Raw genomic sequence first — 69,072 nt, 5'->3', positions numbered from 1 at the left:
TGGACCAGGGTCTGGGATCCCAGAGGTGAAGACCATCTTGTCCGGTGTTATCCTGGAAGATTATCTAGACATCAAGAACTTTGGGGCCAAGGTGGTGGGCCTCTCCTGCACCCTGGCAACAGGCAGTACCATCTTCCTGGGAAAACTGGTACAGGCATGGAGGGCCCTCCTGCCATCCTGTCATCCTGCCCTGCCTTCTCTATTCCATACCACAGCCATCCTAGCCTTGGGGAAAACAAGGCTTAGAGGAACATAGCCAGGTCCCCAAATGTGACAGAAAAATCTCTTGGGGCGGTGGAGGGCTAGGGCAAGGATAGGCTGCTAAGCCCTTCCTGGGTGAGGCTGGTACTTCTCTTTCCTAAGACCCTAAGAAGAAAGAGGAGGAGGAGGAGGAGGAAGTGGTGGAGGAGGAAGAGAAGCAAGGGGAGGGAAAAAAAAAGAAGAGAGGGGAAGGGTCCAGCTTCCCCTAGAAACACCTCATTGCCTCACCCCTGCAGGGCCCCTTCGTGCACCTCAGTGTGATCATTGCTGCTTACCTGGGCCGTATGCGTACCAAGGCCATCGGAGAATCTGAGGTGAGGGGTACAAGGGTCTTGGGCCTTCTTGAGGGAACAGGTGTAAAGAGCAAATCTCAGGACGCTGTTCTTCCCAGAACAAGACTAAGGAAATGGAAATGCTGGCCGCAGGAGCAGCAGTGGGCGTGGCCACAGTCTTCGCAGCCCCCATCAGCGGTGATCACGGCCCCCCCAGTCCCACCTCTTACATTCCCAGCCCACCCCCTCCCCCACCCACACCCCCATCCCTCCATACCCCCACCCCCACCCCAGGCACTCCCGTGTCTTACATCCAGGAGTAGGGATCCTCTTGAGCCTTGTGTCCCCCAGGTGTCCTGTTCAGCATTGAGGTCATGTCCTCTCACTTCTCCGTCTGGGATTACTGGAGGGGCTTCTTCGCTGCCACCTGTGGGGCCTTCATGTTCCGTCTCCTAGCCGTCTTCAACAGTGAGCAGGGTGAGCACCATATTGGGACCTAGTCTCCACTCTCCCTCTTCTGCCACCCCTCCCTCCTTTTCCTCTGTGTTTCCACTTCCTCTTCCTTCCTCTAATCCTCCTTCCTTCTCCTTTTCCTTCTACGGTGATTCCCAACTCTCCTAGTGCTGTGACCCTTTAATACAGCTCCTCATGTTGTCGTGACCCCTGACCATAAAATTATTTCGTTGTTACTTCATAATTGTAATTTTGTTACTGTTACAAATTGCAAAGTAGGATCTGGAGAGATGGCTCAGAGGTTAAGAGTACTGACTGTGGGGGCTGGAGAGATGGCTCAGCGGTTAAAGAGCACTGTCTGCTCTTCCAGAGGTCCTGAGTTCAATTCCCAGCAACCACATGGTGGCTCACAACCATCTATAATGTGATCTGATGCCCTCTTCTGGCGTGCAAGTGTATAAGCAGGCAGAAGACTGTATAAATAATAAAGAAATCTTAAAAAAAAAAAAAAAAAAAAAAAGAGTCCTGACTGCTCTCCCAGAGGACCCGGGTTCAACTCCCAGCACCCATATGGCAGATTATTTTTATTTATTTATTTATTTATTTTTGGTTTTTCGAGACAGGGTTTCTCTGTGTAGCCCTGGCCATCCTGGACTCACTTTGTAGACCAGGCTGGCCTCATATGGCAGATTATAACTGTAACCCCAAGATTGAACACCCTCACTCATACCTGCAGGCAAAACATCAATGCATGAAAGTAAATATCTGATATTCAGGATATCTGAAAAGCGACACACACACACACACACACACACACACACACACACACACACACACACATACACACAAAGAGGTCACAGCTCTCTGGTTGAGAACTGCTGTTCTAAGATAAGACATTATTCCTGTGTTGTGCAGCAATAATGTGGCTGGAGGCTCCAAGGGCAGGGGGTGTTGAGACTAGCCACATTGTGGTACCCAGAATATCAGGGAAATTTGGGGGTTTGGTCTGATGCTACTCCTACCCTTGCCTGCGTGATTCTGAGTCCGGCTGAGGAAGGCTGGCACTGGATCCCCACTTTCTCCCTTCCCCAGAGACTATCACCGCCATCTATAAGACCAGCTTCCCGGTGGACATACCCTTTGACTTACCAGAGATCTTCTTTTTTGTCGCCCTGGGGTGAGTGGGGTCTCGAACCCTGAATGCCGCCTTCAGGCTAGCTAGGGTGGTGCTGGCCTCATTGCCCCTCTGCTTCCAGGGCCATCTGTGGCATCCTGAGCTGCGGCTACATCTATTGCCAGCGAACTTTCCTGTTTTTCGTCAAGGCCAATGGGTTCACCTCCAAACTGCTGGCCACCAGGTGAGCTGGGCCCCCTTGGGGACTGCCCCACTTTCAATCTTCTATAAAGTCCCACCCCTTTCACTGAACCCTTCTTTCCACTAACGCTCCAAAGCCGCCTCTATCACCTTACTTGTGGTCCCCTGTCAAGTCTTACAGCCCTTGCCCCGCTTATGTGAAAATAATTCCTCACTGAGTCTCTCTGGTTGCTGGATCCACATCCCCTCCCCTGCCCCCCACTTCCGCCCAGCCCTGCCTCCTCTCCTCTCTCAACCTCCTGTATACCTACCTGCCTTATGCCCTAGGCTAGCAAGGCCAATCCCCATCTTGTCCTGGCTAGTCCTTCCTCTCAGTCCCTTTCTGTCCCAGACTGTCCTGTAGTCCCTCCCTTGTCACATCAGTCTCCTGGCCTCACTCCATCTCTTTGCCGGTACACATTTGGCGGGGGGGGGGGGGTGTATCTGGCAGTTTCTCTGCTGTTGTCCCTCCTTCTCATTAGTCCTTTCCTCAGTGTGAATCCCAAGGTTGTGGGGAAAGAGAGAGGGCAAAGCCGGGCGTGGTGGCACACGCCTTTAATCCCAGCACTCGGGAGGCAGAGGCAAGTGGATCACTGTGAGTTCGAGGCCAGCCTGGTGTAAAAAGCAAGTCCAGGACAGCCAAGACTACACAGAGAAACCCTATCTCGAAAACAAACAAACAAAACAAAACAAAACAAAACAAACAAACAAAAAAAAGAAGAAGAGGGGCAAACGAGAACTTCCCTTCCCCCACAGCAAGCCCTTGTACTCAGCTCTGGCCGCCCTGGTCCTCGCGTCTATCACCTATCCCCCTGGTGTGGGCCGCTTCATGGCTTCCCGGGTAAGAGGCACTGAACTGGGTGGTGGCAGTGGAGAACACCCATTTGTCATCCCTTTTGTGTGTATTTTTTTTCATTCACCTAGTCCCCTTAAAACCTACTAAGGAAAATACTCATGGGTCATATTTTAGGAGTCTGGGTTGTAGCTGAGCAATGGCAGAGCCATCCTGAGGGTTCCTATTGGGGAAGGGATAGAGTGGCCGAGGCTCGGATGGGCATCGGGACAGATGCGGGCATGCTGACCACCGCCTCTACCCCAGCTCTCTATGTCAGAGCATTTGGAGACACTGTTTGACAACAATTCCTGGGCACTGATGACCAAGAACTCGTCCCCACCCTGGCTGGCGGAGCCTGATCCCCAGAACCTGTGGTGGGAATGGTGCCACCCACAGTGGACTGTCTTTGGGACACTAGTCTTCTTCCTGGTCATGAAGGTAGGTCCCCTGTATGGACAGAGCCATGGCATGTCCTGGGCGGGCTGGGGCTACTTCCTAAGCTGAAGCCAGGAGCTCATCTCCTACGTCCAGGTCCCTGATCTGACCCTGGCCCACTGTGTGCCTCAGAAGCCCTCCAGGATTCAATTCTTCTTCCTCCTCCTCCCTTCTCCTCTTCCTTCTCCTTTATTTGAGGGGTGCAGTTTCACTATGTAGCCCAGGCTCGTTAGGAGCGCGTGCTCCTCCTGCCTCAGTTTCCCAGGTTCTGGGGGCTGGTCACGATCCCTGGCACCTAGTTCCCTTATTCTTTACAAAAATAGGTGTGTGTGTGTGTGTGTGTGTGTGCGCGCGCGCGCGCACGCACATGCACAGTGAGCCACAGACCGATGTGGAGATCAGAAGACAACTTGCAGAAAGTTGGCTTCTTTCTTCCACCGTGTGGATTCTAGGGACCAGACTGAAGTGGCCAGGCTCAGTAGCATGAGCAGTTCCACACACACGCTGGCTCCCACCTCAGCTCGGCCAGTTGTTCTTTCTTTTCTTTCTTTCTTTCTTTCTTTTTTTCTCAAGACAGGGTTTCTCTGTGTAACCTTGCCTATCCTAGACTCACTTTGTAGACCAGGCTGGCCTCAAACTCACAGCGATCTGCCTGCCTCTGCCTATGAGTGCTGGGATTATAGGCGTGCGCCACCACCGCCCAGCTCAGTTGTTCTTTCTTAAAGAGCAGGCTGAGAGCGTAGGGATAGGGAGGAACAAACCTGGCATGTGCTTGCACACAGTAAGTGCCTTATTAAGGCTTGCTTCTTTCTCCTGGTTGGTGTCATGACTAGAGCCAGATGCTGCCACAGGCTCCAGCCTGGGAACCCTTTTCTCTAGGAAACTCCCATCCCTCCCTTGTTCATGCTCTCCTGTATCATTTCTAACACCTCCCATGTGGGTACCACCCTCCTACAGTTCTGGATGCTGATCCTGGCAACCACCATCCCCATTCCTGCTGGGTACTTCATGCCCATATTCATCTATGGTAAGACTGGGGTCCTGCATGCCTGAGAGGGTTCAGGGACCTTGGGCCAGGGCTTCCCTATACCACCTCCCTCGCAAGGTGGTACTAGGCATGGGACAGGGTTTGAGGGCCTTGGGGGCATCAGGCCAGCATGGTTGTTTCCTTCACCCTGAGTCTGTGGCAGGAGCTGCCATTGGGCGCCTCTTGGGGGAAGCTCTTTCTGTCGCCTTCCCAGAGGGTATCGTGGCTGGAGGAGAGGTCAATGCCATCATGCCGGGAGCCTATGCTCTGGCAGGTAAGTGGACCTGGATCCAGCAGGTAGGCAGACCTCAGGGGGTGGGTGGCAACAAAGAAGTGTCCGGAGTGGTCACTGAACCATCCAGTGGGCCCCCACTCTTCAGTAGGCCGGTCCTACTGAGGCCCCTCCTCCAACCCTCCAAGCCTTCCAGCTTTCTTTCTCTTGTCTTTTCCCCATCCTCCACCTGCCCTGTGGCCCTCTTCTCTTGCCGTGACCAGGCACTCCCAAAAGTTGTGGCATGTGCTCTTTGTGCCCTGCTGAACCTAACCTGGGTCACACTGTGTCCACCTTGCTCCCTGGGTGAGCCTGGTCCCTGGCCCGCCCTGGCCCGAGTCACCCACAGTGATTCTCTCCCTGCAGGTGCTGCTGCCTTCTCGGGCGCAGTGACCCACACCGTCTCCACGGCGCTGCTGGCCTTTGAGATGACGGGCCAGATCGTTCATGCGCTGCCTGTGCTAATGGCCGTGCTGGCAGCCAATGCCATCACTCAGAGCCTCCAGCCCTCTTTCTACGATGGCACCATCATTGTCAAGAAACTGCCATACCTGCCGTGGATTCGTGGCCGCAAGATTGGGTGAGCCTCGGGCTTGGGGTGACGAGGTGATAAAGGCCAGGGTGGTCTGGGGGTGGAGGGACTCTTGGAAGAAAAAAAAAACCCAGCATAGTTGACTTTGAACTGTAGGATTGTAGGGCTGATACAGCTGTCCCATGCTGCTCAACATCCTCAGAGCCGCATGTGCTCGGTAAAGAAGCTAGGTCTCTCTCAGGCAAGGCTGAGAGGAAGTGAACAGCAGATGAGAGAGGGCCTACTCTTCCCCTCCTCTGCTTTGATGGCCTATGAATGGGCTCTGAGGCCCTTTTTTTGACCAGATCATACCTAGCATCTTCCATCCCCAAAGGGGCACATCTCAAAGGCTCCAAGAGCCACTGAGTCCAAGGTCCAACTCCAAACAAGCCTTGGTTTCCCAGTCACTAAGACAGGTGTGCTTCTCGGAGCTTCTCCTTTTTGGAACCTATAGGTGCCCCCAAACCCATCTTTGAGAATCATAGGTCTTCTCCCCGCGAAGCACCTTGTGTTGACCCTGCCTTGTCTCAGGGGCCAGTATCTCTCCATTCCAGGGCCTGACCAATGCCACCCTCTGCCCACAGTTCCTACCCTGTGACGGTGGATCACTTCATGAACTGTACCCTCCCCACGCTGGCTAAGGACATGCCCCTTAAGGAAGTGATCAAGGTCGTGATCTCCACAGAAGTGACCCAATACCCCCTGGTGGAGACTACAGGTATGCAGGAGTGAGGGGAAGGTGGCTGGCTGGCTGGGAGCAGGGTTTGGGCTTTCCTCCAAGGCCCTGAGAGTCAGGCCCTCAGTTCAGGACCTAGCAACCACTTCTGCTGGAGAAAGTGGGGCAATATGCTTAAATGAAAGATGAGAGGTGCTTGGAAGACTGCCCAGGACTGAACCCCACCTTATGTGCTGACACTAATGACAGGGTCTTCCAGAGGCTTCCTCCTTACATCCTTTAGGGTCCCCCACCCCCAGTTCCAGTCACCAGTCACCAAGATGAGCTCATCCTTTTTTTTTTTTCGAGACAGGGTTTCTCTGTGTAGCCTTGACTGTCCTGGACTCACTCTGTAGACCAGGCTGGCCTTGAACTCACAGCGATCCACCTGCCTCTGCCTCCCAAGTGCTGGGACTAAAGGCGTGCGCCACCACGCCCGGCTTGAACTCATCCTTTTTTATTTTTTTAAGATGTATTTATTACATATACAGTGTTCTGCCTGCATGTGTGCTTGCACACCAGAAGAGGGCACCAGATCTCATTATAGAGGGTTGTGAACCACCATGTGGTTGCTGGGAATTGAACTCAGGACCTCTGGAAGAACAGACAGTGCTCTTATCCACTGAGCCATCTCTCCAGATCCCGAGCTCATCCTTTTAAAGACAGATGAACGGTGTTAAGTCTTCGGTCGGGGGAGGATCTAACCTGCGCATCCTCTCCAGTTCACAGAGCACACCCAGTACCTAAGTGGGGAAAATAACCCAGGTGGGGGAGGAGCTAACTGAACCTCACTGGGGCACCTATCCACCCATGTGTGTCCTCTGTGCAAATGAGGCAGGATGCACACTCAGCCAGGTGTAGTTCTGTTAGAATCTGGTACCCATTTGCCCTTGGGCAGGCCACTTGAGCAGTGGGCAACATGCATGACCAAGGTCACCTACATGCCCACATCAAGTAGAACAAAGCCACCAGTAAGGGAAAGAAGTGTGGACGTGCCTCTTGGGCCTCAGGACCTACAGTGTCCTTGTGTGGAAGAGCAGGAAGGTAATCATAAGCTCCCGCCTGAATGTCAGCAGCTTTGCCCTTCACTATTGCGACAACTGTAACACTAGGGGAGAGATCATAGCCAAGACAATTTTTACTTATTTCACACGAGGATGGCCCTGCCAAGAGGCTTCACCTCCTAGAACTGAGAACTGGTTCGGGCTACAGAACTCCAAGACAGGCCCTGGCTGTGGATCTCTACAGCCCAGCCAAGAGATAGCTGGTTTATTAAAAGAGGGAGGGGCACTTCTATTGTGTTATCTTGTTGCCAAGTGTGTTTGTGGTGCTAGAAACTGAATCCAGACCCAGCGCTAAGCAAGCCCTCTGCCAAGGAGCCACAGCCACTCTAGTCCCAGGGTTTTTATTTACTGAAGAGAGAAGAGAAAATATCAAGCCGGATCCTCAGCGAAGGATGCCTACCAACTCTTGTGACACCATAAACTCCCTCCACGTATCCAGGCTATTCAGCCTGGCTTAGCCCCAGCGCTCAGTAGGATCTCAGATTGTAGTGAACCTCTAGGCTCACTCTTCACTGACTTGACTCAGATTTTAAACAGCTGGAGGAGGGGGAGGGAGAAAGCCCAGACGAGACACCTAGATGGCAAGAGGCTAACGCCCCCAGCTTCCACTTCCTAAAATGGTGGTGGGAATATCTGCTGGCCCATTGGCAGCCTTGTCAATATGGAAGCTGAATGGTTTAGGGCAACAATTAGCCAACCAGATCCTCAGTTTCCTCTTTTGTGAACTGGATGATAAGGATTCTAACACACGCTTATTTAAGTTTCCTCAGACATGAGTGCACCCAGTGTGTGCTTGGCACTTAGTAAGTGCTCAGTGAATGTGACTTCTATGTTTATAATGTTTTATATTTGGTTGCTTGGCGTTTTTGTTTTGTTTTGTTTTTCGAGACTGGGTTTCTCTGTGTAGCCTTGGCTGTTCTGGACTCGCTTTGTAGACCAGGCTGGCCTCAAACTCACAGAGACCCGCCTACCTCTGCCTCCCGAGTGCTGAGATTAAAGGCGTGCACCATCATGCCCAGCTTGTTTTATGCTTGTGATGCGTCCCTCCCTCCTGTACTTGTTAGAGTCTCAGATCCTGGTGGGCATGGTAAAAAGGACCCACTTGGTGCAAGCCCTTCGGACCAAGTCAACTTCCTGGGCTCCAGGCCAGCAGGTGGGTCCTCCTACCAGGTGTGGGAACAGGGTGAGGTTGGTGAGCTGGGCTGTGAAGGGAGGAGGCAGTTAGCCTCCTAGAGAGAGGAGTTCAGAAGTAGGTGGCTAGCCCAGGTCACCACCATCCTTTCCTGTATCCCCAGCCCTGCCTCCAGGATATCTTGGCTCGTGACTGCCCCACCCAGCCAGTGACACTACAGCTGTCCCCAGAGACCTCCCTGCATGAGGTAAAGAGAGAATTAGAGAGTAGGGGTGGAGGTGGAGGCCTGATGGAGGAGGTTGGAAAATGGTGGATCCCAGGTCCTTTCTATCGGAGGCGTCATCCAGCTCCTCTGTGGACTCTGGCTACCCCTAGTGGTCAGATTGCACATTGCAATCTGCTCACCAGGCATAGAGCCTGGTATGTAAGCAGAGGGGTGTCAGTGTTTCCTCTCAATCCCCCTCCAGGTACACAACCTCTTTGAGCTGCTGAACCTTCAGTTGCTGTTTGTGACATCTCGGGGCAGAGCTGTGGGTTCTGTGTCCTGGGCAGAGGTACTGGGGTCGTGGGGGGGGGGGGTGAACAGAGCGGAAGAGGCGGGACACCAAATTCCATCCAGCCAAAGCTTAAGGTCTACATAGGACTATGACGTTACCCAGTTTCTGGGTGAGAGTGGCCACTGGGCCCGGGACCACAGTCACCAGGCTGACGGTGCCAGGCTGACCAGGCTCTCATCAATGCATGGGACAGGACCGACCCTGCTCTAAGTCTTCCCTAGAGGAGTCAGCCCTTCAGTGGATGTGTCTTCGCTTCTAATCTTCCCTCCTCCCTCTCCTCTGTCTCTCCATCATAGCTGAAGAAAGCAATTTCAACCCTGACCAATCCGCCCACCCCCAAGTGAGTCAGTCTGCCTTGGGCTCAGCAGCCTGGCGTCCAATCGCTCAGAGGCCGCACAGCTCCCATTTCCTGGCTCAGCAGGGTATCTCCATTCGGCCAAGAAGAGCATCCCACATTCACCTCTCCCCATCCTGAAGAAGCGGAGAGTAAATGAGGCATCAATGTGCACTGTCATCAACGGGGACACTTGTGCCTTCGGGGGCTGTCTGCTGCCAACCGGGAGCTTCCGAGAAAAATAAAGCTGATATCTATAGCCACGGGCTACCCCCCCTTCTCTCCTAAGGGTATGCAGAGGACGGAGGACAGCTTAGTGGCCCTTCTACAGCACAGTCATCAAGGAGTCCCCTTTTTTCTATCCTGCAATTATTTTGTCTGTCTAGACGCACGCAGAGTGATCTGTGTCCCCTAAGGACCAAGTTTCATGCCTGAAGATTTGAGCCAGGCTCTCCCTTCCCACCATCAACTCAGGTACAGAAGCGAAGCCAGCCTCACACAGCTCCACCCTAACCACTGGGACCTCCAGCCCTCCCACTGAACGTGGTGGGCCACGTAGCCATGGACCATGGCTGTGGGCTTTGTAATGTGGGTATAGATAGCTCTCAGGTGACTATCTAAACATAATTCCAGGACACCCCAATACCTCAAATCACTCCATGATCTATACCCCAATCATATTCAAAACTCCTGAGTACTGAATGCCCTGTACCCCAAAATGCCACACATAATCTGTAGGCCCGCACCTGCCCAATCACCACACCCAATGGATACGTTGCCTTGCTGTACCCACACCCTGCCCTTTGTCCTCCCCAAGTTTTGTGGCCCCACTTCACTTAGATTCCATGCCCACTTTCATGCGCCCCCCCCCCAAGCATGTCCTATTTCCAGAAGCCATCCATATCCATGGGAAGTTTGTCCTCAGAAAAGCCACCACCCACAAGCTTCATGTCCTTTCTGACCTGGTTCCAACTCCTACCCCTAATCTATGCATCAACAGTTCTGAAAGGGGCCGAGAAAAGAGAACAGGAAAAAAGAAAGAGTTAAAGGAAGGAGGGAGGGAGAGGGGAAGGAAGGAAGGGAAACGGAGCAGTGGTGGCTCTTGTCTTTTACCTCAGCACTTGGGAAATAGAGGCCAGCAGGTCTCTGTGAGCTCCTGGTCAGCCAGAGCTACATAGTGAGTCCCTGCCTCAAAAACAAACAACACACAAAAAGACAGGGACTGGGGCTGGAGAGATAGCTCAAAGGTTAAGAGCACTGACTGTTCCTCCAGAGGTCCTGAGTTCAATTCCCAGTAACCACATCGTGGCTCACAACCATCTATAATGAGATCTGGTGCCCTCTTCTGGTGTCCAGGTGTACATGCAGGCAGAACACTGTGTATACAATAAATAGAGACCAAGGAAGACAGCTGATATATCAGCATCTCCCCACACATGTGCATGCACACTGACACACACACATGCACACACATGAAGACATGAAAAAGAAATAGAAGGCTGCAGACACAGCTCAGTAGTAGAATGCTTATCTAGAACAAGTAAGAACCTGGATTCAGTCTCCAGTACTGCTCCACTAAAAATAGGGGGGAAAAGAGTTGTTGTTTTTTTTTTTTTTTTTAAAACACACTTAAAAGCTGGGCATGGTGGTGCACGCTTTTAATCCCAGCACTCAGGAGGCAGAGGCAGGTGGATTGCTGTGAGTTTGAGGCCAGCCTGGTTTACAAAGTGAGTCCAGGACAGCCAAGGCTACACAGAGAGACCCTGTCTCCAAAATAAAACAAAACAAAAAACCAATCAAACAAAACCCCAAAACACACTTAGACTTATTCGAAGAAAACCAACCAAATTCACAAATCTACAAATAACAAAGAAAAATCTAGTGCCAGGTGTGGTGGTGCACACCTTTAATCCCAGCATTTGGGAGGCAGAGGCAGGCAGATCTCTGTGAGTTTGAGGCCAGGCTGGTCTACAAAGTGAGTCCAGGACAACCAGGGCTGTTACACAAAGAAACCTTGCCTCAAAAAAAAAAAAAAAAGGTATCAAAATAAAAATTTCAAAATGAAGCCAGAGGTGGTGGTGTTCGTCTTTAATCCAAGCACTCTGAAGGCAGCATCAGGCAGATGTCGGAGTTCAAGGCTAGCCTGCTGTAGAGAGCAAAGGTTCAGGGCAGCCATGCTACAGGGAGAATGGAACAATCTCTATGATGGAAATCAGAAAAATCAGTGAAAGACATTGAAGAAAAAACCCCCAATAGAAAGACATCCCAGAGCCGGGCGTGGTGGCGCACGCCTTTAATCCCAGCACTCGGGAGGCAGAGGCAGGCGGATCGCTGTGAGTTCGAGGCCAGCCTGGTCTACAAAGTGAGTCCAGGATGGCCAAGGCTACACAGAGAAACCCTGTCTCGAAAAACCAAAAAAAAAAAAAAAAAAAAAAAAGAAAGACATCCCATATCCATGGAATGAAAGAATTAATTTGTTAAAATATCTATATTACCAAGCTATAGATTCAATTCCATTTTCTATCAAAACACCGATGACATCCTTCACAGATCAGAAAAGGAGGCTCAGGGATGGAGATGGCTCAGGAATCAGGAGCCCTCACTGCTCCTGCAGAGCATCTGCGTTTGGTCCCAGCAGCCAGGTGGGTTGTAACTGCCTGTAACTCTAAAATTTCCCCAGTTTTTCAAGATAGGGTTTCTCTGTGTATCCCTGGCCACCCTGGAACTTGCTCTGTAGACCAGGCTGGCCTCCAATTCAGAGATCTGCCTGCCTCTGCCTCCTGAGTCCTGGGATTAAAGCACCACCATTGCTTAGCAAAAAGTAAAATTTTTTTAAAGAAAGGAAGGGGAAATACTCTAGAGGTTTAATGGATCCCCAAAGTGAAAGGAATCCTGGGCAGAAAACGAAAAGATGAAGAGATCTAATATTTGATCTCAAATGACAGAAACTGAAGGTACATGATTTTAGCATAAAAATAACTGTATGGTTGGGCCAGTGGTGGCGTGTGCCTTTAATCCCAGGACTTAGGAAGCAGAAGCAGGCAGATCTCTGAGTTCAAGGCCAGCCCGGACTACATAGTGCGTTACAGGACAGCCAGGGCTACACATAGAAACCCTGTCTTGAAAAACCAAAACCAAGCCAGGCATGGTGGTGCACGCCTTTAATCTCAGCAGAGGCAGGTGGATCGCTATGAGTTTGAGGCCAGCCTGGCCTACAAGTTGAGTCCAGGACAGCCAAGGCTAACACAGAGAGACCCTGTCTCAAAAAAACCAAACCAAGGGCTGGAGAGATGGCTCAGTGGTTAAGAGCGCCGCCTGCTCTTCCAAAGGTCCTGAGTTCAATTCCCAGCAACCACATGGTGGCTCATAACCATCTGTAATGTGATATGGCGCCCTCTTCTGGCTTGCAGGAGTACATGCAAGCAGAGCACTGTATACATGATAATAAATAAATAAATCTTTAAAAAAAAAAAAAAAAAAAAAAAAAAAAAAAACCAAACCAAACCAAACCAAAAAACCAAACCAAACCAAACCACACACACACACACACACACCCCACCACCACCACCACCACCACCACCAACAACAACCAAAAACCAAACAACAAAAAAACCAAAACCTGTATAGACCAGTGGGCCACAGAGAGAAACCAGAAGAGAATCCATGCATTCATAGCCAGTTGGTCCCCGACAAAGGTAGTGAGACTCTACATTGAAGGACTATACATTGTCCATGCCAATAAATGGTGTCTTCAGTTGCAATTGAGACTCCAGGATTGAAGAGGTCACAGGGAGAAGCTGAGGCCTGGTGGAAGGGTCAGAGACCCTGAAGAGAGAGCCGGAGATCCTTGGGGAAGCCTCCTGTGGAGACCCCACTATGTTGAGACTCTAGGGCAATGGGACATCTGCCAAGGACAGTGGCTTGAGACTTTAAGACAAACTGTGCATTCTGAGGATGACAGAGATGGAGAAGAGGCACTGCCCAAGACCCTGGAATCCAGCAGATCATGAGCCCGAGACAGCTGAGCTAGCCACGCTTCTGGACGGTCCTTCCCTCATGGAATAAAAAGTCCCTTATTTATCATCTTACAGAAACCCATGGTTATTTTATAAAGGCCAAACTTTTAAAGTGTTTATTTTTTTTTTCAAAAACAATGAGACTTTTAAAAGTTATATTATGTTTGTATCCCTTCTCAGCATGGGAGATTGGGGTTAACTAAGAAAGAAAAGTTTGTGGCGTAATAATGATGTATTGTGTGTTAAGTTGACAAAGGGTCAACTGCAGTGGTTGATTTTTTTGTTTTGTTTTGTTTAATAATTTATTAAAATGTTGTTTTATGTGCATTAGTGTGAAGATGTCAGATCCCCTGGAAAACCAGAGTTATAGGCAGTTGTGACCATGTGGGTGCTGAGAATTGAACCCAGGTCCTTTGGAAGAGCAGACAGTGCTTTTATCCACTAAGGCATCTCTCCAGCCCCTGGTTTGGCTTTTTTTGAGACAGAGTTCTCTGTATGACAGCCCTGGCTGTCCTGGAACTCACTTTGTAGACCAGGCTGGCCTCGAACTCACAGAGATCTACCATGCCTGGCTACAATAGTTTTTTGTTTTTTGTGGCTTTTTTTTTTTTTTGGTTTTTCAAGACAGGGTTTCTGTGTGTAGCCTTGACTGTCCTGGACTCTCTTTGTAGACCAGGCTGGCCTCAAGCTTACAGAGATCTGCCTGCCTCTGCTGGGATTAAAGGCGTGTGCCATCAAGCCCGACTAATAGTTTTTTTTATCAACTTGATACAAACTAATTATCTGGGAAGAGGGAAATTCTTTGTTGTTTGTTTGTGTGTGTGTGTGTGTGTGTGTGTGTGTGTGTGTGTGTGTGTGTGTGTTTGTTTGGTTTTTGAAACAGAGTTTCTCTGTGTAGCCTTGCCTGTCCGGGAACTTGACCTGCAGACCAGGCTGGCCTCGCAGATCCAGATCCACCTGCCTCCCAAGTGCAAGGATTAAAGGTGTGTGCCACTATTGCCCGGTTTGGAAGAGGGAAATTCAATTTAGAAAATTTCCCAGTCAGGTAAGCCTGTAGGTAAGTCTGTGTGGCATCTTCTTAATTACTGATTGATGTGAGAGGGCCTAGCCCATAGTAGACAGTGTCACTCCTGGGGCTGGTGGTTCTGAGTATATATAAATACACACACACACACACACACACACACACACACGCGCGCGCGCGCGCGCACACACACGAATGAGCTGAACAAGCCATGAAGAGCAGGCCAGGAAGCAGCATTTCTCCAGGGTTTCTGCATTTGTTCCTGCCTCCAGGTTCCTGCCCTGACTTCCATTCACAAGCAACTACAATTGGGATGTACAAGCTAAGCAAACGCTTTCTTCCCCAGGTTGCTTTTGAGTGGTGTTTTATCGTAGCAATGGAAAATAACTAAGCCGCTGGGCATGCCTGCATGTGTCTGCACTCCCAGCTACTAAGGAGGCTGAGATGAGAGGATTATTTCAGCCCAGCAGTTTGAAAGCACCCTGGGTAACAGAGACAATTAGAAGAGGGAGAGAAGGGGGCTCAAGAGATGGCTCAGTGGTTAAGAATACCACCTGCTCTTTCGGGGTCCTGAGTTCGATTCCCAGCAACCACATGGTGGCTCACAACCATCTATAGTGAGATCTGATGCCCTCTTCTGTTAAGCACTCATATGCAATAAATAAAGTAAATAAATCTTTAAAGAAAAGGAGGAGGAAGAGGAGGAGGAGGAGGGGCGAGGAGAAGAAACCTCACCCACACTAGGCTACAGTCCAGCCAGATCTGTACCTGCTGGGGCTCCTCAGAGGCGGGCATCTGCTCTCTTCCCACTTTTGTCCACTGGCTTCCGAAGCTGCACCTGGCACCTTTGGGACCTCATGGATCCTCCATTTATGCCATCACTTCCCATAGGCTCCACCCACACATCCATCATGTTTGGCAAATGCCCCTGGGCTTGTCCTCAGGAAGATTTCCCCTGTTGGATGCCCATCCTCTTTCACTTCGATGTCAGTGTGATCTAGGGGACATAGCCACACAGCACTGTAGGCTCCACCCACACACTGTGCACTTAGGCTACAAGTGGTTTATTTACTTTTAAATGATATCTACTTATTTGCATGTGTATGTGTGCGTGTGTGCGTGTGTACTGGGACATACATGTAGAAAGTGGAGGACAACCTACAGTACTCAGTTCTTTCCTTGTCTGCTGAGTTATCCTGCTGGCCCAAGTCGTTCATTTTATTAATTTTTTTTTTTTTTCGAGACAGGGTTTCTCTATGCAGCCCTGGCTGTTCTGGACTCACTTTGTAGACCAGGCTGGCCTCGAACTCACAGTGATCCACCTGCCTCTGCCTCCCAAGTGCTGGGATTAAAGGCGTGTGCCACCACGCCTGGCTTATTTTATTAATATTTTTAAATGTATATTTTATGTATGTGTATGTGTCTAATAGGATTTCCTGGGCTTGGATAGACGGGAGGTTGTTTTGTTTTGTTTTTCTTTTTTCTTTTCTTTCTTTCTTTCTTTCTTTCTTTCTTTCTTTTTTTTTGGGGGGGGGGTTTTCGAGACAGGGTTTCTCTGTGTAGCCTTGGCCATCCTGGACTCACTTTGTAGACTAGGCTGGCCTCGAACTCACAGCGATCCACCTGCCTCTGCCTCCCGAGTGCTGGGATTAAAGGTGTGCGCCACCACCACTTGGCTCAGACAGGAGGTTGAAACCTACCTGATATGTGTTGTGTGTGTGTGTGTGTGTGTGTGTGTGTGTGTGTGTGTGTGTGTGCGCGCGCATGCGCGCACGCGTGTCAGGGGGTATGGGGGCGTGGGGGAACGAGCAGAGAGCAGAGAGGGTATCAGATCTGGAGCTGGAGTTACAAGCAGTTGTAGGAATTGCATTTGGGTCATCTGCAAGAGCAACAAACAGTCCTAACCACTGAGCCATTTCTCCAGCTCCCCCTGCTTCCCAAAATTAATTTGAAAAACGCTTTCTATTGGTAGGTACAGGGTCCATGCCTGTAATCTCAGTGCTGAGGAAACAAAAGCAGGAGAATTCGGAGTTTGATACCAGACTGGGGCTACATAGTGAGGCCCTGTCTCAAAAGCTAAGCACTGGTAGCATAGCTAAAGCCAGAGAGCACGTACTTACTGAGGCTGCATGTGGCCTCATATTCTCTTGCTAATGCCCGTGTTCTCTCGCTAACCCCTTAATAAAGATAAACCAACAACAACAGTAACAATAACTTCTCAGCTTACTCTATTCCCCCCTCCCCGCCCCCTTTTTAAGATGACATTTTCCCCCAGACCTGAGGACGGCAAGCGCTCTACCCCTGAGCTAAATTCCCAACCCCTGAAATGGCTTCTTACTCTATTGCTCAAATCCATTGCAACTCTCAGCTTCAAGAAATGCTCCAGCCTCAGCCTCCTGAATAGGTGACATTACAGGTCCATATCAACGTGCTAGATGGCTTCCGTGATCTTAGACAGGAAGCCCCACAGTTCTACGATGTCATTCCTTTTGAACAGAGTAACTGGCCATCTTCCTGGGTTTTGGAAGCCCTGAGTTGTTTTGGGAAGTGCCCAGCTCCCAGTTAGGGACACCCATGGAGACTCCCCTCCCCTGCACCCCCACACCTTCACCTGTTGTTCCCCTCCACTCCGCTTTGCATATCCTTGCAATGACCAGTTTAAGAGAGCAGACCCCCAAGCCAGGAGTGGTGGCGCATGCCTATAATCCCAGCACTAGGGAGGCAGAGGCAGAGGCAGGTGGATCGCTGTGAGTTCGAGGCCAGCCTGGTCTACAAAGCAGGTCCAGGACAGCCAAGGCTACACAGAGAAACCCTGTCTCGAAAAGAGAGAGAGAGAGAGAGAGAGAGAGAGAGAGAGAGAGAGAGAGAGAGCAGACCCCAGGCTCAATTTACAGCCAAAGAACCCTCCTGTGCCTTGTGTGCTCATCAGCTCCTACTCTCACACCTGGATCCTAGGAATCCAGACTCCTGCAACACAGCTGGGAGCCCCTGTGGCCAGCTCTCACAGGTGGGTTACTTACCCCTGTACCCCCTTCCTCACCTCTCAGAAACTGTGCCCTTCGTGCTCTGTCGGCTGGGATAGTTCTGGTTGGTTTGTCTGGAACATTCTTCGTGGTCACGGTAAGCTCGAGCCTGGGAGGGGGAGGGGCAGGATGCTGATTGGTGGAATGCACACCTGTCCAGGTGCACAGGCGCTGCAAACAAAGGGGCTGTGTTAGAGGAGGAGCAGCAGGCAGGACCTTTGCAAGGCAGACCAGAGACTGGGAGGTAAGGCGCTGATGGTGCTGAGGACGGCACCGACTTGAGCTTGGGTGGGGCCTGCCAGAATCAGAACAGACAGGGAGGGTTGCCCACAGGAGCAGTACCAGAAACCCATCAGCCCTCGGAGACATCTTTCTGGTTCTGGGGGCTTCCTGCTTCCTGTGGAACTGAGCTGAGGGGCACAGGCTACTGAGGGATGGCTAAAGGGCATTAGCCATGGGTACTAAGGGACAGGGTCATCCCTGAGCACAATGACTGCTCTGAGCAGCCTAGAGTCCCAGGAGGGCGGCAGCAGGGAGCCCCAGCAGGGAAGAGCTTCTGAAAGGAAGTAGGGTCCTACCCCACCCCATCTGCTTCTGGACGTGGATTGGATTTAGACGTCCTACTCCACACACACAGTGACAGTGCGGTGCGCAGGCACCGCTTAGGTAAGAGAGCCTTTGAGGAGAGAGCACACAGGTACCCATGAACCCCCATCCCCCTACAGCCTACACAGCACAACCCCCACCACCCTAGAGCACAGGGCTCTGCCTTCAGTTCACAAGGTGCAGAGTTGGAAGACCCTAGAAGTGGGACGTAGGGACATAGTGGCTGTCACCGAAAAGCTGTTCTCCTGTTATCACAGACCGGATGGAGGAACTAGTGGGGCTGCGTGAGGGCTCCTCTGGGAAGCCGGTGACTCTGCAAGAGCTGTGGGGTCCGTGTCCACGCATCCGCCGAGGCATCAGAGGTGAGAGCCAGTCCCCCTTCACGCCCCCTTTCCTCTCCGCCTTACTCATGATGTCCCCTTAGGCCATCACTGACCCTAGGCCCAAGATCACTCTTTTCCCTTTTTGTCGGCCTCCTTAGAACCTGACCATCCTTACTGTTTGGGGGCAGAGAAAGCAAAGAACTCAGGATGTGACAGGGTGCAGTTCCAGGTGCTGGGTGTCCACAGCCAGAGACGACCCAGCTTCTAGGCTGGGCTGGCAGCCAGTGGCCAAGGACATGGCTGGGGGCCTGAAGTACAGATGGCCCATAGGCCCTGGGAGACACCAGATCCTTGCTGCCCCTCATGGTTGCTAAGCCTCAGATCCTGAAGAGACATCAGTGAGACGTGTAGTGCCTGAACCCTCATTCTCTTCTGCCACCTTGGCCAACCTTCTGTAAGGCCCCAGTGTGAGCTGAAAGTCAGGGGACACCTACCCGGCACCTGCTGTGTAGCCACATCGCTTTCTACACATCCTTGCTCAGCCGTTTCCATGAAGCATAGCCCCTCCTCCTCACCCCAGACTCTAGCTCTAGCCCCCCTAGCTTGCTGTCACTACTTAGAGCCTCAGCAGCTCCCCCATCCCCACCCCCCCCCACCACGGAATGAGCTGTGACCCCAGTGTCCTGCCCAGGGGCCCTGGAGTGGCTGAAAGAGCGGCTGTTCCGCGTGGGCGAGGACTGGTACTTCCTGATGGCTCTCGGGGTGCTCATGGCTCTGATCAGCTATGCCATGAACTTCGCTATCGGGCGTGTGGTCAGAGGTAAGGCCTCCCTGGCACTCACATCACTCAAGATGATGGGATTCCTGTATACACTCTTGGGATGCTGGACCGCCAGGGGCAGTGGGAAGGGGCGGGGCTGTGGGTAGCCAGGCCTGGAGCTGGTGCTGGCTTAGTATCTCACCAGCTGTGTGACCCTGGCAAGTTTCCTTCCCCTCTCTGAGCACAGCTTGGGGGAGGGCCTGAGTGCCTCTAGGGGGCTTTACTTATGGCTATAGTCCCCATCTTTCTCTCCCTCCATGCTACCTGCTTAGTGGGCATACACTTCCTTTGGGCACTCGGCTGCCAAGGTGAGGCTCCTCAGTCTGGCCAAGTCCTCACTAAGGCCACTTTTGGTCTTTCAGGGACCTGGGGTTGAGTTTGAGGAGGCACCATCACTAGCTACGGGATAGATGGAAAACTGAGGTTCAGTCAAGTCACTTAGTTAAAATGAGTCCCATGCCGGGCGTGGTGGCGCATGCCTTTAATCCCAGCACTCGGAAGGCAGAGGCAGGCGGATCGCTGTGAGGTCGAGGCCAGCCTGGTCTACAAAGCGAGTCCAGGACAGCCAAGGCTACACAGAGAAACCCTGTCTTGAAAACCCAAAAAAAAAATTTTTTTTAAAAATTAAAAATAAATAAATAAAATCAGTCCCACAAGTAGGAGGTCGAAAACTGAGATATAGACTTAGGGGCCTGGTCACCCTCCTGTCACGGGGTGGCTCTGGGCTCTTTCTTGGTCTGTAAGTGTCTACCCCCTGGGCGGTAGAGGCTCTGGGCAGCTCCCTGACTGTTGGCCATCTCCAGCGCACAAGTGGCTGTACAGAGAGGTTGGGGACGGCCACCTGCTCCGGTATCTCTCCTGGGCTGTGTTTCCTGTGGCTCTTCTGTCCTTCTCCTCCGGCTTCTCACAGAGCATCACGCCTTTCTCTGGAGGTGAGTCGTGGTCATCTGCCTTGGCCTGAAGCCCCTGTGGGAACAGTGACCCCATGTTAATGCTGGGAAAGCAGGCTTGGAAGAGCCAAGTCACTTACCCAAGGCCAAACAGGGAAAGGGATAGCGAGGGACTTCCCTAGGCTCCTCTGGGCTGGTCACCTGCTGGAGCACAGCCAATAATGAATGTCAGGGCTGGGCTGAGGGGAGCAGCTGGCTCCCAGGTCTAAGGAGCAGCCTTTAGCCGCAGCCCAGGGGATCCCTTGGGTGTCTCTGGTGATGACCTGATAATCCCTGGGTCCCTACCCTGCTGCTGCTGCTGCTGCTGCTGCCTCAGCCTTCGAGGCCCCACTCAGACCCTCAGCTCTCACTTCTGACCACTGAAGTTATGAACTCCTCCTCTCGGGACGTGTGTGGTCCAGGGAGTGGTGCAGGAGAGTCTTGTGTGCATCGCAGCTCTTTAGTCTGGGCTGGGCTTGGAGGTGCTGGCTTGGATTAGCAGTGCTTGGCAAGCAGAAGCAGGAGAATGGCTGCCAGTTCCAGGCTAGTCTGAGCCTACACAGTGAGACCTTGTTGAGAGAGAGAGAGGGAGAGAGAGAGAGAGAGAGACAGACAGACAGACAGACAGACAGACAGACAGACACAGAGACACAGACAGAGACACAGACAGACAGACAGAGACAGAGACAGACAGAGAGAGAGACAGAGAAAGATAGACAGACACACAGAGAGACAGACACACAGAGGGAGACAGAGAGGAGAGAGAGAGAGACAGACAGACAGAGACAGAGAGAGACAGAGCGAGAGAGACAGAGAAAGACAGACAGACAGACACACAGAGACAGACACATAGAGAGAGACAGAGAGGAGAGAGAGAGACAAACAGATAGACAGAGACAGAGAAAGAGAGACAGACAGAGAGAGAGAAAGAGAGAAAGACAGAGACAGACAGACAGACAGAGAGAAAGAAAGACAGACAGACAGAGAGACAGAGAGAGAGACAGACAGACAGAGAGGGAGAGAAAGACAGAGAGAGACAGAGAGAGAGAAAGAAAGACAGAGAGACAGACAGACAGAGACAGAGAGTTTACCTTGTCTTTCCCTTGCCCCAGGGTCTGGACTTCCAGAGCTGAAGACCATGTTGTCCGGTGTGGTCCTGGAAGATTATCTAGACATCAAGAACTTTGGGGCCAAGGTGGTGGGCCTCTCCTGCACCCTGGCAACAGGCAGTACCATCTTCCTAGGCAAAGTGGTACGAACAAGGCGAGCCCGTTGGCCCACTGGCTGTCCTCCATGCCTCTAGAAGCTGAGTCTTCTGGAAGCACAGCTAAGTCCCCCAAGTGTCACAAGATGCATCTCAGCATAACCCTGGGGTTTGGGGTTGGCCTAGGACAAGGATGTGGGTGAGGATGCTACATTGTTTTGGGCCAGGCTTCTGGCTTCCTTTACTCTAAGCCTTAAGGAGGAAGAGGAAGAGGAGGAGGAGGAGGGGAGATGACTGGGGGAGGAAGGACTCAGACTCACAGGGCATGGTCCCTCTGCCTGCATCGGTCCTTCTGCCTGCATCAGTGCCTCTCCCCGCCAGGGCCCCTTCGTGCACCTCAGCGTGATGATTTCTGCTTACCTGGGCCGCGTGCGCACCAAGACCATCGGGGAATCTGAGGTGAGGGGTACAAGCAAGAGCTGCTTTAGACTATAGGCGGGTGTGAGCTTGTTCTGAACCCAGGGTTCTGCTTTCCCCCAGAACAAAGCCAGGGAAATTGAGATGCTCTCTGCTGCGGCTGCAGTAGGCGTGGCCACAGTCTTTGCAGCCCCCTTCAGTGGTAAGAGCTCTGTCACCTTATCTCATCCACCTTGTCACTCCCACTGGTCCTGTCCTCCCCAGCTTGACCAAGCCCCCCAGCTGACTCACGATCCCAGCAAGGAAACCTTCAATCCAGCCATATGCATAGCCATCCCAGGGTGGGTGGGACGAGTGTCCAGTCACCGTAGACTCCTTTTGAACTCATGTGGGTCTGAGCCTGGTTTCTTGGGCTGGAAAGTGGAAATTTTCAGAGTCCTACCCCATAGGGGAGCGTGGGGACATGCCAGCCTTCTTGGCTTGGACCAAAGACAAAGGCAGTAGGGACCTCCAGCTGTCCAGGCAGCAAGCAGCAGGTCAGGGAGAATGTGGCCCCCATATCCTGCAGCTAAGGAAAAGGGGTCCTCCTGAGCCTTGTGTCCCCCAGGTGTCCTGTTCAGCATCGAGGTCATGTCCTCTCACTTCTCCGTCTGGAATTACTGGAGGGGCTTCTTTGCTGCCACCTGTGGGGCCTTCATGTTCCGTCTCCTAGCCGTCTTCAACAGTGAGCAGGGTGAGCGCCATATTGGGACCTAGTCTCCACTCTCCTTCTTCTATGACACTCCATTGTCTTCTCTTTCTTTTCCCTCTTTCCTTCTTTCCTTCCCAACCCTCTTTCCTTCTTTTCCTCCCCCACCTTGTTTTCTGGAGCATCTATCCATTAAGGTTTAACTCTGGGTCTGAATGCTTATCTGCCCTAGTAGAAAAATCGCGAGTGTGTGTGTGTGTGTATGTGTGTGTGTGTGTGTATACATGTGCACACCCATATGTGTGGGAACCAGTTTGTTTATGGCTTTGGGTGACACCGGAGGAATGTTCGCAGTCTGTATGCACCTTGGTCATGCTCAGTGTCAAGGAGAAGGCTAAACAAAAGCCAGGAAACCCGTGTGTGCCCACAGTCCTTCATCTGGGGTCAGGACTTCCCAGGGAGCCCAGCATTATAGGAATCTTCACTGCTATGTTCCTTGCTACAATTCCCCCCCTTTGTGTCCATTCCTCAATCTTGAGGGCCTGGGGGTGCTGTGTCGTCATCTCTGAACTAGTGTGTGGATTCCACCAAGCACAGCGAGAGCCACACGCTCTGTGCCTGTGAGCAGAGTACAAGCAGCAGTGGAGCTAGGAAGATCCTGAGAAATCTCCTCTGGGTCGAAGGCTGTGTGACACAATCAGACACCACTCGGTTCTCCATGCGGGTCTTTGAGAGGGGACACTCCAAGGGACTCCTTTTGACCTTGATGCTTTTCCTGTCTCTGAACAAACTGTTTCTCCCAAGCGCGATGGATGACTCATGCTAGGCCCAGGGCCCGTTCTTGTTTCCAGAGCCGTACGTAACGTGTGCCCTGTGCCCAGACCCTCACTTTCCTTAAGAGGAAATGACGTGATAGAATAGAAAAATTAATCTACCCATATTTTGGTCAAAACCACAGAAGGGCCACAACTCGGGGAGAAACTGAGATGAGAGTGAGGACGCATGCCTGTGTAGAATCTCTCTGATGGGTCAGCATTCCTGCAGTAGGGAATCTTCCTGTCAGACGCTGAGTTTTCTTGGGGAATCTTAGTTGCTAGGACACCCTTCCTTAAGCATCAAGGTGGACAGAAGGGAGCTACCAGTGTTAGCTTGAGACAAAAGGTTCTATGGGTGGAAAGAGCTGTGACTGACTGGATGGTAGGCCCAGGTGCTCAGACCCATAGAGCCAGAGTCATTTTATCTCAAGGCATCTTGCCGTATGAATTGCTCTGGGAGCCCCTTGGAGTGGGGAGAGGAGTGTGACCTCAGGCCTCTGTTCCCAGAGACTATCACCTCTATCTACAAGACCCGTTTCCGAGTGGATGTACCCTTTGACCTGCCTGAAATCTTCTTTTTTGTGGCTCTGGGGTAAGTAGGGGGTCTCAGGTCCTGACAGCCTAACTGGGCTTGTCCAGGTGTGAACTGGGGCAGTTCCGGCTTCACCCCCCTCACCACCACCTCTAGGGCCATCTGTGGTATCCTGAGCTGCGTTTACCTATTCTGCCAGCGCACTTTTCTCCGCTTCATCAAGACCAACCGGTACACCTCCAAACTGCTGGCTACAAGGTGGGCAAGAGCTGCAGTGAGCACCCGCTGCCAACCTTTTATACAAAGCCCCACCCCTGACTTAGTGTCTTACCCATATGTCCCTTAAGTACTTTCTACGTAACACCTCACTCACACTGTCCCGTTTTCCTCACCGATACCCTACCCCCACCCCCATCAAGCCCCATGTCTCTTGCCCCACTTCTGCCAAGAAGCCCCTCCCAGCAGGCATCGACTCCCCTCTTCTCCCCCCCCCCCCCCCCCCGCCCCGCACTGATCTTGGAGTTTCTCTTTCTCCCTCCTGACCTAGCATCACCAATCTCCACCCTGTCCTCACTGTCCCCCTCTGTCCCAAACCCTGACTCTGCCCTCCTCTCGACACACCCCTTCTCCCGGGCTTCCCACCTTGTTCTCCAGAGGGGTCTGTTGGGTTTCCTGCCCCCCCCCCCCCACCTTCCATAGTTCTTCCTCATTGTGATCCCTGGGGCTGTGAGCTTGCCTCTGCTAGGAAGCTGTGGTGTCTCCCTACACTGTGGGGGGGCAGGGAAGGAAGCAAATTGAACACCCTTTCTCTCACAGCAAGCCGTCGTACGCAGCTCTGGTCGCCTTGATCCTGGCCTCCATCACCTATCCACCCGGTGTGGGCCGCTTCATGGCTTCCCGGGTAAGGGGCACTGAGCTAATGGGGTGGGTGGTAAGCCCCATTTGCTGTCTCCTGTCTGTACGTCACCTCGTTCTTCCCCCCAAGACTCTCTAAGGGAGATTCGTACGGGTCATTTTCGGGATGCTGAGGTTTTATTTCAGCAGTGGCAGGGCCACCCTCAGGGTCCTCCGCCGGGAAGATGTAGAAGAGTTAAGGCTCAGGTGGTTGATGGGACAGATGGGGACATGATGACCTACCACTGCCTCTGCCACAGCTGTCCATGGCCGAGCATTTGCACTCTCTGTTTGACAACAACTCATGGGCACTGATGACCCGGAACTCATCCCCACCCTGGCCTGCTGAGCCTGACCCCCAGAACCTGTGGTTTGAATGGTACCACCCACGCTTCACCATCTTTGGGACTCTGGCCTTCTTCCTGGTCATGAAGGTGGGTCCCTTCTGTACGCAGATCTGGGGTAGGATAGGGGATGCCTCCACGATTGCACATTGGAACTCTGTCCACTTCCAAGCAGGTCCCTGATCTGAGTCTGGCCCCTGCACTCCTAGACAAGTCACATTAGCTTCCCCAACCTTGGATTCCTGTTTTTTTTCTAACTCAGTCTCTTTCTTTATGAAGGAGTAGGGGCTGAGGCGGTGGCTTGGTTAACCAAGTGCTGGCCTCATGATTGTGAGGACTGAGTCCCATTCTCAGTGCCCACAGGGATGGGCAGGATGGAAGTCCTTGGCATGCGTATAAAAAGTTGGGTGTGGTGGCGGCACTCTTATAATGCCAGCCTGGAGAGGTGGGGCCAGGAGGCTCCCCAAGGGGTGCCAATCTTTCTGGCTAGCCTAATTGGTAAACTCCAGGCAAATGAGAGACTCTGTCTCAAAAGAGGGTGGACAGCAGTTCCAAGCATAACACTCAAGCTTGTCCTCTGATCTCTACATCACACATACACACACACACACATTTTTGCACACATTTTTAAAATTTAAGAGATGAGGGGGGGGGGAGCTGGAGAGATGGCTCAGTGGTTAAGAGCACTGGCTGCTCTTCCAGAGATCCTGAATTCAATTCCCAGCACCCACATGGTGGCTCACAACCATCTGTATTATGACCTGATGTCCTCTTCTGGTGTACATGAAGACAGTGTGCTCATATACATAATAAATAAATAAATATTTTTTAAAAAAATTTAAGAGATGGGGTAGTTACTCTTTCTACCCAAAGGACAAGCTAAGAGCAAGAAAATAAATGACCTAGCATGTGCCCAACACACAGCAGGCACTTTAATAGGGCGTGGTTATGTCCCCTGTTTGATGTAGTCTGCAACTCCAGACAGTGCTGTAGGCACAGTACCGTCCTCTTTTTCTGGGAACTTTCCACTTCTGTCCCATCCCTCCCATGTTCACTCCCGCCCCTGTTGTCTATAACTTCTGCCCTGTGGGCCCCTCTCCTGTTTCCGGCACAGTTCTGGATGCTGATCCTGGCCACCACAATCCCCATGCCCGCTGGGTACTTCATGCCCATATTCATCATCGGTGAGTCTGGATTCTGGGAGGCTCAAGGCCATGGGGCGTGACTATGGTTCCCACACTCCATCTGTTTCCCCAGGGTGGTGCTGAGAATGGGGCAGGGTTTGAGGGTCTTGGGAGTCAGGTCAGCTCAGCTGCCCCTTCGCTCTGAATCTATGGCAGGAGCTGCCATTGGGCGCCTCTTGGGAGAGGCCCTATCTGTCGCCTTTCCAGAGGGCATCGTGGCTGGAGGAGAGGTCAACCCCATCATGCCTGGGGGCTATGCTCTAGCTGGTGAGTGGACCAGGGCCTATTGGTGGGAAGACTTTGTGGGCCAGAACAAGACAGAAGGAGCTGATGTTTGTATCCAACATACTTTCAGCTCCTCATCCAGGCCACTGCCCAGGCCCTGTTGTCCTTTGAACCTCCTCTCTGCTTTCCTCTCCTCTCCTCTCCTCTCCTCTCCTCCCCTCCCCTCTCCTCTCCTCTCTGCTTTCCTCTCCTCTCCTCTCCTCTCCTCTCTGCTTTCCTTTCCTCTCCTCTCCTCCCCTCCCCTCTCCTCTCCTCTCTGCTTTCCTCTCCTCTCCTCCCCTCCCCTCTCCTCTCTGCTTTCCTCTCCTCTCCTCCCCTCCCCTCTTCTCTCTCTCTCTCTCTCTCTCTCTCTCTGGTTTCCCTGTGTAGCCCTAGCTGTCTTGGAAGTCACTCTAAACCAGGTTGGCCTTGAACTCAGAGATCTGTCTGTCTCTGTCACCTGAGTGCTAGAATTGAAGGCATGCGCCACCACCCGCCCGTTCCCAGCTCTTTCTTAGCTCTCTGTCTTTTTCCCATTCTCCACCACTTTTGTATCCCTTTTCTCTCGCCATGCCTGGGCGCTCTTCAGCAGTTTCTATGCCTGAGCACTCTTTAGCAGTTTCCAGTATGTGCCCTCCGGACATCTCTGGCCCTAGCCATGGTCACGCTATGCCCACCTTGCCCTCAGGGTGACCCTGATTCCTGGCCTGAGTCACCCACAGTGATTCTCTCCCTGCAGGTGCTGCTGCCTTCTCGGGCGCAGTGACCCACACCATCTCCACGGCGCTGCTGGCCTTTGAGCTGACCGGCCAGATTGTTCATGCGCTGCCTGTGCTAATGGCTGTGCTGGCAGCTAATGTTATTTCCCAAAACTGTCAGCCCTCTTTCTATGATGGCACCATCATGGCCAAGAAACTGCCATACCTGCCGTGGATTCGTGGCCGTAAGATTGGGTGAGCCTGGGGCTGACTAATAGGGTGTCTGGGATGGTTTGGAAGTTAAGGGACTCTCCCTCTCCCACAAATACCACTGAAATTGCCCTCAGACCACACTCTGGGCCACAACCTCCCCAGAGCCTTGTGGGCCAGGAGAGAAAGCCGTAGCTTGGGCAAGTGTCTGTCTTGTTTCAGGTCACATGGAGGTTGAGGGAAGCCTCGCTCCTCCCTCTCTCTCTCTCTCTGCTCTTCTAGCTAGGTTGTTAAGAGCTGGGATACAGATGGCATCTGAGGTCCTTCCTTGACCAGAATGCACCTGGAAGCTTCTGGTCCCAAAGCAGCAGGGCTAGAGGCTGAAGATCCAATTCCAAGCTATGCAACCGGCTGCCCCGCTCCAAACCCATTATCTCACTGTATTATGGGAGCACTTTTTTTTAGTTTTTTGAGACAGGGTCTCTCTGTGTAGCCTTGGCTGTCCTGGACTCGCTCTGTAGGCCAGGCTGGCCTCGAACTCACAATGATCCGCCTGCCTCTGCCTCCCAAGTGCCTCCCAGGATTAAAGGCATGTGCCACCATGCCCGGCCTAGGAGTACTTTTTCTAATGCTCTCAAACCTGTAAGATTCTCTCAGGTGTGAAAAACCCAAGGAACTTCTCTAGAGCAGAATTCTGCTAGGTGATCCAGTCCCAGTGAAGCTGGTGTTGGAGAGCTGAGGATGTGGCCATTATTGAGTGGGTCCCTATGTCCCATCCCATGGCAGAGCCCTGAGTGTTACTCGTGGCAGAGCCCTGAGTGTGACTCATGCGTTCAATCCCCTGATCTTGCACTCAGAGACCAAAAGTATTTGTTGCTTTTCTCCTTGGTGCAATGAGACACCCGATAAAAGCAACTTCAGGAAGGAAGGGTTTGTTTGGCTCGCTGTTTGAGGGTGCACAGTCCATCACGGCCAGGAGGGCACAGTGGCAGGAGTGTGAGGCAGCTGGTCATGTCCACCATCAGGAAGCAGAGAGAGAGAGATGGATGCTGGTGCTTAAGTTCAGGACCACATCTCATGGGATGGCGCCGCCCACACTTAGGTGTTTCTACCTCAATTGACACAGTCTAGAAAGTATTTTGCTGAGGTCTCATGATTCTATAGCTTGCTAAGTTGAAAAGAAATATTAGCTATCAACTATCTTATCCTGTCTGATCTTTCCCTGTCTTATCCTGGGGGGGCTAGCATCTCCACCGCGAGGCCTGATACACGCTCCTTCTGCCCACAGCTCCTACCCTTTGACCGTGGAACACTTCATGAACAGTACCGTCACCACACTGGCCAAGGACATGCCACTGGAGGAGGTGGTCCAGGCTGTGACCTCCACAGATGTGGCCCAGTATCCCTTGGTGGAGACCAGAGGTACCTGGCTGGGGTGGAGGTGCTGCCTGGGAGCATGGGTGGGGATTCTTTTTTTTTTGTTTTGTTTTTGTTTTTGTTTTTCGAGACAGGTTTTCTCTGTGTAGCCTTGGCCATCCTGAACTCACTTTGTAGACCAGGCTGGCCTCGAACTCACAGCGATCCGCCTGCCTCTGCCTCCCGAGTGCTGGGATTAAAGGTGTGTGCCACCACGCCCGGCTATGGGTGGGGATTCTTTCCGAGTGTCGGGGCAGCAAGGGCGGGCAGAGAGTTGGCTCTGCTTTGGAATCCAGACTCTGCTGTGTGACCTGGGGCAAGTCCCTTGGCTTCTCTGTGCTTTGGTTGGATGAAATGGGCATAAAACCAGTATGAGGCTGGAGAGAAGCCCATTGGTGAAGAGCACCGCTGTCCTTACAGGACCCAGCCTTGGTTCCTAGTAGTCTCATGGCAGCTTATAACTGTCCTTAACGCTAGTTCCAGGGATGCTGACACCCTCTTCTGACCTCTGTGGGCACCAGGCACACAGTACGCGCAATGAACATATACAGGCAAAACATTCATACACGTAAGATAGAAATAGTGAATAACTAGCAAAAAGAAACACCCAGCATGCTCTCGGCACACAGTAATTGCTTAGATACTGTGACCTCCATCTTTATAACAAGTGCCCTCCCTCCCTGCACGTCCTAGAGTCTCAGACGCTGGTGGGCATTGTGGAAAGGACTCACTTGGTGCAAGCCCTCCAGACTGAGCCAGCTTCCTGGGCTCCAGGCCAAGAGGTGGGTCCCCCTGCTAGCTGTGGGGATGGAGTGGGGGTGTGAGCTGGGCTCTGAAGGGGGAGAGGAGTTTAGAGAACAAGAGCCTGGGACCTATAGGCTGGCTCAGGCCCCCACTGTCCTTCCCCAATTCCTAGCGCTTTCTCCAGGACATCTTGGCTGGTGGCTGTCCCACACAGCCAGTGACCCTGCAGCTGTCCCCAGAGACCTCCCTGCATCAGGTAAGGGAGACCATGGATGGAAAGGGGAGGACTTGGTGGGGGAACTCAGGCTCTACCTCCTCCCCCTGTGTAGTGTTGCACACACACACACAAACTCATGCATGTGCGTGCATACACACTCACATACATGCACCCATGTACATATGCATACAGTCATGCATATGTATGCATGCTCACTTGCACTTGTGCACTCATGTGCACACACATACACATTCACACATGTGCACACACACACACATACATGCATATGTATGCACGCACACAGTCATCTGCAGATGTGCCCAGCAGCCTTAGCCTGTGCACCCTTTATCACCAAGGTCGCTGAGGCGATGCAGAGGAGATAGGGAAGTGAGAGAGCCTCTGGGTAGAACCACCTGCTTATAAATTGGAAACATCCCACAGAGCTGGAGAGATGGCTTGGCTTTAGGAACACTGGCTGCCCTTCCAGAAGACAAGGGCTCAATTATCAACAACCACAGGACAGCTCACAAGTGCTATAACTCCAGTCTTGGAAGATCCAGCTCCCTCGTCTTGCCCCTAGAGGCACTGCATGCATGTGGAACACAGACATGCACACAGGCAAAATACTCAGGCACATAGAGTTTTTAAAAAATCTGGGTGTGGTGGCAAATACCTTTAATCCCAGCACTGGGGAAGCAGCGGCAGGAATATCACCCTGAGTTCAAGGCCAGCCTGGTCTACATAACAAGTTCCGGGATTGCCAGGCCTACATAGAGAAAGCCTGTCCACAAAGCTAAACAAGCTGGGTGGTGGTGGTGCACGCCTTTAATCCCAGCATTTGAGAGGCAGAAGCAGGTGGATCCCTGTGAGTTGGAGGACAGCCTGGTCTACAAAGCAAGCCCAGGACAGCCAAGGCTACACAGAGAAACCCTGTCTCGAAAAACCAAACCAAACCAAACCAAAACAAAAACTAAACAAATGGGGCTGGAGAGATGGCTCAGAGGTTAAGAGCACTGACTGTTCATCCAGAAGTCCTGAGTTCAACTTCCAGCGACCACATGGTGGCTCACAACCATCTCTGATGAGATCTGATGCCCTCTTCTGTCATGCAGTCAGACATGCAGATGGAGTGCTTATATATACAAATAAATAAATCCTTTTTTAAAAAGCTAAACAAACAAAAAAATTTTTTAAAAGATTTTAAGCATCACACAGGGACCCCAATTTGAAGCCCTCCCCCGACCATTCCCCTATGTGACAGCTGGTAGACTATCTAGCCTCTCAGAACAAGCACTTAGGGTGGGGGAGGGTGACAGACACGGGTATGGTCCCAAGTTTTCTGCCCTTGAAGCTGGGTAACCTGGGCCAAAGGAGTCCTACGCAGAGCCTTGCTTCTCACGTGGAGTCTGGCTCCCCCTAGTGGTCATAGCAGACACTGAACGCTGGAGTTTATTCTCCTACTCACCTGGCACGGAGAAGGGAAGTCGGGGCAGAGGGTGTTACCTGACTCCATGATTTCCTGTCAACTCCCCGTTCAGACACACAGACTCTTTGAGCTACTGACCCTTCAGATGCTGTTCGTGACGTCACGAGGCCGAGCTGTGGGCTCTGTGTCCTGGACGGAGGTACTGGGGTCTTGAGAGCGGGGCAAAACGGAAGAGGTGGGTGCCTTTCAAAGTTACACGGAACTCTGCCCATTTCTTGGATTAGAGTGGCCCCTGAGCCTGGGACATCAATTACCAGCCTGCCACTCTCTGGGTTCAGTGTCCCTTATCTATGTCATGGCGTAGGTGTCAGCTATAAGTGGGGTGTTCGTGAGGATGGAGGCCAGCTGTGTCACCATCCCCCGTAACTCTCCCTCCCCTCCATTCTTTTCTTTTCTTTTCCTCTGCTGTAGTTGAAGAAAGCAATTTCCACCTTGATCAACCCACCAGCCCCGAAATGAGCCAGGCCCGCGGTTGGAACAGGGACCCAACTGAGGGTTCCGGAGGGTGCGCGGAGCCCCGCCCCTCTCCCCTCCCTCCCTATGCCTCCAGCTCAGCTCAGCTCCCCAGTGCAGGAGGCAGCTCTACCCAGCCTGAACCAAATGCTATATTCATTATGGCCCACCCTGAAAGGACAACATCGCATGTTTGGAAGGGGAAAAAAAAATCTCATCCTGGCGGATGTGCCTTCTGGGATTATCTATTCCGAACTAGGAGCTCCTGAGAAAAGAAAAATAAAGTGGATTCTCAGAGCCACTGTTCACCCACCCACTCTTGTTCTCCCTCAAGGGTGTACACTTGGCCCCTTGGGGTCTAGTGTTGGCCTACGTTAAGCCCTTGGGGCAGCTGGTGCTCGCAAGGGTATCGCAGGCTGGGCCTGGGGCCCCTAAGCCTCCACACTTTAGTAGGAAGATGGAAGAAATAGAGTCCCTCCTAGGCTTTCTCACACAACAAGGCCTTGTATGTGCGGTCCTGCCCTCCGGACTCGGTCTCGCTGGCTGTGGTGCAGGTGGTAAAGTGGGGTCCCTGGGCGTGGCTCTTTGCAGCAACAAGACACACAGGGCCTCCTCCGTTGAGGCCCCTCAGGTGTCTGTATGTTAGAGGCAGGAGGCCTCCTTAACCCTCAGACCCTCATCCAGGGCTCAGCAACATGCCTTTTCCCAGGAGACCGGGTCAAGTTCATCCAGGATGGACACACTACTTTAATGTCACCAGAGAACTCTGTGTGGGAGAAGGGGGTGTGAGGGAGGAGCCGTGGGTCTTCTTGGCTGGGGAGCATGGGGGCGGGGGGAGTCGCAGAGGAACCAGGTATGAGAGGAAGGACAGACAAACTGTCCAGAGACTGAAGAGAGTCTAGGAATGGCTTGACCAGAACAAAGTCCCATCTTCCACGTGGCAGATGCGCAGAGAGGGGAGGGGCTAAGCCCAGGTCAAGGTCGCCTCCTCAGATCCTCTCCAAAGGATCCTCCCAATCATTCCATGGTGTCCTCTCGCACGCATGGGCCATACTGTCAGCTCTCCTGGGGCTCACTGCCCTGGCATCTGCTTAGAGTTCTGGTGCAGGCTGTGGGCAGAGGCCCTGGAGGGGCCAAGTACACAAAGTAGGGGGCTCCCACTGTGGAGGGAAGGTCCACAGAGGCACTGAGGGGTCCACAAGAATGACGGGTCGCCATCCCTGCCACCCTCCACTCCGTGTTTGTACCAAGGGGTCAAGAGATGGCCAGCGCTAGCCCGGCGCCTTCGTACGGCTGGGCTCCCAACAGCAGGGTCCGCAGACGCTGGGCTGGCCAGCTTGCCTCAGTTGTAGAACACGTCATCCTCTTCATCTGAGAGAGAGCCACTGTCCACTGACGGCAGGGAGCCGTGCAGGTGGCCTCCGCCATCAGGCCCCCGGGCCCCTGGCAGCCGCTGCCGGTGCTGCTGGGTGGGGCTGGGGGGCTCCTCTGGTGAGGGCCAGCCATCATCAAGGGTGAGGCCAGGGGAGCAGGCGAGGAGGCTGTCGTCCTGTGAAGGGCCACTCAGGAGGCTGTCCTGAAGGTAGACGCTCTCTAGGTCTAGAACAACGAAACGGGGTACAGAGGAGAGATGGAAGTCTGCATCCTGAGCCCTACCTCCCTGGGTGTGGGAGGCCAGGCAAGAGTCAGGAGACTTGCTATGTCACTGTTAAATCTGTGTGACCTCAGACAGGTCTCCAAATTTGTCTGAGTTCAGTTTTCTCCCTATGACAGGGAGCAGAACAGATAATAAGCAGGAAGTGAACACTGGGACAATGGGTGCTCCTTCGGGTCCTCTGTCCCCTACCATCCGGATCATAGGGCAAGTCAAGTGAGATAAACCAATGGACGCTTTGCCAGGACCTAGGTTTGGGAAAGCAGCACCCACAATGCACCTAGTGCCAACTCAAGCCACACCCCACCCAGTCTTTCCATTGTGCTCAGGGAACTCCCTGGGAAAGTGCAGGCTGGGACTGCCAGCCCCAAATTACTGAGGACAGATCTAAGCCATGGGGAAGGGGGAAGAGGAAAGGAAGAAGCCCCCCTGAATGGGCTAGGTGTTAGCCTGAAGGCTGTCCCCCCCCCCCCACACCCTGCTTTGGTGTCCCTGACTGTACCTTGGAGCTGGAAGGCACCCTGGGTACTGTCCTCTGGTTGCAGTTCTTCGTCATCCAGAGAGGACCAGGCACTCAGAGTGGCCTCCGTGATGGCAAACTGCTCAGCAACACCTGGGGGACAGCAAGATCAGGCTCAGTGAGCATATGGGTGGGAAGGGGGCACTCTATGCCTATATGGGCCTCTCTATGCCCAGATGATAAAGAACGCCACCTTGAGGCTGGGCATGGTGGTGCATGCCTTTAATCCCAGCAGAGGCAGAGGCTGAGGCCGGTGGGTCTCTGTGAGTTCAAGGCCAGCCTAATCTACAAAAGTGAGTCCAGGGCTGCACACAGAAACCCTGTCTCCAAAAAAAAAGAAAAAAGAAAGAAAGAAAGAAAGGAAGGAAGAAAAAAAAGAAAAAGAAAAAGAAAGGAAGGAAAGAAATAAAGCCACCTAGTGCCCTGCCCGCCATCCTGTGCTTTCACTGCGTTTGTTTTGCTCAGACCCAGCTTTAGTCCTGTAGGTCCAGCCTATGGCCGCCCTCCCCGTGCCCCCACCCCCACTCACCTGCAGCAAAGCGTGCCTCCCGCAGCTCATCTGGGAGACAGCAGTAATGTTCGTCCTCTGTTGGGGACAGTTCCCAGCCTGACTGCTGGGCACTCCAGCCTTTCCACTCAATGAGGTGGGCCACTCGGCCACGGGCCATGGCCGTGGGCTTTGTGATGTGGTCCTTGATGCTCTGTACCACCCCTGTGAGGTCATGGATGGCTATCAGGTGACCGTCCCAACGTAAGTCCCAGCTTATGGTGCCCAAATACCTCGGGCCATTCGTTAACCATGACTAGTCCCTCACAGTGCCCGCATCCTACCCTGTGCCCTCCCCAGCCTGATGGCCAGTTGGAGAAAGGAATGGTTTGGAAACCTGATCTAGATTCAATAAGACTTTGGGAAGGGGAGAGACAAATAGGCGGGGTCTGTACATAAAGGATGGCCATGTCCTTCAGTTTCTCTCTGGCCCAGCACCTTCCACTCATGAATTAACAGTCCCACAGGCCAGGCATGGTGGCACATGCCTTTAATCTCAGGACTCAGGAGGCAGAGGCAGGTGGATCGCTGTGAGTTCAAGGCCAGCCTGGTCTACAAAGGGAGTCCAGGACAGGCAAGGCTACACTAAAAAACCCTGTCTCAAAAAACCAAAACCAAAACAAAAACAGTCCTGGGGGGTGTTTCTCTGTGCTCCCAGCTCTGCCAAGTGAGATTCTGGAAAGTGGAGCACTCTGGGAGTGCTACCCGGAGAAAGTGGCCTAGAGTTGTGCTCTTAAGGCCTACTGACGTGGGATAGGTGGTAGCGAGGCTGACAGCTGTTTCACAGGTGAAATGAGGTTGAAGACACAGAAGAGCTGGCATAACACCAACACAATCAAGGGTGAGACACAGGGACAAGAGGCTGGGAGCCCCTCAGGGACCAGACTGGGGCTAGAGAGCCAAGGTGAAGGCTCGGTATTGTTCATACAGCAACGGAGAGCGACAGCTAGACGTGGACCAGGGAAGAGGTAGATTTGGCCTGTTCCTTGGGATTTCAATCACATCCCAATTGAAAGATTAAAGTTCGAGGGTGGAGATAGGAGATGAGGGACAATTAAGGGACATAGCAGGGGCCCAGCAGGAGGCAAGGAAGGGCTAGACAGGAGAGCTTATGAGTGGACTGGCTGGGTGTGGAAGGTGAAGAGGAGGTGGCAGGAACAGCACAACATCTCCACTGAGGTGAGTAACAGATCTGGGCATCTCCAGGACCCCTAAACCCATGCAGGCACAAGGCCTAGAGAGTTCCATGGACAGGTGAGGCATCCGTAGGAATGAGAGACCGTGATCATGGGAATGATGGGGTAAGGACGAAGGGGAGACCTGCTCCCCCAGTCGGGCACTGGACTGCAGACTACTTGGGAAGAGGTGGTGTTTCTCAGGCTCTTGAGGGCAGGGGAGGCGGATGGCAGATGTCTCAGGTGGAGGAGGCTGCAGAGAGAGATGGAGGGAAGCAGCCAGGCCCTCTGGGAACATGGAAGGGCCTGGTGTGGTGGAAGCCTGCCGTGAGGGGCAAAACTGTGGCCTGGTAGGCTGGGCTGAGGGCCTAGGGCTACAGCATCCTGGATCCCCTTCCTGTCTTGCAAGCCCTTCTCCTTGGGTGTGCCGCTCCTGGCTCACTCCCACATTTTCTTCAGGGACCTACCACAGCTTTCGGGCGCCACCTCATGCCCTCAAGGTGGCACGTTCCTCCTCACAGACACCTGAGGCCTGAACAGGCAGCACAATCAAGTCCAGACACTTGGTCTTCAGGCTACCATGCTGCAGAGCTTCCGTGGGTTGAGGCAGGGAGAGTTCCCACAAACCGCAACCAAGTCCTCACAGAGCAAAATCCTCAGGCTCCCGCGCTTCCTTCACTCCCCAGAGATTCCCCAAGAGCAATGCCCCAGGGCCACAGTCCCCACCTCAGGCTCCGCTTCCAGGGAACAAGAGCCAAGGTGACGTGGGAGACCACGCAGTCAGACACTCAGAACCTGCACCTTGCCCTCTGAGGCATCCCCAGGGCATAAAAACTCAGCAATTCAACTCCTGAGAGAAGGGACCCAGCCTGGAATCTGGCAGTTAGAAAATAAACCCAGCACGACTGTGTCTCTTTGTCACCGGCAGCACATGCCTGGGGAGGAGCCTGCAATCTCTAAGGGCTTGAGGGGAGGCTGTGGGGACCTACCCACAAGGGATGAGGTGGCCAGGGCTGCCACACTGTAGTTGCTGGGGCAGGCTCTAGAGTCGGATATGTAGCCGTTGGTGGTCTGGAAGCATCTCTGTAGAAAAAGAGAAAGGGGTAGGCAGGAAGGACAGCCAACTAGAGGGCACCCCTCCCCCCCAAGACCATTGTTAGCACCCACTCATCAGGTGGTGGCCAGGGACCCGGCAGAGAGAGGTAGGGGAGATCCTATCTATTCTCACAAGACTTCCTTCCCTGGGTTGGCAGGGCTGTGGGCCTGGGCTGGGCACAGCAGAGGAAGGGACGGTGGTGGCTGGACTCGGGGAAGGCAAGCACACTGACCTGCCATGGATCCCAACAGAAATCCATCTGCTTGTCCTGAAGCAAGAGGAGAAAGGGCATCAGTCGGGGCTGAGGAGGGAGGGGCACGTGGCTAAATCCTGAAGCCTCTGCAGGGTTGACATCTACCTTGTGGTGCTATGAGAGGGCAGGGCCTACCTGCCTTTACAGGACATGCCCTGCTGTCCCCCAGCACTCAGAACAGGAAGATGGATATGATGGCTTTGGGAGGAGGAGAGGGAGTTGGTGCAGGTAATAGGTCTGACCAAGGGCAGCGTGTACCTTCACTATTTCCTGATGCCTGGAGATTAGGGACTTTTTTAATCGTTATGTGTCTATGAACATGAGTGCAGGTGCCCAAAGAGGCCAGAAGAGGGCATCATATCCCCTGGAACTGGAATTATAGGAGGTAGCGAGCCAGCCAATGTGGGAACTGAACTCAGGTTCTCTGCAAGAGCAATGCGCTCTCTTAGTCATTGACCCATCTTTCAAACCTGAGCCCGGGGGCTTAACCCACAAAGATGGCTTCTTTCTCTGCCCATGCTGCCATTTGCAACAGATGCTAGCAAAACATCAATGGTACAATTCGCATTATATAGGCACCATACTCAAATGTGCCTCCAAAAAAAAAAGGCCTAGCTAGCATGGTGGCACACACCTTTAATCCCAGCACTAGAGAATCAAAGGCAAGCAGATTTCTGCGAGTTTAAAGCCAGCCTGTGCTAACTAGTGTGTTCCTGGCCAGCCAGCACTACATTGTGAGAGCCTGTCTCAAAACAAAACAAACAAAAAACACCAAGCAATAATAATGATCAAACAAACAAACAAACAAACAAAAAAACCCACACATTTTGGGGTAGAGAGATGGCTCAGTAGTTAAGAGCATTTGTTGTTTTTCCAGAGGACCTGGGTTCAGTTCCCAGAACCCACAAGGCAGCTCACAACCCTCTGTACCTCCAGCCCCAGGGGAATCCAGTGCCCTCTTCTGACCTCTAAAGGCACTGTACACAAGTCATGAACACATGCACACGAAGGAAATCACTCATACACATAAATTAAAAAGAAGCCGGGCATAGTGACGCACGCCTTTAATCCCAGCACTCGGGAGGCAGAGACAGACAGATCTCTGTGAGTTTGAGGCCAGCCTGGTCTACAAAGTGAGTCTAGGACAGCCAAGGCTACACAGAGAGACCCTGTCTCGAAAAAAAACAAAACACAAAAACAAACAAACAAACAACAACAACAACACCAACAAGAACAACAAAAGCACAATAAATTAAAAAGAAATCTGGGGCTGGAGAGATTTATGGCACAGTTGGTCAAAGAGCACCAGCTGCTATTCCAGAGGGTCAGGTTCAATTCCCAGCTCACATCTGTCTGTCACTCCAGTTCCAGGGGATGTGAGAAACACACACACACACACACACACACACACACACACACACACACACACACGCAGGCACCCACCAATGAACATAAAATAAATATAAATTACATATTTTTAAACAAACAAATAAATATTTTTTTTCGAGACAGGGTTTCTCTGTGTCACCTTGGCTGGCCTGAACTCACTTTGTAGACCAGGCTAGCCTCGAACTCACAGAGATCCACCTGCCTCCACCTCTCCAAATGCTGTGCCCTGCTAAATATATAAATTTTAAAACAAATAAACAAAATCAATTGGTAGATTCAAGCTACACCCCTGGGGCAAGGATGAAAATTATGTGCCAGAACCCCTTGCTACAACAGGACTCCTTGCTATACCTTTCTGATCTATGTGGAAACTTCCCCCCCCCCCCCCCCCCCGCCGCCACCACCCCTGCCCCCCCACTCGTGAGAAGCTCTTGCCAGCAGCTAAGCCATTCAGGGTTAGTAGAGCCCACTGCCTGCAAGGCTGAGTTAATCTGGGTGGGGCCTGTGTTTTCTTAAATAAGTCTGGCCAGTCCCTGGTGCCCAGCCCAATGCAGACCCTCATCCAGCTGCACACGAAGCCCTTGGTGCCCCTACTGCCCAGGGAGAAGGGGCAAGGAAGAGGGGGAGTGAGAGTGGTTTCTGCCTGCCCTAGGGAGATAAGAGTAGCTGGAGCCAGGGCCGGCAGGAGGAGGGTGACAGATGGCCGGTTACCTTGCCAGCGACATGGTCTGGAACAATGGTAGGTAGGTGGCTGGAGGGCAGGTCCCGACTCAGGAGGTCTGTGCCCTGGGGCCTGGGGCAGTCTTTGTGGGCACTTGGGAACAGATCTGGAAATAACGGATGACAGGGGAAATTTAGAAACGCCTCTGGACTTAGCCATAGCAATACAGTAGGAAAAGAAATAGAGGCCTTTGAGCAGAGAAGGAGGAAGGGAGAACATCCCCGCTTCACATGTAGACAAAGTAAAGACTCCGCTCGGTAAACCTGCAGGATACAAAATTAACATAAAAATCAGTAGAATTATAGACAAGCGAGGCTTAGAATGGGTACCCCTTGGCCCAGCTATGAGGGGGAAGAGCACCAGTGAAGCCTAGAAGTTGGAGATGAGCCTCAGCTGCAAAGGATCATATTAATTGTATACGGTTTTTTGTTTTTGTTTTTCGAGACAGCATTTCTCTGTGTAGCCCTGGGTGTCCTGGAACTCCCTCTGTAGACCAGGCTAACCTCAAACTCAGAGATCTGCCTCCCTCTGTCTCCTGAGTAACGGGATTAAAGGGGTGTGCCACCATGCCTGGCCTTAAATGTTTTTTACTCTTTTGTAGTAACACTTAGATTAATTAAAAAAAAACCACACATTATACAACTATACAAAGATAGTTTCTTTTTCCTTTGAGATGAGGTTTCTATGTGTGTGTGTGTGTATGTGTGTGTGTGTGTGTGTGTTAGAGAGAGAGGGGGGAGAGAGAGAAAGAGAGAGAGAGAAATGTAGGCTACTTGGGTAGCAACTTGGGTGTTGCTCTTCAAGCAATGACTATTGTGTGTGTGTGTGTGTGTGTGTGTGTGTGTGTGTGTGTGTGTGTGTTTTAGCAGGGTCTTTCTCTGTACTAAAACTTGCCACATATGCTAAGCCAACTGGCCAGTGACCCTCTGCCTCTGAGCCCCCAGCGCTGGGATCACAAGTGCAGGCTACCATGCCTGGCCTCCTAATGTGGGTTCCGGGGATGGAACGTAGGAAAACTGCCAACTGAATTATCTCCTCTGTCCCCACTTTGTCTATTTTATTGCCTATAGCAGCCCCAGCACCTGCCACAGGGCCCAGCACACAGCAAGGGTCTCATGAGAGGCTCCTCAAAGGAGAGATGTAAGGAGTTGAGACAACAGCACAGCAAGCCAGCGTTAGTTAGAACACTAGACAGATCAAAACAGCTGGGCTGTCTCCAGCCGTGCCGCCAGACACCAACAGGTCAGGAAAGAACAGGGTCCCAACAGAGGCAGGGCCCCAGAGCTAACCCCTCAGCCTGGCTGGAGTGGGGGAAGGGGACTGCAGGCCTGTGATAGGTTAGTCAAGGTGAGAGTTTTCAGCCAAATTGCATTCTGAAAGAGGCCAGAGGATCTGGGACCTGCCCCAGGCTGGGATGCTTGGCCAAGGCAGGGAGGCTGGGGCCAGGCTGTCTGGGACACTATAGGAGAGGAAGGAGGCAAGGTGAAGGCCAGTGTCCTCTCCTGACCCAACATGACCCAGACATAAGGAGGGCAGGGCACAGTGGACCGCATGGGTACTGAGAATGAGGACTAACCCACATGCTCGCACTCTGCAGTGCCCAGCACAGCCGGCTGTGTGTGTGTGCCAGTCCTGAGTGTGTGGCCCTGAGTTAACGTTGCTCTTCTGTGGGCACCAGTACCTCCCATGTCTACAAAGGAAGGACTCCGTGGCGGGGCTGGGGGCACGACCTTTAGTAGTCATACAAGCCATCCATGAAACTTATTTATTTGCTGCATATTTACGTATTCATTTATTTGAGTATTCTCCAGCTGAAGATCAAAACTAGGGCCTTATGCATGCTGGGCAAGCATTCTGTCAATGAACAAGGTCCTCAGCCCTCTTTTCACCAGGTCTATTTGAACAATACACTAAGAATTAAAAATGGAAATTATCAGAGCCGGAAGCAGCCTGAGATTCAGTCTTGTGTCATGAAGCTTCTGTGTGTTACATGCACAGAGGTATGTACTCGTGTGAGGGCAGGGGAGGATTCCCACAGAAGAGAATTTTCTAGAGGTACACACTGGGTCAAAATGCAAAATATATTTGTTCCCACAAGTCTGTCTTAGCTACTTTTCTGTTGTTGTGCTAAAAGAAACCATGACTAAGGCAACTTGTAGAAGAAAGAGTTAATTGGCGCGAGTACAGGTTCAGAGGGTAAGTCCACAACCATCACAGAGGGGAGCATGGCAGCAGGCAGGCAGGAACTGCGCTGAAACAGTCGCTGAGAGCTCACATCCTGATCCAAACACAAAGCAAGAGAGAGCTAACTGGAAATGGCATAGACTTTTGAAACTTTGAAGTCCATCTCCAGAGACACGCCTCCTCCAGCTAGGCCACACCTCCTAATCCTTCCCAAATAGTTCCACTAACTAGGAACCAAGCATTCAAACATATGAGCCAATGGGATCCATTCTCATTTACCTCGACGAACAGAAATAAGAGTTTGAAAGCTTGACCCGTGAGATGTCTCAGCAAGGTAAGGTGCCTGCTGCTAATCTGGGTTCCCTCCCTGTGAGCCATAGAAGGTGACAGGAGAGAACTGACAGCCAAAAGTTGGTCTAGGACCAGCACATATATAATGTCATATGCACACAACCACACATAACAAATAAGTAAATGTAAAACAGAAAAAATAAGCCGGGCGTGGTGGCGCACGCCTTTAATCCCAGCACTCGGGAGGCAGAGGCAGGCGGATCGCTGTGAGTTCGAGGCCAGCCTGGTCTACAAAGTGAGTCCAGGATGGCCAAGGCTACACAGAGAAACCTTGTCTCAAAAAAACAAAACAAAGAAACAAACAAACAAACAAAAAAAAAAAAAAAAAAAAAAAAAAAGAGAGAGAGAAAAAATAAAGGAGCTGGAAAGATGCCCTCAAGGTTAAATGCACTGGTTGCTCTCGCAGAGGACCTGGGTTTGATTTCCAGCACACACGGCTCACCAGCTATAACTCTAGTTTTAGGGGAGCAAATGCCCTTCCTTGGCCTCCATGGGCACTAGATACACACACACAGTGCACAGACAGACCTGCAGGCAAAACATATAAAATACATTTTTCAGATTAATTTGAAAATTTTTGAAGGCCGGGTATGGTGGCGCACGCCTTTAATCCCAGCACTCGGGAGACAGAGGCAGGCGGATCGCTGTGAGTTTGAGGCCAGCCTGGTCTACAAAGAGAGTTCACAACAGCCAAGGCAACACAGAGAAACTTAATCTCAAAAAACAAAACAAAAAACATTTTTTCAAGTTAAAGCTGAGCCACCATTAGGCATGCTGGCTTATGATTTTGATGCCAGCACTCCAGACTGAGGCAGGAGGATGATCAGGAGTTGGAAGCTAATCTGGGGTACATGGTGTGTTCCAAGTCAGCTCAATTACATAGTAACACATGCACATATGCACATGCATACACACACACACATCACCACCACCACACATGTACAAGCATGCACGTACACACACGCACACACACACACACACACACACACACCACACAGACACAGACACGCTGATACACACCCCCCCACACACTATACAGACACATGTATACATACCCCCCCCACACACACACCACACATACACACCACAAACCACACATGTACCACACACAACATAGACACACACACCATATACACACAACACAACACACATCAAGGCTGGGTGGTGGTGACACACGCCTTTAATCCCAGCACTTGGGAGGCAGAGGCAGCAAATGGATCTCTATGTGTTTGAGGCCAGCCTGGTCTACAAAGTGAGTCCAGGATAAGCAAGGTTACACAGAGAAACCCTGTCTGGGAAAAAACAAGAAAACAAAAAACAAAAAAAACCAAAGACACACCATGGGAGCTGGAGAGATGGCTCAGAGGTTAAGAGTACTGACTGCTCTTCCAAAGGTCAGGAGTTCAATTCCCAGCAACTACATGGTGGCTCACAACCATCTCTTCTGGCCTGCAGGCAGAATGCTGTATACATAAAAAATAAGTAAATAAAATAAAATAAAACACACACACCCCATGCACCACACATGCATCACAAAGACACACAGACACACACCACACACACATACACACCACACACACCACATAGACACACGAACACCACACCACACAGACACACAGACACCCACAAGCACACCACACAGACACACACTAACACACCACACACACGCACACCACACACTACACACACACACACACACACACACAAAGTTAGTGTTCTGGAATTCTGTATGTTGTGCAAAACCTGCATCTGTCTTACTACAGGGAGGTGCTGGGTACTACTTGCATGGGTGCTGGATCCTCCAGACTTCCCAGGTACCCCTGAAGCTTCAGCTACAGAGCAAAGAGTGACAGGAATGAGAGGGGGTGAAGGCAGCACAGCAGATGACACCTGATGTTTGCTGAGGTGGTGGTGGGCTGGGGGCTGCCTGGCTTCAGCCCCTCCACTGCCTGCCTGACATTCATCCCATCTGGGACCCAGGTGCCTCTACCAAAGTCTCCTTCTGCCTCTGAAGACTTTAGCCCCATGATGTCATGGGCTGGTTGCCATAGAGACGTCAGGTAATGAACCAGCTCAGGGTGAAATCACAAGCTGCTCAGCCCAGCTGGGACCTGGCCACATCATGGCCTTGGTGACTGGAAAAACGCATTGTCACGTAGGGTAGGGCTGGGGGACAGTCGAGGGGACCTCTAACGCCTGCTTTTTTGGATGCCTCTCCCAAGGGAGTCCTGTGGTGACACTCCCCCCCCCTTTTTTTTACAGAGTACACCCTACTCCTTTGACCTCAAAGTCTGAGGCCCCCTTCTTGAACCTGTTCCCTCCCCCACCTCCTCCAGCCACAGGAGTGACAGCCTTCTAGTTGCTATGGCAACCTGAAGCCCATTTTGGTCCTTCCAGGAAAGGGGTGTCATCTAGAGGTTCCCTCCGCCTCTCTACTTATCAGGATGCTTCCTGCCTTCGTACTAAAACTCCTCAGTCAGACTGTCAACCTAACTACCCAGATGGTTCTCCTTAACATCTAACATAAACTCTTCATGTTTTGGAGCTCCGCTACCAGCCTTTTTTCTGCTTGGTCTCTGAGTGAATCCAAAGCACAGCCTGCCAGGCCCCTCTCACTTCAGAGCTGTCCAGAGCGTATAGCTATATTCACTGGGGCTCTGGGTCCCAGCCCATTAGTCACCATGGTTGTCACCTGCACCCAGCCTGCAGCCACTTGGGAGGAGGCCGCGCAGAGGGAATGGAGAGGGCTCTTTGCCAGCAGCACGGAGAAGTTAAAAAAACAAGTGAGCAGCAAGCTTGGCCCAGAGCCCCTGGTGCTGCCACTCTGGAAGCCAGCTTCCCCAAAGAGCCAGCTACCTGTGGCAAATGGGTGTACCAGGTGGTCCCTCCAGCTGGCCTTGGCTCTGGACAGAAGCAGCTTTGGGCTTAGTTCTCTGGACCACAGTCCTGTGTTCCTCATGTGTGTGCCCCACTTCTCATCCATGTGTACTTAGGGCTACAGTGAGAAAGCTACCGCCATGGCTGAGGCTCCTTCAGAGAAACTGCTCTGTCGTCCCTGTCCCTCAGTTTGTCTTTCTGGACAGTGGGACTCCTGTGTTCTGTTCCTGGACTGGAGTTTGCCTTGGGGACCCTCTGGTCCCTACAGGGGAAAAGCAGTGAATGTGAGCCATTGGCCTCTCTGTCAGGACAGCAGGCCCTAGAGCTTGCCAGAGGTCATCCTCTAGTGCCCTCCCAAACCACCTTGGCCCATGTAATGCTCTGGGTGTCTGAGCTCAGAGGTGCTCCTGGGGATCCCTTTGTATCCCAACCAAGCCTCCACTTACCCTAGCTCCTTCCCTATCCGCCTCCCTCCTGGGGCCCAGCCTACTCCAATCTCACCAGCTCTAGGCAGCCTGCCAGGTTGGCCTAAGCCAACTAGGTGACTCCCTTGAGGGAGAAATCTGGCCTATGAGGACACACCCCCTGTTTATTAAGCATCTGCTCCGGGTCAGGCACCAAGCCAATTCCTCACCTGTGACTTTGTTTTGAGTCCTGCAAAGTAGGTAGCAGCATGCCCACTTGACAGATGGGAAAATAAAGTCCTGGACCATCTAAACGACTTGCCCAAGGCACTGGGTAGTGAGTGGCATGGTCAGGGTTTAAAAAGAGGGGGCAGGATGAAAGTCCAACCACCAAAAAGTGATGATCTTCAGAGTAGGATCACCAGTCATTTTTTTTCCTGTGGTGTGTGTGCGTGTGTGTGTGTGTGTGTGTGTGTGTGTGTGTGTGTGTTCCCCCCACTAGACTTCTTCAAATGTGAAACTGTGTCCCTTCCCTTCAATTTGAACTCCCAGAGGGCAAGCCTTATCTACTCTTTCCTAAGTCTCCCATAGAACCCACTGCAAGGTTGCTCCCAGCAGGAGCGCTGGCAGGGCCCCTCAGGACATAGCCTTTTAGACACAAGCAGATGTTTGACCCTTCAGCAGAAAGTCTCCCGTGGTCAATGTCTGCCCTGTTAACAACCAGTGTACTGGACAGGGGAGGCCTGGAGGCTGACTGGCCAGCTGGAGGAGAAGGCTGTGGTGGGAGAGGAAGACAGAGAAGCTGTGTAGGACCAGGGGGCAACGGTGAGCACAAAGGAACCCAGAGACAGAGCTTTCCTATCTGTCCCACACTGCCAGCTGCTACCAGTGCCAGCAAAACCCAACCATACACGAAGCCTCTGAGTTATCCCAGAAATTTGTTCTGGACAGTTGGCCACGTCCCAAGTGCTTTGGGGGAAAGCAGAGAGTCTCCGAGAACACAGAGGACAGGGGCTCCTTGCTCAGCGCTGGGGCCTACAGACCTGGATATGAGTCGGCCTCTCTGTACTGCCAGGTGGGTGACCTGGGGTGAGGCTCTGCTGCTTTCTGAGCCCACTTCCCTCCCAGGTTCAAGGAGAACTAACTGGGTCAGGAGAGCAAAGACCTGGCTCAGCCTGCCTCGGGATAAGCATCCAATGAGTGGCAGCTTAAAAATAGATGAGCCAGAGGCTCTGGTTGTGCCTCAGTTGACAGCATGCTTGCCTAGCATGTTAAAGCCCTGGGTTCAGTCCCTTAGCATGGTGGTCACATGCCTGTAATCCCAGCACCTGGGAGGTGGAGGCAAAAGTTCAAAAGCAGAAGTTCAAGGTTATTCTCAGCTACATAACAAGTTCAAGGTTAGCATGGGCTCCTGGAGACCCTATTTAAACAAGGAAAAAAAAAAAAAAAGATAAGTAGGACAGACATAGCTCCTCAAACATGAAAGAGTAGATGGGACTTGCCCTCTGGGAGTTCAATGTGAGGGGAAGGGACACAGTTTTACGTTTGAAGAAGTCTAGTGAGGGAAGTGTGCACGTGTGCGCACACACAAACACCCTAGCATTTGGGAGATGGAAGCAGGAGGATGACCTTGAGTTCAATGCCATGGAATAAGACTGTCTCAAAAGTAATAAATAATAGCCAGACGTAGAGGCGCACGCCTTTGATCCCAGCACTTGAGAGGCAGAGGCAGGCCGATCTTTATGAGTTTGAGGCCAACCTGGCCTACAAAGCAAGTTCCAGGACAGTTAGAGCTACACACAGACAAACCCCATATTGAAAAAATAGAAAATAAATAAATATAAATTTAAACATTGGAAAAAATAGAAATAAGCCTGGTGCAGTGGTGCACACCTTTAAATCCCAGCACTTGGGGAAGCAGAGGCAGGTGGATTTCTGTGAGTTCGAGGCCAGCCTGGTCTACAAAGAGAGTCCAAGACAGCCAAAGCTACACAGAGGAATCCTGTCTTGAAAAAACAAACAAACAACCCCCCCTCAAAAAAATATATATATAAGAAATGAAAAATAGAAATAGATAAGGAACACACAATGTAGTGTGTGTGTGTGTGGTCAGTTTTCCACTATCCTCAGGACAAATGCCTCGTATCTACTGTTTCCTCAAAGGCAGGAGGGCAACCCTTTCTCACCAAGAAGGCCTGGACAATTGTCTGCAGGAAGGTTGACGCACTAGCCCCATGAGCGAAACGGCAATTGGGTGTTGATGGTGCCTGTGTTGGTGATGGGGGTGTGCTTACACTGAGACCCTCTCCCGCCCAATGCCGTACTCTCACACCATTACCGGTCCAGCTCCGCTTGGTAAGATCACATCCTTAGGAGCAGGAACTGCAGGCTGGGGACCCTAGAGCCCCCGCTCAGCAACAGAGGCTAACTGATGGCTAGGGTGGATCTCTCAGGCGTGGCCTGGACCTGGAGGAGGGGGACTGGGTAGCCCCAGTTGGTGTCTGGTGTCAGGCCCCAGGCTTCGTGGGGGCGGCAGTGCAAAGTTCACGATCCCTGGCCTCCACTGCAGGCTCTGAAAATGGCCCACGCAAACCCTTGGCGGGTGGGCGCTGTGGTCAACATCTGGCAGCGGCGTGCAGAGGTAGAGACTGAGGACCCAGGGCAGCCTGGGTTCCACAAGGCCAACAGCTGGCTGCGTGCTGCTGAGGCTAACGACCTGGGTACGTGAACCTTGCCATTACTGTTTCCCAGTTTATGGCCCTAGGCAAGGCAGTTCAGTGTTCTCATTTGTAAAAAACAGGGACCATCACAGTATATAACCCATTAGCTTTCATGCCTACAAGTTTTAAAGTAGAACCCAGTGAGCCACAAAACTGTCAGGACAAAGTGACAGAAGAGCATGTAGAGATCACCTGCTGAGTCTCCCCAAGAATGGCTGTCCTCTCTCTGTGTGTCCCCCACATCTCTCAACTCCTGCTACAGTTGGACAATACAGGCTGGCCTGGGAGTGGCACTCCGGAAGCCCAGGATGCAAGAAAAGTATGTCCCAGCCAGTGTGGCCACAAACTGCCCTGGTTCGGAGGGGGACATGGAGGAAGCATGGGAGTTGAAGGACCTGGGCCTCAGGCTCACAGTGTGACCTTGGCAGACATACCTGCTCTCTAGCCTCTATCCTGTACTCTGAGGATCCTCACAGGCCAGTGCATTTGGGCATGGGTTGGCCAAGGGATGGAGAAGGGACCTAGGCACTGAGGAAACATCTGGACACCTCACACCTGGAACTGCCTCCACGGGAGACTTCCCAGAGACTTGCGGGTTTTTTTTTGGGGGGGAGGGGGAGACCCTTCATCTCTCTCCACTTTGAGAACTGCTTTGCTGGCCAGGTGCTATGCAGGGTTCCTCAGGTCTCAGGGGACCAGGTGCTGTCCTGGATTTTCCACGATGTGTCTAACTCAGTGCCTGACACCCAGGAGGTACCGTGTTGTCATCAATCAGCTTCAACTACCTTCACAAAGCCTGACCTTGCTCCTCCCCTCCCCGACCCATGACCCCACCGCTGACACCTTCCAGGGACACTCTGAGTGAGTTCCCGGAATACACCCCCAGGTACTTGAGAGCAGAACAGCCCCCCCACCCACCCATAGAGTACAAAGGATGAGGGAGGGTTTCTTTTCAAAATTCCCCAGACCAAGGTCCCCTCCAGGGCCTGCCCCGCCCCACGCTAAGGCCAGTTTACCCTTCCATGCCCGGGTAAATGGCTGGAGTGATCAGGGAACGGCTGTTCCAAGTCCTTGGGGTCTCTCACTCTCAGCACTCCCCCTCACCGCCCTCCAGTGGGTAATAGTCCCAAGTGGGACAATGGCCCAAACTCTTTGTTGGGGGGGGTTGTTTTGTTTTGACACAAAGTCCAGGTTGGCCTCAAACTCTATGCTCTGCATGCTGGCCTTGAACACTCGATCTTCCACTTGCTGAGTTCTGGGATTACAGGCATGTCCCTACACCTCCCAAGCTGTTTTCTAAAATATGCTCCACCCCCCACCCCCACCCCGGACTCTGCGAAAGATCCTTTGTCCCCCATTTATAAACAGTGCCCCTCCTCTCCCGCCCCCCCCCCCCACCAACCACCCACAGATAAAGGAAAGTCACTCCGTTTCTCTGGAATCACCTTGGAATTACCAAAGTGCCAGGTCAGAGACAAACGCCCAGGGGTTACTGGGAACATCAGCTGTTCTGTATCCTCCCCTGGCCCCTGAGCAGGGGTGGGGGTGGGGATGAAGTTAGGGATGAGGGTAGGGTAGAGCCAGCCTTGATAAACCTGTTCATTCCCATGGACCCCTTCCTGCCAGGGGTGTTCTGGGGCTAAAGACACAGGCACAGGGAGGGGACGGGATCCCCGGCTAGGAAGGCCAGTGTCTTTGAGGAGCAGGAGCGAGGTCTGCTTGTCTTCCTGGAGCTCAGTGGCCCATAAGCGGACCAGAAAGAACCGGAAGCCTCCCTCCCCTCTCAGGCACACTGCAGGAGGCGTGTAGCTGCAGGGAAGGAAGCATGGCACCAGGACCTTGTCTCAAGCCACCTGCCAGGTGCCGAGTGGGGCGTGGGGTGCGGAAACCTCTGCCCGTTCTCGCCCTGCCCGCCCCCTCCCAAGCCCTGTCCCCGTGGGGCACTGTGTCCTCTGGGGCGCGGCTGGTCCATGAAGGGCGGACACCCACCGTGGGCTTCCCCGGCTGCGCGCTGGTGCCCCCCCCCCGCCGCGCGCCTCGCCGCGCCCCTTGCCGCGTCCCCGGCCGCCCGGTCCTCACCTCGCGACACGCAGGATCCCATCACGGGGCGGCGGGGCCGGGCCACTGCGCCTGGGGTGCGGCGGGCGGCCGCGCGCTCATGTCTCCACGGGCCGGGGCCGCGCGGCTCGTCGTCCTCCGCTAGCGCCTGGGTCCTCGTCCCCGCTGCGGCCGCCGCGTCCCGATCGCCTCGCGCCGCGCCCGCAGCTGCCAGGGCCCGGAGACACCGTGGTGGGCGGGGACCCGGGGAGCGCGGAGGGCGGTGCTGGGGTGCGCCCCGCCCCCTCCATGCCAATGCACCTGTTGTCGCAACCCGAAGTAACCGAGACTCGGCCCTGTAAGGAAGACTTCTAGCCTCTGACTTGAGTAGCGCCTGCCGTCTGAGCTCAAGGTCAGGGGAGAGGGCTGGGAAGGGGGAATTCTACAAGGAGGATCCTCATACCACTGTGCGCAACGACAAAGAGTGCGGCTTTATTTTTATTTTATTTTATCGTTTGTTTTTTCGAGACAGGGTTTCTCAGTTACACAGAGCCTTTGGCTGTCCTGGACTCTTTGTAGACCAAGCTGGCCTTGAACTCACAGAGATCGTCCTGCCTCTGCCTCCCGAGTGCTGGGATCAAAGGCATGGAAGGGAGAGAGAGAGGGAGTGAACCACAGCACCAGAGTAGAGAGATCAAACTACACTTGGAGGAATTTTTTCTTTCCTTCCACTTTGTGGGTTCCAGGGATCAAACTCGAGTGGTCAGACTTGAGTGCCTTTTACTTGCTGAGCCATCTCCCCACCCCACCCCACCCCACTCCACCCCCGGCCCCCAAGTCAGGGTTCTTTGACAGCCACCTGCTCTTGGGAGGATGCTGGCCCAGGGTGCGAGTTCTGAGGGTGGACCAAGACACTGCACTAGTTGCCTCCTGGCTGGAGAGAGATCTCCTGCAAGAAGGCAGGCTACCTCCCAAGGCTCCTTCCTCTAGGGCAAGGACATTTAGGCACAAGTCTTTTTGCTCCACTTGAGGACTTATGTCGTGGAGCCGCAGTGGTCCCACTAATAGCTGGCATTTGCACCCCGACCCTGCGTGTTTGGTCCCCCATGGCTCGCTCACATAGACTTGTGTGTACTCAAACACACGCCTTCTGGATCCTGGAGTGAGTGGCCAGATGCTCCTTGGGACAACTTTCCAGGCAAGTTTCATCGTGCTCCATCCTTGGGCATCCCTGTTCCCAGGCAGAGGAGTCACTGGGTCTGTTTACCAGATACATGTCACTGGTGGCATCCTTGAGGGAGTGGATATGGCTTAAAGCAAGGGTCTGGGCTGGGGCTGAAAGCTCTGGCCATGCCTGGGAGGGGCTGCCCAGAGCTGGGCAGTTGAGCTCTTGAGGAAAGGCAGAATAGAGATGGTTCTGTGCTGGCCCTGGTGTGGTCAGACCAAGGTGTGAATGGAGTAAGCCATGTTACTTAAACACACAACCGAATCCAGAAGGAACCTGTGTGGACATCACTGCTCCCAACACAATGCAGGAGAGCAGCATTTGCCAGACAGTGGGCGTCGCCGCTGTCCCTAGACAGCTGATTTACTGTGCACAGGAGCAGGGGTGATGTCTCTTCTATAAGGCCAGCACTTAGGAGGTAGAATCAGGAAGATCAGAAGTTCAAGGTCGTCCTTGGTTACATAGTGAGTTCAAGGTCAGCCAGGGCTACATGGGATCTGCCTCAAAAAAAAAAAAAAAAAAGAAAGAAAGAAAAAAGGAAAAGAAAAGAAAGTAAGTCAGGCGGTGGTGGCACACGCCTTTATCCCAGCACTCGGGAGGCAGAGGCAAGTGGATCTCTGTGCGCTCGAGGCCAGCATGGTCTACAAAAGCAAGTCCAGGAAGCCAGGACTGTTACACAGAGAAACCCTGTCTCAAAAAAACTAAAAAAAAAATTAATAATAATAATAATAATAATAAAGTATTTGGAAGGTTGTGCATGGATTATGAGGAAATACCGTACCATTCTACCGAGGGGCTGGAACCCGTGGTGACTGATTCCTAAAGGATTCCAAAGGTTCGCCGTTACTACAACAGCAACACAAATGACTGCGGCCTCCTACCTTCACAGAGGAAACTGAAGACCGATATTTGTATGAAACACTGAATCTATGCAAATGGAAACGACACTTGAGTGCCTGTCATCCAGTGTATGCAGTGTTCTGTCCTAGCTGCTCAGGGCCTGGTACTCTGCCTTCCATGCCTGGCCTCACTGAGATAGGTGCCTGTGAGGGGACCGTTCTTTATCATAAGTACACCCAGGTGGCTTACTCAGGGGTGCTCCATCCCCTGTGTGGAGAAGGAAGACAGACTTGCACAAGGCCAGGGCTGGCCCGACGCAGAGCAGGCAGATGTGTCTGCCCTCTTTAACCCTCTGGAGAATGAGAGGAATCTGACTCATCGTGATGTAAGAGCAGGAGCTGGTCACAGCCACTGATGCTTCTGTTGGCAGCGTGATGGCCCCAGGAACTAGGGTGGGGGTGATGCAAGAGGGCTCCTGAAGAGAGGAGAGGAAGGGCAGTTCACAGAGTAGGGGGTGCCTGGGATGGGGAAAGGCAGATGATCTAAGCAGAAGCATCATCTAGGGTCCCTATCTCCCTAACTCAAGAGACACAGGTGGGGAAGGATGGCTGCTCCTGCCCCCACCCCCCGTGGGTTTGTACTGTTTACATTCTCGGTGATTCAGGCTTGTCACCGGACAGTGTGGGTACCATCCCGAGACCGGGACATACTGAGGGAGGCAGGTGGCTCTTCCTCTCATGTCCACATTCACCTTCCCAGTCCTTGGAATTCTGCTGAAAGCAGAAGATGCCCAGACAGCTCCAAGATGTGTGGCTGTCCTCCCTGGGAAGGTCTGTGTTTTCCCAACTCACCCCACAGCCCATCTGCCCTGTGACCTTCTACTGCCCGCCTCGGTGCCCTCCTGCCACACCCACTCATGGCAGGGAGGAGAGGAGACCTGGGAGGATCGAGCCAGGATGTGCCCTTCACCCCTCATGCTCTGTTCTCCCAGAATGCTCTTGAGGACCCAGGCAGAGCCCCCTCCCATGGCTGCCCATCAGTGAAGAGACATCCGCAGCCCTAGATCCTGCCCTGCTGGGGTCACTGAGCATAGAGAGGGGACACCACAGGGCTGGGCGGGAGAAAGATCAAGCTGCAGGAGCCACTACAGCGGTGAATCAGAGCAGCGCCCGCCTGGCTGTCCCAGGGTCAGTGGGGACACCATGGAGAGAGCCATGTGTGAGGTGAGCTCAGAGTCAGGGTGGAGAATATTGCTTCCCTAGCAGGTAGAAGCCAGTGAGAAGAGAGGTCTAGCTAGGGTCAAGGGGACATGGGGACGTCTATGGTGACCCTGAAACCAGATTTTGAAGGTTGAGTAAGAACGCTGGCAGCTAGAACAGGTGGAGGGCTCTCTGTACACAGAGGTTTGGAAGCAGGGATGCTTGGGGGCACTTTGGGTACATATGACATCTGGGGAGCAATAGGAGAAGATGGGGCTATAGACCCAGGGTGAGGTTGTAGAAGACATTCTACTGAGCACAACATCTTTTATTACCCACCCCCCCCAGGCTGTGTAACAGCCCTGGCTGTCTTGGACTCACTTTGCAGACCAGGCTAGCCTTGAACTCACAGAGATGTACCTGCCTCTGCCTCCTGAGTTCTAGGATTAACAGCACAACACCTTTCTTAACTCATATGTGCCTGCTTGCAAGAGGCTGTTGGCTTACTGACCACTGATGCCTTCTCAAAGGATAGAATGGGAAGGTCATGGGACTCTCGCCTGGGAGTCTGCCCTCCGGAGTGGCTAAAACATATAGGCTTGAGAAAGTTGATCGAAGGGGGTTCCGTCTGATTGGATATGGGAAAGCCATCATCCATACTCGGTGAAGAAGCTGTTGCATGCAGCTATTTTGAATTTCCCCCCGCCCCAGGCTTCTACAGCAATGCCTCACCCGCACTCTATAGGAGAGTTCAATAAATTCATTGGCTCCCCACTGTGAACTGTGATGGGATCGCACTTGGGTTTGTCATTGAGACCTTGTGAGGAGACTCTTCCAGAGAGGTAAAACTTGACACCAGAGAAGACAGCAAAGGGGCTGGCGGACCAGGGTGGGCATCCTGTGGATGGGAGGAGGAACCTTAGTAGGTGCTCAGTTAATAGGTGGTGACTGAAGATGACGAAGTGAGATTTGCCCTAGGTCCCACATCTGGAAGATCAATCACGGCCAAGACCCAGTCAGCCCATCCTTTACTGGGCTGATGTGTCTGGCAAGAGCCGTGTAGGGCAGATGCCCCTGTGCAACAGAGTCTATACAGTACCAGTGGAGGGATTCAGTGTTTCTCCACAGTGACCAGTGTCCACCTGGGACCGCAGCCCTGGCAGCACAGAGCAGGGAGAGCTTGTGAGAAGGAGAAAAGATTCAGCCTGGTCAACCTGGGCCTTGGGAGGCACATCTTGAGAGCTACTTCATGACAGGAGACCTCTCTCAGGGGCCAGGGGCTGGTGTTGGTAACTCTGGATCCAGAACCAAGGACCAGACGACAAGGTTGAGTTGTACATGTCGCACAGCAAGTGACCACCAGGGGGCAGCCTGACACACAAAGTACTATGGTGGCTGCTCTGACCCAGCAGCCAGGACTCAAGGTTTAGCATACTGAGACCTGAGCTTGGTGTCCGGTTAGGGGGAAGGACCAAAACACTGCCCCAACTCTGGTCACTGGGCCCCGAGATTTACCATGGAGCTGTGTCTGCCCCCAGGACTGCGTCACCCCTCCAGAGCCATGACTACAAGATTACATCCGCCCAGAAGGGGGCCTTGTCCTGATAGAACATGTCAATCTAGAAACACAATCCCCAGTGTCTGAGATCTGCATAGTCCTGAGCCCACGCTACAGGTGTGGGGGCTCCAGTGTGCACACAGTGGGAGGGGGAATGTGGCTACGTGTGCCTATTGGAGACCTACCTGGCTGGGAGTCCCAGAGGGCAGAGGAGGAGCCTGGGAAAGTCACAGTCTGATCTAAGAAAATCACACTCAGCTGTAGACAGGGGCAGGGGACTTTCAGTGACAGCCCTCCTCATACACCCAGGTGCCCAAAGCAGAACAAGAAGTTCCCAATATGGGCAGGGGCCTGTAGAACCCCCAGGGAGCCCCAAGCCTGATGGGAGAGACGCAGCTGACTTCTGAGAGCCTGTCCTGAGCACCGGGGACATTGGCATGAGGTCACCAAGCCTAGAAAGCCCCAGGTGCAGTGACACCTGGTTGTGAGTACGGCCCTCACCATGAAGGATTCCTGCTGAACCACACGGGACTTACGGGGCTGCAGTTCAGGCATCTGGGTTAATAACAGCATGGTGCATTGCATGACACGAGCCCATTTAAGCCTCCAGTAGCCTGAGAGGTAAGTCCACACCTTTGTCACGTGAGGCAGCTCATAGAAACACCCACCAATAAGCCACACTGCTTAGTGTAGCTGTTTCCCTCGGTCATAACTGAGGTGACTCCAAACCCGGAAACTCCTGGGGCCTCTGGGACCAGCAGTGCCCTCTCCAAGCCTGCATCTCGATATCTGCACAAAAGCCACACAGCCACCCCTCCATCAGGCCACACCATACGGTATCTGTCCTTTGAGTCTTGCCCATCCTGCACTCTCATCTTCATCTCCATCCCCCAAACTTCCTGCAAGGTGCACGCCACGCACACAGCGTGGTGCACAGAGGAGAGCACACGGGCAGGAGCCAGCAGTCTTGGAGACTAAAACTGGTGTTAGCAATCTATGGCTGGCCTAGACTCGCTTTGTAGACCAGGCTGGCTTCAAACTCACAGCGATCCAGGCGCCCCTGCCTCCCGAGTGCTGGGATTAAAGGCATACGCCACCACACCCAGCTAAATGAAGTTTTTGGTTTTGGTTTTTCGAGACAGGGTTTCTATGCGTAGCCCTGGCTGTCCTGAACTAGCTTTGTAGACCAGGCTGGCCTTGAATGCACAATGATCTGCCTGCCTCTGCCTCCCCAGTGCTGGGATTACAGGCATGTGTGCCACCACACCCAGCTAAATGGAGTTTTATTTAAACACACTCACCAGCCGGGCATGGTGGCGCATGCCTTTAATCCCAGCACTCAGGAGGCAGAAGCAGGCGGATCGCTGTGAGTTCAAGGCCAGCCTGGTCTACAAAGCGAGTCCAGGACAGCCAAGGCTACATAGAGAAACCCTGTCTCGAAAAACCAAAAATAAATAAATAAAAAAAAATAAACATACTCACCTATTTTGTGTAGCTATTGTGCTTTTTAACAGTGGAGGTGTGGGGGGCTGGAGAGATGGCTCAGCGGTTAAGAGCACCGACTGCTCTTCCAGAGGTCCTGAGTTCAATTCCCAGCAACCACATGGTGGCTCACAACTATCTGTAATGTGATCTGATGTGCATGGTATACATAATAAATAAACAAACAAAAAACAAAACAAAACAGTGGAGGTGTGGCAGACACGCCAAGACCCTCAAAGCTGAAAAGGGCAAAGTTTGCTGGTATCTGGCTGAGGGGATACATAGCAAATCACTAGGACAAATCCGATGACAGCTATGAGAAGTGGCAGGAGAAGCAGAGCAGAGGGGTAGATATTGAGACTGTGGGTGAGACTGACTGAGTTGGGGTTTTTTTTGTTTGTTTGTTTGTTTTCTCATCCCCCTACCCTCCACCAGGTGCCTAACCAGACTAGCCTTGGTAGGAGGTAGCTTGGCCTCTCTGAAAGTCCAGCTGGGTCTGTATGCTCCTGCCTGCTGCTGTTCATACCAGGCTAGTGGCGAGTCCTGTTGGCATCTGCCCTTTGGGAACTGAGTGGGAGCCACATAGACCTGGGGACCCTCTATTCTGGGAGCTCCCAGGAAGTCATGGAGTAATGTCCAAATTGAAGCCCAGATCAGACATCAGAGCCAATGGGTTTTTCTCCCTCTCCTCCTCACGTGCCATTCACGCACTCCTGAACGTTCGCACCCCCCCCCCCCGCCCCTCCCCGCCCGCAGTGGTCCAGGAGCAAGCCATGCACCCTGTTATAGACAAGCTAACAGAGGCCTGTGAAGTTTGATGAACTGGCCAAAGCCCTTGGTCCATGTCTGCAGGCAAAGCGGCTCTGATTGTCGTGGGAAAGCCCCCGATGGTATTTAGGATGATGGGTTCGAGCCCAAGACTTATTAGGGCAAGTCTGTCCCCGCTGGGCCTCCCTCAGTGTGGTCGTCAGGAACCAGGAGGGCTGGGTAAAGGCACCTGGAGGATCCGCCAGCTGCACACGCTATGGCTCGCCTCTTCCCTCTTCAGGCCTCAGTTTGTCTCTGTAAAATGGGGCAATGAATGATGGCCCTCCCACACTCTTGCAGCTGGTCCCAGTCCAGGGAGATCACAGGTGGGAAAGCGCTTTGAGCTCAGTGGAAAAAAGAAATTCTATAAACCAAGGTGGTTATTACGCTGTTCTCCTGGGAGCAAGCATGGGCTCGCACCCAGAGGCCTACGGAAAGTTTAGTCTGGCCGCTAGAGGGCACTATGGGTAAGCTGGGTGGATCTTGAACTGGAAGATCCATTTGTTCTACGGGAGATCAGCCCCAGACATCAAGACCGCAGTGGTGTGGGGACATAGCTGCGAATGTAAGGACCCAAAATGCCTCGGTATAGTGGTGGGCCTGGGCAGGGTAAGGACACGGAGCAAACTAGCCTTAACCCAGTGAGCTGGGGGCTAGGATGGGCCCTAGACAGGCATAAGGACTCTTGCCGGGGAGCCCATGGAAAGTTGAGAAGATGTCCGGGCTGAAGCCTCCATCAGAGGCCTGGAGAGCCTCTGAGAGCATGGGGAAAGTGGCACTTTCATGGGGAAGTGACACTTTCAATTCCAGGATAGGTCTGTGCCACCTGGGGACAAGTTCCTTCCCTCTCTGCCTCTGTTTTTGTTGTTGTTGTTGTTGGTTTTTTGAGACAGGGTTTCTCTGTGTAGCCTTGGCCACCCTGGATTCACTTTGTAGACCAGGCTGGCCTCGAACTCACAGCGATCCTCCTGCCTCTGCCTCCCGAGTGCTGGGATTAAAGGCGTGCACCACCACGCCCAGCTGTCTCTGTCTCTGTCTCTCTCTGTCTCTGTCTCTCTGTGTTTGTCTGTCTGTCTGTCTCTCTCATTCACTCCCGCTCTCACTCTCTCTGGTTTTTTGAGACAGGGTTTCTCTATGTAATAGGCCTGCTTCTGTCTCTCGCATGCTGGATTAAAGGTGTGCACATGGCTCCTTCTCAAGGTGTCTAGTCCTCCCTCTTAAAAAGAGAAGCATGGGGGGGGGGGCGCGGCTGCAGAGATGGCTCAGAGGTTAAGAGCACTGGCTGTTCTTCCAAAGGTCCTGAATGCAATTCCCAGCAACCATATGGTAGCTCACAACCATCTATAATGAGATCTGCTGCCCTCTTCTGCTGTGTAGGTGTACATGCAGGCAGAATACTGTATAAATAATAAATCTTTAAAAAAAAAAAAAAAAGAAGAAGAAGACATGCATCATGACCTCCCTCCTAGAACTGCTATGGATCGAGTGACCAAACCCTGAGTGTTGACTCTTAGAATAGGGCTGGACTGAGCAAACCCCATGGTGCCGTCATGGTCTAAATACTGCTGGGAGGCCCTGTATGCTCTTGCCTCCGCAGCCCTGGAAAGAGCCAGAGACCCAGGGAAAGTGATTTCCTAGCACAGGTGTGGGAGGGAGTAGCAAGGGGATCACAGTGGCCTTGTGGGGGTCCCAGAACATGCGTGAGAGCTGATGACTGTTTGCCCCAGCCTGCAAGGTTCAACTAAAACTTGGGAGGAAGTTCACCTGTTGAAAATGCAAGACACAAAGAAGGAGAGCAAGTCTGATTGGTCAAGCTCTCAAACTTTATCAGTCAGGCAGCAGCTTTTATAAGTCAGAAGGCAGGGAAGCATATTGCTATAGCAACCCAGCTGCAGGCTTTTCTCAAAACACAGGGAATTCCAGGCAGGGTCATAATGTCAGGGCTGCCACACAGGGTATCTGGCTCCATCTTTGTCTAGTCTAACTGCTAACCTATAACAGGGTTGCTCCATCTCTGTCTTTAGTCTAACTGCCAATCCACAACAGGGTCAGCTAGTTTCTGGTGAAAGGCAAGCTCTGGGAAAAACAGAGACTTAAAGGTGCAGGCTCTGACAAGATGGCTGAACATTGCCCATGTGGCCTATTGTCCCCAACAGCTGTTCCCAGGGGGTGAGACAGTGGGCATCAGAAGCGTTCCCTGGGAAGAGCTTTCCTACCACATTCTTGTTGCACTGGGGTGGCAGGGACCCTGCTGAAGACACAGAAGAGGGAGGCAGGGACTGAGGTTCGGAGAACCTCAGGAGCTCATAAGGTTAGGGTTAGGGTTAGGGGAGGAGAGGGACTCGAAGAAAGAGAGGAACCAGGCAGTCCTACCCAGTGGACCCTCCTGCATCCTCCTGAGGACTGCTTCCCCCCCCCCCCAGCCCACCCTCCACCCACCCCCCTCCCAGCCTTACTGTCCTTGTCTGTGAAATGGAGAAGTTACCCCTTGAGTTACAGGGCTTCACAGATTCTATAAGATTGCCCAAGAGTCAGCCGGCCCCTAGTGTCTCTGGTAAATCCCCTTCACTCACAGAGGCCTGGAGCTGCCTCTGTCCTGCAGCCACCAGACCTTTTGTCCAGAAGTTGGGTTTATGAAGAAAACCTCCAAACAAACAGAGCCCAGCTGGCCTCCACCCCACCTCCAGCCTTGCCCTGCCAAGCCCTTCCCACTCTTGCCTTCCCAGCTCTGCCTAGGGAGGGGTTGGGAGGGGAGGCAAAGCCCTGGGAAAGGGTTTTCCTGGCACAGGTGTGGAGCAGGCTGGGGGGGGGGGGCGGATCAAGGAGATCAGGATAGGCCTTTTGGGGGTCCCAGATATGCAAAAGACTGATGGCTTTTCCAAGAAGGTCAGCCAGTGGACATCAGGAATCTTAAACTGGGAAGCAGGTTAAATAAATGTCTCTCTGTCTAATGAAGGGCCTAAGTCCTTCTGGGAGAATGACCTAGGAAGTGACCCATAAAGCCCCTCAGTTAGGCTTAAAGACCCCAGGAAGGACAGAAGCCAGTTTGGGGGGGGGGCTTAGGTAGATGGGAGGCTCTGCTGGGGTTGGAGGCACTTACAGGATCCAAAATGGAAGCGAGGAAACTAGAAGCACAGGAGAGCAAGGCCTAAGAAAATCAGAAGCCCGAGCCAGGTGTGGTGGCGCACACCTTTAATCCCATCGCTCAAGGCAGAGGCAGGCAGATCTCTGTGAGTTTGAGGCCAGCCTGGTCTACAAAGTGAATTCCAGGACAGCCAGGGCTATTACACAGAAAAACCCCATCTGGAGAAAAACAAAACAAAAACAAAATCAAAATCCTGAGCTGGAGAGATGGCTCAGAGGTTAAACACAAAGCTTCTCTTCCAAGGTTATGAGTTCAAGTCCAAGCAGCCATAGAGTAGCTCCCAACCATCCTTCTAATGTGATTTGGTGCCCTTTTCTGTCATGCAGGCATACGTGGAAGAAGAACACTCATTTACATAAATAAATAGATCTTTTTCAAAAATTCAAAATCCTGGGGCATGGAGAAACTGCTCTGCAGTTAGGAGCACTGACTTGCTCTAGCAGAGGACCTAGCACTCACATGGCTGTTCACAACCATCTTCTGGTCCAGAGACTCTGACACCCTCTTGTGGCCTCCTTGGACACCAGGTACAGGCATGGTGCACATGCAAGCAAAACACCTATACACCTAAAATAAATTATTTAGTTTAAATTTTTAATCACAGTTCTTGCTGAATGTGGTAGCATGTATCTGTTATCACAGCACTTCAGAGGCAGGATACTGCAAACTCAAGGTCAGTCTGCTCTACACAGAGAGTTCTAGATCAGCCAGGGTTTCCTAGAAAGACTCTGGTTTAGTAAATAAAAAGTAAATGAATAAACAAATGCTCTGGTGGCAGCTGGTGCTGTGGCTAGGAGACCAAGCACTGCCAAGCGTGTGCATGAACCTGGCTTGCATCACCAGCACTGAAAAAAAAAAAAAAAAAAAAAAAAAACCACAGGACTCTGTATCCACAGAGTGAGAGCACCCCAGGGAGTTAGGATTCTCCCAAGGAACGCTGTGCTCCTGGCTAACCTGAGTCTCAGAGGGGCAAGGGCTGGAATTGTAAGTGGCGTTCTACCTCAGGAGATAGATGAGGAAGAAGAGAGAGGGTCTGCTAGAACCCCAGCCTGAGATGGGTTCCTCTTAGGACCTGGAGTTTCGTAGACATTGCTGCACCTTGCTGGGTTAGGACAGGGCAGGACCTGAGTTGATGCTTGAGAGGGCCTGGAGGGCTTGGGTGACAGGCCAGGCATATCAACAGCATGGCTGAAGAGGAGGGAGCTGCGTCTCTGGGAATAGTTACGTCTCCTTTTCCAGGAAGGCCAGCCTCTCTGCATCTCCCTCGCCCTAGCTTGAGACCCAGTGTCCTGGTGGTGTGTGTCAAAAAGTTTTCACAACACACGTTGTGTGTTTTCTCTACCCCCCCAGGTAGAGAACCCATGACAGACCAAAGTACAGATGCCACCTGGTAAACCTGGTAAAACCACGAACTTCATTGGGATTAGCTACAGGAATATGGGTGAGAGGTTACTTAGGGGAACAGAAATGGCTCAAAGATAGACAGCCATGTCACCAAAGCCCACGCTAGCATGGGTGACAGCTCACCAACTGGGAACCCGGAACACACTACACAGCCTACAGGTAGATCAACAGGTTGGGATGCCTCAGTTGGTCTAAATGACTTCCAGGTAGATCAGCTGGGTTCGGCTGTTTCCAGGTAGTTGCCGGGTCTCAGGGCCTTCCTTGTAGCCCGGCTTCAGGAAATGAGGACTCTTGGCTTTTATTACAGAGAGGGGCCTCGTGAATCTGATTCATTTCAGGGACTTCCTGAAGCTATTTTGAGTTGTTTACCTTCCTGTTTAAAAAGTTTCCGGCAGGAAGCAGGCAGTGATGGTGCACGCCTTTAATCCCAGCACTCCGGAGGCAGAGGCAGGCGGATTGCTGTGAGTTCGAGGCCAGCCTGGTCTACAAAGCGAGTCCAGGACCAGCTATGGCTACACAGAGAAACTTTGTCTCGAAAAACAAAAAACAACAAACAACAAACAAACAATCAAACAAAAGTTTCCTGCAAGGCAGGGCATGGTGGCGCACACCTTTAATGCCAGCACTTGGGAGGCAGAGGGAGGTAGATCACTGTTGAGTTCGAGGCCAGCCTGGTCTACAAAGCAAGTCTAGGACAGCCAAGGCTACACAGAGAAACCCTGTCTTAAAAAACCAACCAACCGGGGCTGGAGAGATGGCTCAGAGGTTAAGAGCACTGACTGCTCTTCCAGAGGTCCTGAGTTCAATTCCCAGCAACCACATGGTGGCTCACAACCATCTATAATGAGATCTGGTGCCCTCTTCTGCCATGCAGGCAGAACACTGTATATATAACAAATAAAAATCTTTTAAAAAACAAAACAAAACCAAACAAACAAACAAAAAAACCCCAAAAAGTTTCCTGCAGGATAAAATGTTTCAATCTCAGAAGAAACTGTTACAAACTTCATCTGGAACCACCTGCCCTGAGTTAGACCCTATGATGCAATCTGGGGTGAGGAGAGGTCCAGGCAGAGCATCTGCTAATCCTGGCAACAATCCCAGTGTCCCCTGCTCCCACCCCTACCAGTAACAGGCTCCATCTGGGGTTGGGCCCTTGAGGGCTATGCTCCGGAAGCTGTGGGAGGTTGTCACCTTCAGGGAAGGGGTGCAAATGGAGAAGAGGAAGATGCAACCCCCCCCCCCAGAGGCCATGGATTCAGAGCCTCAGATACACTCTGGCTGGGGACAGGTGGTGTGATTTTGGGTCCACATTGGCTGCCTCCTCCTTTTGAGGTCTTTTCAGGTGTTTTGTTGTTGTTTTTGTTTCCCCCAGTCCCCACTCCACCAGACAGGGTTTCACTGTGTCGTCCTGCCTGTCCTGGAATTGACTCTGTAGACCAGGCTGGCCTCGAACTCACAGAGATATACCTGCTTCTGCCTCCCAAGTGCTGGGATTAAAGATATGCACAGTCTCCACTACCAGGCTTTGTTTGTTTGTTTGTTTGGTGTTTTTGTCTGCAAGTATGCCTGTACACCAGTATAGCAGGTGTGGGCAGTGCCTTCAGAGACTAGGAGAGCTTGAAATCCCTTGGGACTGAAGTTACTGACCATGGTGAGCCATCTTGTGAGTACTAGGAACCAAACCTGGGTGGACTGAAAAAGCAGTATGAAGGCACTCCAGTCTCCCTGAGCATGGCAAACATGGCCATTTTCTTTCTTTCTTTCTTTTTGTTTTTTTGTTTTTTGTTGTTGTTGTTTGTTTGTTTTTCAAAACAAGGTTTCTCTGTGTAGCCTTGGATGCTGGGATTAATCTTTTTGGTTTTTAGAGGCAAGAGTTTTTCTGTGTAGACTTGGCTGTCCCGGACTCCTTTTGTAGACCAGGCTGGCCTCGAACTCACAGCTATCTGCCTGCCTTTGTCTTCCTGAATGGTGAAATTAAACATGTGCACCACACCCAATTTAGATGAAAAATTTTACAAAGATTCATTTATTTATTTATTTTATGTGAGTGCTCTGTTTCCATGGACACCAGAAGAGGGAATTAAATTGCATTACAGATAGTTGTCAGCCACCATGTGGTTGCTGAGAATTGAACTCAAGACCTCTGGAGGAGCAGTCAGTGCTCTTGACCACTGAGCCATCTCCTCAGCCCTAGATTACATTTCTAAAGCTAGCCACTTCCCTTATTTGGCCACTTCCTCCTCCTGAGGCTGACTACCAAGGTCCAGCTATTAAAATCCCCCTTTGGCTCACCTAATTAACATACCGAATTAAAATTAAACTTCTCATCCCAACACAGGGCTTCCTCTTTTACTTTTATAAACCAGCATTTGCCTATGGATCACATCTGTCTTCTCTCCATCCAGAGGCCATCCTTTGTTTTCTTGGGACAAATGCCACCTCCCTCACTTGCCCCCCCCCCCCCCCCCCCCCCCCATCTCCATCTCCCTTGATCCTTTCCCCTTCTCCCTCTTCTGCTATCTCCTATCTTTGTCTCTTATTCAAACTTGGTCTTGTGAGTCCTGAGACAATACGGATCCCTTTAATCACTGAGCCATCTCTCCAGCCCCTGACTGAAGTCCATTGTCAACTCTTGGACCCCCACTTTCCTTCACCACCTTTCATTGTCAGCCTTTGTCCCTACTGTTCTGTAACCTTTACCACCATCAGAGGCCCAGGGGCCCTCTGATCCAACTGTACCTCCACCACTTCCTCCTGTGTGTCCCCAACCTAGGCTGAGGTGTGGGGGTGCAGGGAAACGGGACTGCAAAGCAGATAGAACCCTTTGTGTGTGTGTGTGTGTGTGTGTGTGTGTGTGTGTGTGTGAGAGAGAGAGAGAGAGAGAGAGAGAGAGAGAGAGAGAGAGAGAGAGAGAGATTCTCTCTGTGTAGCCTTGGCTGTCCTGGACAGCTTTGTAGATCAGGCTGGCCTTGAACTCACATCAATCCATCTGCCTCTGCCTCTGGAGTGCTGGGCTTAAAGGCCTGCGCCACCATGCCCGGCCATGGAACATCTTTTGTGCAAGAGACACAAGAAGCTCAGAGATGTACTAAAAAGGGAGAGCTGGGCTGGGGACATGGCTCAGATAGTAGAGTGATTGCATAGGATATAAGTAGCTCTGGCTTCAATCCCCAGCCAGACCTGGTCGCGCATGCCTGTAATCCCAGTGCTTAGGAGGTAGAGGCAAAAAGATCAGAAGTTCAAGGCTATCCTTGGCATTCATAGCTTTGACGACATAGTTTGGGCCTCACCTGGTGTGCTTGAGACCCTATCTCAAAAACAGGCAGATGATAGATAGATCCAGAGGTACATAGATGACGGAGAGCAACTGAGCTGTTGAGATGGCTTAGCGGGTATAGGGGCTGGAGCCAAGCTAAAGGCAGAGGAAAGGACTAGACTCCACAAAGTGGTCCTCTGACCTCCGCACGGATGGCACAACTCGTGCCCCGCCCCCATCGTGCACATGATGATAATTAACTAAGGGAGAGTGTTGGTGGCAGCCAGGTGAGCTAATGTGCTCCTGTCTCAGCTCTTGAGCTTGAAGGACCTGACATGTATTTAGCACTCAAGGAAAGTTGGCAGCTATGGTTGCTGGACTTTCTCTCACCCCCTTACTTCTCATGAGGGACAACCAAGCCCAGAGAAGGCGTGGACCTGTGCGAGGTCACACAGCAGTCCCCTCTTGCCGGAGACTCCTGGGCTGGCGCCACCCCAGGGTGGGTCCCATGGGGCAGCCTCCATTGTGAGCTCTCAAAGCAGGAAACCGCTGTGCTCAGCAACCTGGGCCGCAGAGAGGAACGAGTTTGGCTACGTGACTGGCAGGCCCTGGAGGCTGAGCCAGGCCTGAGCTTGGAAAACAACCTGTAGTGGGGGCTTGGGTGGAGGCCTCGCCTGGAGAAAGGAGTGGCTGAGGGCGGCTTTTCCCTAGACAAGGCTGGGAGGCTCAGGGCTTGTTCCCTGCCTTTGAGGGGGTGGTTGGAAGGCTCACTTGTATACCCGAGCTGCAGGGCTCTGAAGAGCAGTGGGGAACGTGGGTGGGCAACAAAGTCAGTGGGCGCACATAACCCTGGGATGACCCACGTAGGATCTTGACTTACATGAGCCCCGGTTTGAGGGGAGAAAGGCTCAGCTATGCCTGCGGGCTGCTGGCTATTTTGGTGACTTCAGGACCCAGGCTCAAGGCACAGGGGCCGAGGTTTCTTTAACATGGAACACCAGAGCAAGGCAGAAGCCATTGGCAGCTTTCCCTCTGCTCCCTAGCTTGACCCAGAGCCAGGAAACCAGCCATGAAAAGGCCCAGGGAAGCCAGAGACCACAGAGAGGACATACAATGCCACAACTACCAAGGGACAAAGGGAAGCCATTCATGGTACAGCAGGGGGGAAGATGATAGGTGAGGCCAGAAGCCGGGAGTGGTGGCGCATGCCTTTAATCCGAGCACTCGGGAGGCAGAGACAGGTGGATGGCTTTGAGTTTGAGGCCAGCCTGTTCTACAAAGCTAGTCCAGGACAGCCAAGGCTACACAGAGAAACTCTGTCTCAAAAGAAAATAATAATAATAGTAATAACAACAACAACAACAACAACAATAATAATAAGAAGAAGAAGAAGAAGAAGAAGAAAAGAGACTCTATTTGGGCATCTACATGGGACTGGAGGAAGACAGGATGAAAGCACAGGCATGGAAGGTACTTGCTTGGGTTATGTACGGGTCCCTCCTCTTTGCAGCTGTGAAGGCAAGCACATCTTGTCCCTGAGGTTGTGCCAACTGCCACCTGTTTATCATCGGTCTATGCATGAAGACATAGGGAGGCTGGAACTAGGTCAAAACCTAGGGGACCTCCCACCTCTTTCCCTGAGCACTCCAGCAGTAACCGCCCCAGGAAAAAGGGCACCCTGAACCTGGCACAGGGCACAGCTACAATGTCAAAGTACCTGCCTGGATATCAGAGGGCTAGCAAGGAAGCTGGACCTTGGGGAAGGTCCAGGGCCTAAGGTGGCCCTGGGAGCTGGCCACGGTGGGCACTGGGCAGAGTAAGATCCTGTACATCAACGTTTCTACGTCCTTAGCAGTGGGGGCTGACTCCGCCACAGAGACCTGTGCTTTAAAGAATTGAATCCCAGGAAAGGGCAACCAGGAGAGATGCTCTGCCTGGTTGTAAGAACTACCCAACTGCCCAACCTGGGCATGGTGGCACATGCCTTTAATCCCAGCACTCTGAGAGGCAGAGATGGGCAGATTGCAGTGTGAGTTTGAGCCCAGCCTGTTCTAAGCAAGACCAGGACAGCCAAAGCTAACACAGAGAGACCCTGTCTCGCAAAACCAAAACAAACAAACAAACAAAAAGAACTGAAGATGGGGTGTCACAACCCCATATCTGCAGCCACACTCTGTGACTGTGCACAAGGGAAGATGCCAACATCAATATCTTCCTGCTTTACCTGGGTCTCACGGGCTCTCCAGTTATTTGTAGTAAAACAGGACTCTCTCTGTTGGTGCTGCCTTGAGGGAGTAAGGGCGGGGATTAGCAAGTCTGGGGCAGGGGTGTGGCCTGTTGGACACCCAGCAGACATCAATTGCCTTGAAGAAGCCCCAAGAGGCAGATGCACCCTTCTTATGCAGGAAGGAGAACTTGAGGCCCTGATGGGTTAAGGCAGTGAGTCCAGACCACTTGGGAGTCAAATGACTTTTCACAGGGGTCCCATATTGGCTACCCTGCATGTCAGATATTTACAATTCACAACAGTAGCAAAATTACAGTTGTGATGCAGCAATGAAAATATTCTTATGGCTGGGGGTCACCACAGCATGAGGAACTGTATTAAAGGGTCACAGCATTAGGAAGGGTGAGAACCGTTGGGTTAGGGGGACTTAGGACCAGTCTATGTTTTTTGTTTTGTTTTGTTGTTTTTTGAAGCAGGGTCTCTCTGTGTAGCCTTGGTTGTCCTGGACTAACTTTGTAGACCAGGCTAGCCTCAAACTCACAACGATCTGCCTGCCTCTGCCTCCTGAGTGTTGGGATTAAAGGCGTGCGCCACCATGGCCGGTTCTCCATTCTATGATTTTTAAGTCCCAAGCTTGGTGTCTTGGTCACAGTTACTCTTGCTGTGATGAAACACCATGACCAAAAGCAGCTTGGGGTGGAAAGGGTTTCTTTCACTCACAGTTCCATATAACAATTCGTCATCAAACATAGTGAGAATGGAAATTTAAGCGTACCAGGAGCCTGGCGGCAGGAGCTGATACAGAAGACACGGAGGCACACCAGTTACTGGCTTGCTCAGCCTGCTTTTCTATAGAACCCTGGACCTCCAGCCCAGGGATGGCCCCACTCACAATGGGCTGGACACCCCTCCCCCTCTCCCCTTCCCCGCCATTGATCCCCTAATAAGAAAATGCTCAGCAAGGCGTGGGTGGGGCACACCTGTAGTCCCAGCATTTGGGGAGGCAGAGGCAGGCAGATCTCTGAGTTTGAGGCCAGCCTGGTCTACAAAGAGAGTTCAGGACAGAGAAAAATCCTGTCTCAGAAACAAACAAACAAAGAAAAAAGAAAGAAAAGAAAAGAATGCTCTACAGTCAGATCTTCTGGAGGCACTTTGAGGTTCACTCCCTTCTTTCATTAAGTTGACATAAAACTAGTCGACACACCTGGATTTTCTGCACTGAGAAAGGACCTGGGCAGGTGGGTGGGAACAGGACACAGCCACCTCTTGGCTTGAGTCCCTTCCTCCCATGTCTTCTGGTCTCCCTTCCTATCTCACCCTCACCAGAGGCAGGCACCAAGAAGTATCAGGCTCCCTCTCTTCACCCCAGCCACCATTTTAGCATCCAAGCTGGCTTCTTTCACTCTGCCCCCATTGATGTAGAAATGAAAACCTACCAAACCCACTTCCGCGTGCCTCCCGCCTTGGGGCCCAGAGGTGCTCAGCTCTGCCTGCTTGCCCCACCTGAGAACGGCAGTGTGCCCTCTCCCACACTCAGTGGGTCTTCAGTGGACCACTCCATTCCCCTCTGGTGTCTACACCTGAATTCCAATTGGAAGCAGGCAGAAGCCAGCCAGCCTGTCCTGGTGCACCTGGCCAAGTGAGAAGGCAGCGAAGCCAGGAGCCAGCTCATCGCTTGGGTGTAAACAGCAGGGAAGTGGGAAGTTGGCAGCTGCCTTCTCTGCCCTTTCCCCAACCCCCCCCCCGGAGCCCCACCCTGGGGACAGAGGGTGTCCCAACTTGTTGGAGGAGTTTCCCATCCCACACCTGTACCCACACTGGATGGGGGGGGGTTCTCACGGAGAGGGGAGGGCAGATCATCATGTCTTCTAGACCCTCAATTGGCCTGCGCTGGGGTGGTCCCTATCCTCCCACATACACGGAAACCTTGGGCTGTTTGTTCCAGGTTCTATCCCCAGAGAGAACAAGGGTATTATGCGAGCTGGAGCATGGGAGGACAGGGAGGGGGCAGTGGATCCTGGTTCCTAGTTACTACCAGCTGAGAAATCTGTCCCTGGGAGAAGAAAACAGGTCTCCACCCAACACTTGACCCAGCTCCCTGGGGAAACTTAATAGCTTATCTGTTATTGCCTATCTTGGGGTACACTTTGTTTTTAATTTGGGTTTTTTTGGTTTATCTGTGTATTGAGACAGGGTTTCTCTATGTAGCCTTGACTGCCCTGGAACAAGCTCTGTAGAAGAGACTAACTTTGAACTCACAAAGATCCACTTGCCCCTGCTTCAAGTACTGGGATTAAAGGCGAGAGCCACCACACAAAAACAAATAAAATACTTTGCTTTTTAATTAAAGATTTTTTTTTTAAGTGTGTGTGTGTGTGTGTTGCCATATTTGTACACAGAGGACAGTAGC

At 52.3% G+C, this 69,072-nt stretch overlaps 3 protein-coding genes across 3 annotated transcripts in view; 2 read left to right on the top strand and 1 right to left on the bottom strand.

Moving 5' to 3' along the window:
* Positions 1–9,540, top strand: part of LOC127211646 (chloride channel protein ClC-Kb) — a 13,248-nt gene extending 3,708 nt beyond the window's left edge. The window contains exons 5-20 of the mRNA XM_051171654.1: positions 9–148; positions 498–575; positions 653–731; positions 885–1,010; positions 2,079–2,163; positions 2,243–2,344; positions 3,097–3,181; positions 3,440–3,613; positions 4,568–4,637; positions 4,801–4,911; positions 5,275–5,488; positions 6,064–6,197; positions 8,323–8,411; positions 8,554–8,637; positions 8,858–8,944; positions 9,244–9,540. Coding sequence (XP_051027611.1) covers positions 9–148; positions 498–575; positions 653–731; positions 885–1,010; positions 2,079–2,163; positions 2,243–2,344; positions 3,097–3,181; positions 3,440–3,613; positions 4,568–4,637; positions 4,801–4,911; positions 5,275–5,488; positions 6,064–6,197; positions 8,323–8,411; positions 8,554–8,637; positions 8,858–8,944; positions 9,244–9,291 — 1,706 coding nt within the window. The 3' untranslated portion in view covers positions 9,292–9,540. The remainder of the gene's footprint in view (positions 1–8; positions 149–497; positions 576–652; positions 732–884; positions 1,011–2,078; positions 2,164–2,242; positions 2,345–3,096; positions 3,182–3,439; positions 3,614–4,567; positions 4,638–4,800; positions 4,912–5,274; positions 5,489–6,063; positions 6,198–8,322; positions 8,412–8,553; positions 8,638–8,857; positions 8,945–9,243) is intronic.
* Positions 9,541–18,090: 8,550 nt separating this feature from the next.
* LOC127211647 (chloride channel protein ClC-Ka) lies at positions 18,091–31,783 on the top strand. Its single transcript, XM_051171655.1, has 19 exons — positions 18,091–18,312; positions 18,965–19,093; positions 19,897–20,025; positions 21,135–21,274; positions 21,608–21,685; positions 21,767–21,845; positions 22,251–22,376; positions 23,654–23,738; positions 23,835–23,936; positions 24,495–24,579; positions 24,833–25,006; positions 26,031–26,100; positions 26,257–26,367; positions 27,104–27,317; positions 28,561–28,694; positions 29,382–29,470; positions 29,605–29,688; positions 31,188–31,274; positions 31,547–31,783. The coding sequence occupies exons 1-19, from the start codon at positions 18,213–18,215 to the stop codon at positions 31,592–31,594; spliced, it is 2,064 nt and encodes a 687-aa protein (XP_051027612.1). The 5' UTR covers positions 18,091–18,212; the 3' UTR covers positions 31,595–31,783.
* A 1,103-nt stretch (positions 31,784–32,886) lies between these two features.
* Positions 32,887–49,726, bottom strand: Fam131c (family with sequence similarity 131 member C). The gene is made up of 7 exons (XM_051171568.1): positions 49,559–49,726; positions 38,934–39,049; positions 36,813–36,848; positions 36,474–36,567; positions 34,292–34,474; positions 33,745–33,855; positions 32,887–33,187 (listed from the first exon to the last, which is right to left on the bottom strand). Exons 1-7 carry the CDS (start codon positions 49,578–49,580, stop codon positions 32,931–32,933), a joined length of 819 nt encoding a protein of 272 aa, XP_051027525.1. The 5' UTR covers positions 49,581–49,726; the 3' UTR covers positions 32,887–32,930.
* Positions 49,727–69,072: the final 19,346 nt, after the last annotated feature.

The sequence above is a fragment of the Acomys russatus genome, chromosome 29, assembly GCF_903995435.1.
Source record: "Acomys russatus chromosome 29, mAcoRus1.1, whole genome shotgun sequence".
Classification (NCBI taxonomy): domain Eukaryota; kingdom Metazoa; phylum Chordata; class Mammalia; order Rodentia; family Muridae; genus Acomys; species Acomys russatus.
This window is presented reverse-complemented; position numbering and strand designations above follow the sequence as displayed.

What these genes read in the sequence shown, in the direction of transcription:
- LOC127211647 (XM_051171655.1), top strand. Translation starts at nt 18,213, where the DNA reads ATGGAGGAACTAGTGGGGCTGCGTGAGGGCTCCTCTGGGAAGCCGGTG. An exon ending in TATCGGGCGTGTGGTCAGAG is followed by an intron (nt 19,094 to 19,896) that starts GTAAGGCCTCCC and finishes GGCCATCTCCAG; the next exon opens with CGCACAAGTGGCTGTACAGA. An exon ending in TGGGGGCTATGCTCTAGCTG is followed by an intron (nt 26,368 to 27,103) that starts GTGAGTGGACCA and finishes CTCTCCCTGCAG; the next exon opens with GTGCTGCTGCCTTCTCGGGC.
- Fam131c (XM_051171568.1), bottom strand. Translation starts at nt 49,580, where the DNA reads ATGGGATCCTGCGTGTCGCGAG. An exon ending in GGGATCCTGCGTGTCGCGAG is followed by an intron (nt 39,050 to 49,558) that starts GTGAGGACCGGG and finishes CGTTATTTCCAG; the next exon opens with ATCTGTTCCCAAGTGCCCAC. An exon ending in CAGACCATGTCGCTGGCAAG is followed by an intron (nt 36,849 to 38,933) that starts GTAACCGGCCAT and finishes CTCTTGCTTCAG; the next exon opens with GACAAGCAGATGGATTTCTG.